Here is a 59,745-nt window from a genome sequence, read left to right on the forward strand (position 1 = left end):
CTGACTTTCTGGCAAGAAGAATTCCAGAATATATGCACCTTGTTCCTCATTCCTTGACTCTTCGATTGGTTCAGATGACTCTATTTCCATATCATCATCCAAACATAATGTGGAAAAATGCTTGGAGTGTGGACCAATGCGCTCAAACACATGAACTTCAGGACTTTCAACATCAATGATACTAGAGTCAACAAAATTTATATCCTCAAAGTCCTTGGTTGGCTCTAGTCTCACTTCTTCAACATTGACATCCTCAAATTGTAGTTGGCTAGGTTGTTTATGTTCTACTCTGACCTCCCCAATTAACACCTCAAATTCATGCTCTTCTTGGTTGATATCCTCAATATTGGCTTGTTGAGCATTAAAAGCTCCAACCACTTGACTCAATTGAGCCTCCAACTTGCGAATAGTTGCCTCTTGCCTTTCTATGTGCAATTGTTTCTCATTGTTTTGTTCCAGAAGGCACTTTAGCATATCCTTGATCTCCTTCAGGTCCGCATTCCCAGGTTCTTTATTCCTATTAACTTCACAAGAAAAGGTAGAACCATCATAGTAAGGGGTTGGGGACAAATAAGAAATATAAGCACAACCATGAAGGTGACCATTTTTACCACCACACTCATCACACACATTCCACAAATAAGATTGAGTTGGTGCACATAACTCGCTCTTAGAAACGTTTTGAAAATTTTGCCACCTGGTGGTTTCCTTTACAATATGTATGGAGATCAATAGTAGAATTATCTACACCTAAATTCCCATAATTCGAAGATGTCATGTTTCTCAAATCAGCAGTTATAAAAAAAATACCAAGAAAAAACAAAACAAAATAAAAGTTCAAACTTGAACCCTAGCAATATATACAGCTACAACTACACCGTTAGTTCCCCGGCAACGACGCCAAAATTTGATCACGCCCAACTCTAGTCCTAAAAAGGATAAGCGGTCGCTGCAAATATAATCCGGTCTAAAAGTCCGGAGTCGAATCCCACAGAGAACTAAGGTTTTGCTGTAATTGTTCAATATCGCAAAGAAGACAAGTTTGAACAATTTCTAAATTATAATATTAAGATTTTTATATCTAACTAATTAACCAACAAATAATATAAAACGGTAAAATTATCAACTAACGAGACAAAGGTTTGGAGACTAAATTAAGGAGGTCTAGAGTTATGATTTCCCCAATTGTTGATTTCATTAATTGTATGTTTCTTATAGCTTTGACTTAGTTGCCTCTATCAATCATGAACTCTCCAGCTATCATAAATCACTCTCAAGCAATTATGATAATTTACTAGACGCACTCTCTCAATCTATGCTAGCTAGATTCACATTACAGTTCACTTAGATCGCACCCGAGGTATCGTTTTCTCTAATCCAACCTCTAAACCCTCGGTTATGACTCTCGCCTATACTCCGGGAGTGATGTTGTTCAAACAACTACCTAAATATGCACTCTCTCTCAAGCAGATACATAATAAATAGGAACGGCTAATTGAGGATCCTTTCAATTAACCAAAATCAAAACGTAGTTGAACAAATAGAGATTAACAACTAACTCAAAACTATATTAATATAACAACCAATTCATCCCCAAAAGGTTCCATCAAAACCCTAGAAAACGAATTAGCTTTTCATAAAAGTATGTGAAAACACAATACTCCAATTCATAACCAACAATAAAATAGGAAGAAGAAGGGGAAAAACTCGTAGTTGAATCTTCCTCCTTGCTCCTAGCATGTTCTTGCCTCCAAGGGTGTTGTCTAACCCTAAAGTATTGTCTCTCCCTTCAAAGTGGTGTTTTAGGATGTATTTATATGACCTAGGGTTGATGAGGGGCGGAATTCTTCAATCCAACTTCGGATGGGAGAGCTGGAATCCACGTCTGCCTTCGCGTCTAGACGCGGACTTTGACGCGGATCCATCTTTTGAGATTTTTCCATTTCGCGAAGCGCTCCGTGCCTTTGCTTCGCTTCGCTCTTTTGTGCCTTAACTTTTCTCCTTTTTCGCGTTCGACTTCGTGCCACGCACGAGAATAGACGAGCTCCCACTCATTTAATTTTTTCTTTTTGTGTCGAATTGTCATCTTTTGATTATTTATCATCCAAACTCGTTCCTACACACAAGAAACACATAATGAGTATATATCACTTCGAAAATCATGTAATCTCCCGCGACACACACAAGAAATAATATGCAAATATACTCAGAAATATGCACTTTTCATCATTTATCAACTGCCAAAATGCTGTAGGAACCGAAGGCGGATATCTGGCCAGGGCCTACCTATTGTTGGGACTTCGCGAGTTGGGGAAGCTATTCGATGGAGCCAGGGATGCCGAATCTGGGGAAGGTCCTTATGGGACCAAGTAGATAGGAATTTTTTTTTGCGCTTTATAAAATGTAATAAGGCCAATGGCCATTATTGATTTTATTTCTTGCTTATTTAGTGTGGTTTTGGGATTCGTCTATTTTTTATCAATAAAATGAAGCATTTAGCATTCTAAGTTCTCCAAATCAACTTGTCGCTAGGCCTACCTCGGGCACACAGAGGTCCCCAAATTAGGGCACGATTTACATTCCTGCACTACGTGTTTAAATATTGCAATGCTTTTTATAATCCTCACTAACTTGGTTACCTTTTGTTTTATTTTTTGTTTTGTTATTCCCCTCCCCAAAAGGTTAGTTCGTGCGCTCTGGCAACATCATCCTATTCCACGAGATCCAGGGGCCCTCCACCCACTCCTCCTCTTAGTCCTGTCAAAGACAAGAACAAAGGCAAGATGGAAGATTTGAACAACGTCAGAAAGGAGAATTCAACTGAACGGGTAGAGGCTACTAATGGTCATGGTACTCAGGTTCCTAAGGAAAATATATCCCAGCTTGAACAGAAATTGCTGAAGTTCCAGGAAGAGCTCGACCAGGTTCGAAATCTGGCAAGCTTGTCATTCTCGCTCAACACCACAATAAAACCTTTCCCAACACTCAAAACCCTACACCACCTCAAAACATCCATAAGCAACAGAAGCATCCCGCTCCTCATACTATTCCACCAAAGACCCAATGCAACACCTGCCATATCTCAAACAACACCCCGTTACTTCTCCCAGAACTCCAAAACTCCACAAATGACCCCTTCCACACCCACCATAACACCCCCATCTACGTGGAGACCATGCCACTCTCCACCCAACCCATCTTAGGCACACCCGAGTCTGATGATAAAGATTTTCTCATCAGGAACCTGGCTGAAGAACTTAAGAAATTGACTAGCCGAATTCAGGGCGCTGAAGGAAACAAGGGAATTGAAGGGTTGAATTATGAAGATCTCTGCATACAGCCCGATGTCGAACTGCCCGAGGGGTACAAACCTCCGAAGTTCGAGATGTTTGACGGTACCGGTGATCCAAGGTTCCATTTGAGGACATATTGTGACAAGCTGGTTGGGGTAGGGAAAGACGAGAGAATCCGTATGAAGCTGTTCATGAGGAGCCTAAAAGGAGATGCGCTGTCTTGGTACATCAGCCAGGATCCAAAGAAATGGTCAAGCTGGGTAGGCATGGCGTCCGATTTCATGGACAGGTTCAGGTTTAACACAGAGAATGCGCCGGATGTGTTCTATATTCAGAATCTAAAGAAGAAGCCTACAGAAACATTTCACGAGTATGCTACTCGCTGGAGGTCCGAAGCTGCTAAGATCAGACCCGCCTTAGAAGAGGAACCGATGAACAAATTCTTTGTCCGGGCCCAAGACCCGCAATACTATGAACGACTAATGATGATCGAGAGCCACAAATTTTTTGACATTATCAAACTGGGTGAAAGGATTGAAGAGGGTATCAAAAGCGGTATGGTTACAAACTTCGAGGCGTTGCAAGCTACAAATAAGGCCTTGCAGTCCGGTGGTGTGTCCAAAAAGAGGGACGTAGGAGCCGTGATTGTTGCACAAAGAACCAAATCTCCTATCAAGTACCAAACCTACCCAACACCTCCACTCACATATCAGCCCACTCCGAACTACCAAGCACCCTCACCACCCGCCTATCAACCAACTCCACCTCCCATATATCAGCCTACTTCGCCCAGATATTCCCAACCCGCACATGTCTGCCAAACTTATAATGCACAACCATCCCACTATCAGTCACCTCCTGCCCGTCAGAACTTCTCTAGACCCCGGCCAAATTTCGACCGCAGGCCCCCAAACAATATGCAGCCATTGCTGAACCCATTGACCGACTGTACGAAAGACTCAAAGCCGCCGGTTATGTCACCCCCATCCCTGCTACAACCCCTGAGAACCCTTCTCAGTGGGTTAACCTAAACAAATCCTGTGCATACCACTCCGGTATGAAATGGCACACCATCGGCGAATGTCGTTCCTTGAAAGACAAGATCCAGTCTCTGATCGATAATAAGGTTATTGTGGCAAAGGAACCCATCCCAAATGTCCGCAACAACCCTCTGCCGGACCATAAGGGCGGGAGTATTCACATGATTGAAGTAGAGGATGATTGGGATCCCGAGGGATCCATCAGGTTGATCACAGAGGGCGATGATCCAAAGAAGCCAGCAGTTACTCTCAACCCCATCATAGTCCAGATCCAATCATCTGAAGTCACTGAGGTAGATGTGTCTATCCCTCTTAAGTTCGAGGCAGCATCATCAACAAAAGCACCAGCATCATTTGAAGTTGCAGTTTTGCCACCCAAAGAACATGTCCCATTCGAAGTAAAGGTGGCCGCACCAATCCCAGTGGCGATGTCCGTCATGCCATCATTCCACACAAAAGCTATACCCTGGGATTACACAGTCGAGGCTAGAAGGAAAGGCAAGGTCAGGTTCGAAGAGACTGTTGCAGCACAAGGAATGACAAGAACAGGGAGAGTCTATACCCCTGAATACCTAGCTGAGTCCAGCAAGCAGGCCCCCAACCGGCCGCCCATCATTGAGACAGGTCCGGACGACCTTTGGAGAAAAACTAACAAGCCAAAAGAGTACTCGATCATCGACCAGCTGAACAAAACACCGGCACAGATATTCATCCTCTCACTACTGCAGAATTCCAAGGCACACAAAAATGCTCTGCTGAAGGTGCTAAGTGAANTCAGAAACCCCAAAACCCGATAGCCTTTCTTCTTTATCTTCTGAAATCCTCACTAAACAAAGCAATGATGGAGAACAGAGTAAAGTTCCGCATGTAGTAGAGGTCTTAGAGGTTAGTATTGATCAGTCTACAGTTGTTCCCACTTCTTAGTTTGTGGCACCCATGTAGTCTCAAAAGAAAGAGGCTGTAGAAAACATATTGGCCATATTTGTTGATGGAATAGTGTATGGGTGATCTCTTCTATGCTTGAGTCTCCGAGGAAAGAGATACAATTGTTAGTGGAAGAAGGAGCTGTGGTGCTTTTTGAAAATTCTGCACCAGCAGAGACTACTGGGACCCCTCTTGAAGGACCTAACCCCTCTCCTGAGGAATTAGGTCAAGGATCCTTTTCCTAGGTTAGTTTCGACCCTACTCCTTCTCCACACTTTGATATTGAGCCCTTGGAAATTTTGGCTCCTGGTATGAGGTCCAGTGATAAAGAAGATCAAGATAATGTTGCTCTAGATGTGTTCATTGCCAAGAGGAGGGTAGTAACCACTCCTGAGCCTTCTCCTAAGCGACCTAGTACTAGGTTGCAAGCAAAGGAGGCTTTTGAGACAGCCCTGCAGAAGAGTAAAAGGAGTAACAAGAAGAAGAAAAAGAGGCTGAAGAAAAATGGAGAGGTTGTGTGTGACAAAAACATTCCTGTAGTGGAAGTATATGAGGAAGCAGCAGAGGAACCAAGTTCCTTGGTGAAAAGGTCTCAGAAAAAGAAGCGAGAGGAAGCTGTTGCTACGCCAAGTTCAAAATTAGTGAAAAGTGGTGGAAAGTTGAAACAAGTTGCGAGTGAACAGTCATTGTTTGATGAGGATGTGTTAGTAGAGTCAAGTGGAAAGGGAAAATCGAGTGTGAAGTCTGGAAAAAGGAAGGTGGAAACTGTGAAGGAACCTGATTCTGCAAAGAGAGTGAAGCATGAGAGTATGTCCGCTAAGGAACGACTGAGGTAACAAAAGGTTCTGTGGGGTACTTTTGACCCAGAAATATCTGAAATGGCTGGTATGAGGCAGTTAATAGACATGATCGAGTTTCAACAGTGGGGCCATCTGTTCAAGGTGGATGTGCCCAAAGTTTATGAGGATGAGGTCCAAAGCTTCTACACAGACCTCTTTCCTGTTAAAATAGATCATATCTGTGCTTTGGTCAATGGAGTTGATATTGTGTTGGATGCTGCTCTGCTTGGGGACATTCTTAAGGTCCCTGCTGATGGTATGTCTTCTGTGAAGAATGTGTGTGGGTCAAATTTCAGAAATGCTATTGTGAAGGAAGGTGCAGTCCAGCAGGGGGAACGAGTATACAAGAAAGCTCTGCTTCCTGTTTATCAATTGTTGCTTGAGTTGGTCAACAAGGTTCTTCTACCCTGTGCTAAGAGAAGGTCCATCACTTCCAAGTCTGATTTGTACTTGATGGAAGCACTAGATGGGTTCCGTGCTGTAAACTTGCCAACCATCATGATTGAACACATGCAAAAGGTGGCTACTTTCAAATATGGGAACCACGGTCTTCCTTATGGATTTCTTCTCACGCATGTTTTCAAGTTCTTTGATGTGCCTTTAGGACAGCCCAAGATAGGGACCAAGAAGCAGACCTTCTCTCAAACTACTTTGGAGGAATGCGAATATGTTGAAAAGGGTGGAGGGGTAGGCAACACTTCGACAATATCTCAGCTTATCAATGCTCAAAATATTGCTACTGAGGAGATTCGAAAGTTGAAGGCAAGGAGTGCCATACTGGAGAGTCAGCAGGCCCAAGGGGCACCAGGGTCAAATGAGGAGATTGCTCGTCTGACCAAAGAAAATGCTGATCTCCGGCAACAAGTGGAGAACCTGAAGGAGAAACTGCTCAAGGAGCAAATGTCGGTGAATGCCCGAATAGATCTCGTTCTCAACACCCTTGCTGGAGCCTCTAAGCCCTCTCCTCCTAGTGTCCCCTAGGCAAACCTTTCAGTGACCGGTTTCTGGATTATCTCTTTTTTTTTATGAGTTTGGCAGTTGTTTTTATTTTTTTTTGTGGTGTGGATGGGATGTACTTATACTGCTCCCGCTCATAACAGTCCAATTTCTGCCTTTGTTGTAGTGGCAAAGGCTTATGTTTTATAAAAACTATCCTCTTTTGTTGTTTATTGCTTATGTTTCTCTACTTCTCTTTTCTATCATGTTGTGTGCACATATGTGGCATGAGTTAGCTAGGCTACACTTCATTATGTTGATTTCTTGATTGGGTATTTTTAATGATGCCAAAAGGGGGAAGTATAATTGAAACATGGATCTGATTAAGGGGGAAGCATAAAGTCAGGGGGAACTTGTGAAGTTCTTGTTACCTCATCTGGTCTATTTTGCTCTAATACATGTGTTATCAATTTCTAAGTTAGTCATCATCAAAAAATAGGAAATTAATGGGGGTTACAGTACCTTAGCTTTATGTTTTGATGATCTAACAAACTTACTGTCAAAGAACCAGATAAGGAATCTGACACACTTGGTTCACAACTCAAATTAACGGACTTCAGCTTATGTGAGTTGCTATGACTACAGAATAGGAAAAATTGGCTATTTAAATATTAGCCCCATTTTATTTCGATTGTAGCCTAAATTGGACCCCAATTTGAATCCCAATTACCCTGGCCCAATTCCTATTAAACCCCGACCCAATTACGATTTAATCTGACCCAAACCCATCTTCATGACCCGTCCATTTACCCAATCAATCCAAGCCGTTGATCCTTCTTGATCAACGACCAGAAATCCCCCTTACCTAAATTAATCCTAAATGACCCCCTAAACCCTACCATTTCCCACCGTACGCCGCCTCTGAATTCCCCTCCTCTCTCAACTCCTCTCTACAACAACCCCAAACGCTAGCCGCCGCCACCTTAATCTACCTTAATCCATGGCTCTCCGGAATCATCTAAGACCTGTATTAGCCTCCCATGGCTTCTATGTGTTCGTTTCTATGGTCTCATGACCAGACTCTGAAGGGGTTTGGCCCAGTCCTGGCTCGGCGACCTTTCTCCGATCATCTCTGACTTTTCTCCGGCCAGCCATGGCCATTCGAGTCAGACCTTTGACTCTCCTGTATAGATCGATGGCTTTCAAGGCCTTTTTGTCACTTGGGGTTCTTCTGAAACCCTAATCTCTAAGAGTTTTTCGACTTCTTTCAGGTTCACTTTAGATCCATGCTTGCTATGAGTTTTTAAACGCCTTCTCGAGGTCTCTTTAATTTTGCTTTCACAAAAAAAAGGACTCTTCATCTTTTTCCGATTAAGGTTTTCCTTCAAGTTCTTCTTTTCAAAATCTTTTCTGAGTTTAGCATGACAAAAACCCTAATTTCTTTTAGGGTTTCTGAGACTATTTGTTAGTGTTTATTTGATTTACTTGTTTATCATCTCTAGACTCGATTGGTGTTGAAAACCCTAATTTCTTTGGGTTTATTCGAGTTTCTGAGACTATTTGCTCGATATTGTTTGATCTATTTGTTCATCATCTTTAAACTCGATCGATGTTTAAAAACCCTAATTTCTTTTGGGTCTATTCGAGTTTCTAAACTGCTTGTTCAACTTATTTGTTTATCATCTTTTAAGCTTGAATATTGTTTAAGAAAACCTATGTCTTTGAGTTGAAGCTGCTCGTTTGAATGCCTGACTTGATTTGAAGTTCCTTGTTTCAGCATCTCTTTCCCTTATATGATTCCTCTAATTCTGGGTTCTTACTATCTTTGAAACTCGACTATGTTGTGAGACCCTTTGCATGCTCCTGACACTCTATTTTTTCTTACTACTGATTCAATAAGACCTGACCTACTTGACTATCATGCTTTGGATATTTGCTATCTACTGACTTTGTACTACTATTGCATGCTGTTTCTTTTTGCCAATAGCTTAGCCTTGCATGTCTTTTGTTTGTGCATTCTATTTATATGCTGAGGTTCCTTCTTTGACTGATGCTCAATTTTGGGACTGATTTCAAAACTTCCCTTTTTATGAACTCTAATTTTACTCGCCTGTTAAAGTGATCGATCCCTTTCCTTACTTATTGCCTTGCTGAATCTTTTTCCCAAAAAAACAAGTGTATCTCTGTACTTGGACTCGATTGTGTACTTAATGTTTTACTACTTTCTTTATGGTAATATCAGTCTGCTACAAGTGATCNAGATCCAACCATCTGAAGTCACTGAGGTAGATGTGTCTATCCCTCTTGAGTTCGAGGTAGCATCATCAGCAAAAGCACTAGCACCATTTGAAGTTGCAGTTTTGCCACCCAAAGAACATGTCCCATTCGAAGCAAAGGTGGCCGCACCAATCCCAGTGGCGATGTCCGTCATGCCATCATTCCACACAAAAGCTATACCCTAGGATTGCACGGCCGAGGCTAGGAGGAAAGGCAAGGTCAGGTTCGAAGAGACTGTTGCAACACAGGGAATGACAAGAACAGGGAGAGTCTATACCCCTGAATACCTAGCTGAGTCCAGCAAGCAGGCCCCCAACTGGCCACCCATTATTGAGACAGGTCCGGACGACCTTTGGAGAAAATACAGGCCAAAGAGTACTCGGTCATCGACCAGCTGAACAAAACACCGGCACTGATATCCATCCTCTCACTACTGCAGAATTCCAAGGCACACAAAAATGCTCTGCTGAAGGTGCTAAGTGAAGCCTACGTGCCAAGCAACATCACTGGCAGGGAAATGGCTAATATGGTGGGACAGGTATTAGAGAGCCATAAAATCACCTTCTATGAGGACGAGCTGCCACCTGAAGGGCTAGGTCATAACAGAGCTCTGCATATCACCGTGCAATGCGAGGACTATTTCATCACCAGGATCCTGGTCGACGGGGGTTCCAGTCTTAACATCTGTCCTCTGGTAACACTCAAGAAGTTGGGCAAAGGGCTGCACGAGATAAAAGAGGGAGCAATCAACGTGAAAGCCTTTGATGGGTCTCAGAGGTCCACCATCGGTGAGATTAGCTTGTGTCTGCAGATGGGACCAACCTGGTTCGATGTTGATTTTCAAGTAATAGATGTGCCCGCATCCTACAACTTGCTGCTGGGGCGGCCATGGATTCACGGTGCTGGGGTAGCAGCATCAACACTGCACCAGGCGGTAAAATTCGAATGGAATCACCAGGAGGTGATCATTCACGGCGACGGTAGCAACCCCGTATACAGTCGCCAGACCATTCCAACGATCGGAGGGAGAATAAAGCTAGGTGGAGAAACCTACCACCACATTGAGCGGGTCAATGCTGTTGACAAAGACAAGTGGTGGGATAACAAGATCGAGAGTATATTGAATTGGAGTGGGTACGAGCCTAGCAAAGGACTCGGCAAAAACCTCCAAGGAATAGCTAAACCCATAACACTCAAGAAGCATGACACCACTTTCAGCTTGGGATACGAATACACTTGGGAAGAGTTCAACAACTGGTCGCCGCCATGGCGTGGTCCTTACTACCCACTGGAGCAGCCGATACCGCACTTAGAACAGACTTTCCAACAGGCTGACGTCGTCTATGGGACGGACAAAGAAGTGGCGCTCGCAGCAGTGAAAAACTTGTTTTTAGAGGACAATGATATGGATTGTTGTGTTATCCTTGAGGAGGAGTGGGAGGAAGGCCCTTCTATACAGGCTGTAAGCAGAGGAGCACGCCTCAATAACTGGACTATCAGGACAACCAGAGCCCGGCGAGCCTCGGGGTAGCAAGGCTAAAACAAGCATCATGCACTGTTTTTATTTACTAGATGATTTTTTTTTTGCATTTTTTATTCCCGCAATAAGATCTTCAATGTTCAAAGCAGTTATGAAATTTATCAAAGCATTTCGACTTTTTCTTATGAATCAACACTCATTATTATTTTTCTCTCATTACTTTACTTATACAACATTACTATTACTTATCTTGATGAACCAATGACTGTGACATGCAATGAGACAACGCAACAAACAGACATTGATTCAGAAGAATATGACATACCAGAGGAGATTGTCAAAGAAGTGGAGAACTTTGAGAACAGACCTAAGTCCAACCTGGACGAGACAGAAATTGTTAACCTGGGAGATGTAGAAAATGTCAAGGAAACACGAATCAGCGTTCACTTATCGCCATCAGAAAAGAAGGAATACACAGAATTTCTAAGGGAATATGAGGACATATTCGCATGGTCATATGACGACATGACTAGTCTGAGTACGTCTATGCTAAGGTTCTCAGGGTACTAGAATACCGACATGGTTAGCTAACATCGTGACAGTGCCAAAGAAGGAAGGGAAGGTCAGAGTCTGTGTCGAATATCGGGATCTCAATCGGGCTAGTCCGAAAGATGACTTCCCTTTGCCGAATATACATATCCTGATTGACAATTCCGCCAAACATGAGTTGCAATCATTTGTAGATTGTTTTGCTGGTTATCATCAGATCTGGATGGATCAAGAAGATATTAAGGAAAATGATAGAGAAGCATAAACAATGGCACGAGAAGTTATCATTTGCTCTATTGGGGTATCTCACCACAGTCCGCACATCAACCGGGGCAACCCCCTACATGCTGGTTTATGGTACAGAAGCCGTCATTCCCGCCGAAGTAGAAATTCCTCCCCTAAGAATCATACAGGAAGCTGAGCTCAACGACCCAGAGTGGGTGAAGAGTCGTTATGAGCAACTAGCCTTTATAGACGGAAAGAGAATGAACGCAGTTTGCCATGGTCAACTTTATCAGAACATAATGTCCAGAGCCTTCAACAAGAGAGTCAAGCAAAGACAGTTCACACCGGGACAGCTGGTGTTAAAGAAAATTTTTCCACATCAAGATGAAGCCAAGGGGAAGTTCTCTCCCAACTGGCAGGGTCCATACATGGTTCACCGAGTTCTGACAGGAGGAGCCCTCATACTTGCAGAAATGGACGGAGAAGTTTGGCCAAAGCCGATTAATTCAGATGCAGTCAAGCGCTACTATGTGTAATCTTTATGTTTTCCCTGCATGATGTAAATTGAACTACGCCTGACCTGATTCCCATTTAAGAGGGGATACGTAGGCAGCCCTATGGGTTCGGTCACAATTAAATAAAATTTTTATTTTTCCCCGAAATTGTAAACTAGGGCAGAATTTTGAGGAGGACCCTCAAAATTCCGAAGCAATTTCAGCCGAATCATCGCAAGCAACAGTCAGAAGCACCAACCCATTAAACTAGGGCAGAATTTTGAGGAGGACCCTCAAAATTCCGTAGCAAGAGAGGTTGCAATGTCCCAAACCACGTCACAGTCGTCGGTTCATCTAAAAGCCATTTTTAACTGTACACTTATGTCATATTTTACGAAATCATGCACGTTTGTTACTAAAATTGCCTTGTTTAGCGACGCTACCCCAGTGATACATATAGTATCACCAGATCGAAGCCACAGGTCAAACAGAGCCAGCAGGGATACGAACTAACCTTCCCCTTATCAAAACTCACTATTTTTCTTTGGATGCAGGCACTCGGATTGCGAAATCATCAAAACTACTATACACTCACGAGACAAACATTGTTCAGGAATACGACTCTCAAGACCGTTGCACTTACCCACAGTTGCTATCCACACACACCAACGACATTCCGTATGTCACAATGTCCGACAACAGTCACAATATCGTAATCTGCTATCAGCTAAGAAAGCTCCATTACCATTTGCCGTTTTATTTCTTGCATAAGGCTACCATTCTGCCTTCCGAGACTAAACGTTGTCTCCATCTGCATTTCTGCATTGCATAAGGCTACCATCCGAGACTAAACGATGTCTCCATCTGCATTTCTGCATTGCATAAGGCTACCATTCTGCCTTCCGAGACTAAATGTTGTCTCCATCTGCATTTCTGCATTGCATAAGGCTACCATTCTGCCTTCCGAGACTAAACGCTTCCACATTGCACGGCTGAAAGATCGCCTCATACTGCATCTGCATGGCTGAAAGATCGCCTCAAACTACATCTGCATGGCTGAAAGATCGCCACATTGCACGGATGAAAGATTGCCTCATACTGCATCTGCATGGCTGAAAGATCGCCTCATACTGCATCTGCATGGCTGAAAGATTGCCACATTGCACGGCTGAAAGATCGCCTCATACTGCATCTGCATGGCTGAAAGATCGCCGCATACTGCATCTGCATGGTTGAAGGATCGCCACATACCGCATTGCACGTCTGAAAGCTCACCACATTTGCACAGCTGAAAGATCGCCACATGCTATTGCATCCTTCATGGGCTGAAATATCGCCAACCCATCCAAAGGCGTCATCGTTCGGAGGCACCATCCTCATAGCCCGAGAACACCATGTCATGGCCTGAGGATCCCTTTCAATCTTTTGCATATCATTATTCAAAGGCATCATGGTTCGGAGGCATCATTTCCATAGCCCGAGAGCATCATTTCATAGCCTACGGATCATTTATTGCACGCTTCATGGCCCAGGACGTCATGGTCTAAGGACGTCATCCTTACCGTCCGAAGACAATATTCATGGTCCGACAGGAATTTGCATCATGTCTAAGTTTACGCACAATATATGCTTGTATTACTTATTTGTAGGTAAACCGGCAAGCAACAACTGTCCCGGCAGGAGCGCTTCCGCTCCAGTGCCGCAGCCACATCAGATCTGACTACTCCCGTAAGCCTTTCACTCACCCTGACCGAAACATTGCGTCTGTTCTTGGAAAGTACCTGTCGGCATACTCTGCCGACGGATCCCGAACTACATACGGCCTGATTCTTGTAAGACCAGAGATATATAGGCAGCTCAAAGGCCCGGGCGCGGCCTATCTTCTTCAAACCGTTTCGTTCGGTCAAAATTTGGCCATCATATCTTTACCCGACAACTCTTTCATCCTTCCCGGGTAAAGAGGGGCAGCTGTTGATACCCAATTTTTCACTATGTATATTTTTATGCAAAGTACTTTCAAAAATAGCATATGTATGCATATATAAGCATATCCAAGTGTTTCCCTATTTTTCCTTAATTTAAAAGATTTTTAAATCAATTTATTCCCCTATTTTATCCATAACAATCCCATAATTATTTCTAAAATTACTAGTTGTGATGATTTATTTATTGGATCTTTATGTTTGTGCTAAAACATAGTTAAGGGATTTTTCGCATATTTTTACAAAATTATTTAGTATTTTTAAGGCTAAAATTGTATAATTGCAATATTAGCCCCTTTTTAGATTTAACTGTGTTTTATATTCACAAAATTAGGTCTGGTATTTTTAAATAATTAATTATGTACTATAAATCATATTAGTACCATTAATTTATTTCCTGAAATTATTTTATTATTTTTTATAAATCAAATAGGAAAAATTGGCTATTTAAATGTTAGCCCCATTTTATTTCGATTGTAGCCTAAGTTGGACCCCAATTTGAATCCCAATTACCCTGGCCCAATTCCTATTAAACCCCGACCCAATTCCGATTTAATCCGACCCAAACCCATCTTCATGACCCGTCCATTCACCCAATCAATCCAAGCCGTTGATCCTTCTTGATCAACGACCAAAAATCCCCCTTACCTAAATTAATCCCAAATGACCCCCTAAACCCTACCATTTACTACCATACGCCGCCTCTGAATTCCCCACCTCTCTCAACTCCTCTCTACAACAACCCCAAACGCTAGCCGCCGCCACCTAAATCTACCCTAATCCATGGCTCTTCGGAATCATCTAAGACCTGTATCAGCCTCTCATGGCTTCTACGTGTTCGTTTCTATGGTCTCATGACCAGACTCTGAAGGGGTTTGGCCCAGTCCTTGCTCGACAACCTTTCTCCGGTCATCTCTGACTTTTCTCCGGCCAGCCATGGCCATTCGAGTCAGACCTTTGACTCTCCTGTTTAGATCGATGGCTTTCAAGGCCTTTCTCGTCACTTGGGGTTCTTTTGAAACCCTAATCTCTAAGAGTTTTTCGACTTCTTTCAGGTTCACTTTAGATCCATGCTTTCTATGAGTTTTTAAACGCCTTCTCGAGGTCTCTTTAATTTTGCTTTCAACAAAAAAGGACTCTTCATCTTTTTCCGATTAAGGTTTTCCTTCAAGTTCTTCTTTTCAAAATCTTTTCTGAGTTTAGCATGATAAAAACCCTAATTTCTTTTAGGGTTTCTGAGACTATTTGTTAGTGTTTGTTTGATTTACTTTTTTATCATCTCTAGACTCGATTGGTGTTGAAAACCCTAATTTCTTTGGGTTCATTCGAGTTTCTGAGACTATTAGCTAGATATTGTCTGATCTATTTGTTCATCATCTTTAAACTCGATCGATGTTGAAAACCCCTAATTTCTTTTGGGTCTATTCGAGTTTCTAAACTGCTTGTTCAACTTATTTGTTTATCATCTTTTAAGCTTGAATATTGTTTAAGAAAACCTATGTCTTTGAGTTGAAACTGCTCGTTTGAATGCCTGACTTGGTTTGAAGTTCCTTGTTTCAGCATCTCTTCCCTTATATGATTCCTCTGATTCTGGGTTCTTACTATCTTTGAAACTCGACTATTCTGTGAGACCCTTTGCATGCTCCTAACACTCTTTTTTTTCTTACTACTAATTCAATGAGACCTGACCTACTTGACTATCATGCTTTGGATATTTGCTATCTACTGACTTTGTACTACTGTTGCATGCTATTTCATTTTGCCAATAGCTTGGCCTCGCATGTCTTTTGTTTGTGCATTCTATTTATATGCTGAGGTTCCTTCTTTGACTGATGCTCAATTTTCGGACTGATTTCAAAACTTCCCTTTTTGTGAACTCTAATTTTACTCGCCTGTTAAAGTGATCAATCCCTTTCCTTACTTATTGCCTTGCTGAATCTTTTTCCCAAAAAACAATTGTATCTCTGTACTTGGACTCGATTGTGTACTTAATGTTTTACTACTTTCTTTTATGGTAATAATCAGTCTGCCTACAAGTTGATCTTTCTTTCCTTCTTTTGAACCTGTTAGCCCCGTTAAATAAGTAATTCCTCAATTAAAGGGGAATCACTTGGTTGATTGATTCTGATTTCTGATTACTTCCATATTTGCATTGAACTTTATTTCTCATATGTTTTCAAAACTATAAATACCCACCTCCTCTTCTTGCAAACACACAAACACAAGGCAAAAAACACTTGAGTTCAGACACACACTCCACTAAAATCTCTCTCTTTTCTCTTTTGCTACTTGTATTGCTGCCTTACCTAGCCGGCTGAAAGCCAAGGCTAGGCTGTGGGAAGCTTGCTCATTTTTCTCTGCATTTGCATCTTGACCGGTATGTTCTAACTAATTTTCAACATCAGCAACAACATGTTTCTTTACTGTTTCTTTCATCCTTGTTTATCTCCTGTTTGTATTTAACCAAGTTCCATTATTAAGCATGTTGTAGTCTGCCTTTTCTATTCTGAATTAATGCTTCTGTCAATTACTTATCATGGCTTGTGAACCCTAAGTCCCCATCCCCAACGTGTTTGGTATCTGTTGTTCGTTTGGGGCATGACAGCATTAAACATTGCTGTGCATGACCCAAACTTGATCCCCCTAGGATCATAACCTCCATGTCTCCTCTAGTTGTTGTGTGTTCTGATTGGCTTATAGGCATGCCAGCACCTTCTATTGTTGTGCATGCCCAAAGCTGACCCCTGCCTAAGTACATAGGCTCCTTGCAATGGATTTCAACCCCTCGCCCCCTTTTTATGAAGTTATTAACTCTGTGTTTTACTAATTACTGTTTCCCGATCACCCTTTACCCCTCTCCTTTATCCCCTCAGTTTTAAAACTCTATTCATGCACTTCCACTATCTTCTTAGACTTAAGTTCTGCCCCTCTTGTGTGAGCCTTGCCTTGGGACCCATGAGCTCCCTCTGAACTTGGACACATAAGGGCTGGCCCTTCCACACTACACTCATCCCTATCTGGTTCTATGAACCTGGGTGTAAGCATTGCCCGGGGTCCTTTGAGATCCTTAGGGAACTCTGACACACCCAGGTTTGATAAAGGATTTGAAACAAGTGGTATTTGAGGCGTTTTGTTCCATACCTCAGAGAGGAAGTCAGAATCAAGCTTCCTATGGTTGTACTTTCCTATCTTTACATATTTTCTTGATGTAATTCATTATTACTGGTCTGTAATAATTTGTAATAAACATTTGGGGTGGCTAGTGAAAAAGGGATAGGCAATTATGCATGCTCAAGGGTAGAAAACATGCCTATAGGATTTGTGTTCTGAATGATTCAATTCTGCATTTTAGAAAGCATGCCTATAGGACTGGTTTTAAATCCTGCGTGTTCAATTCTGCATTTAGACACCATGTCTATAGGATTCATTTTAAATTCCGCATATTCAATTTCACACCTAGATAACCTGCCTATAGGACTTTATTTTAAACTTTGCACGCTTGTTACCACTTAGATATCATGCTCTAGGATCTAAACACCTATAAGCAGGTATCATGTTCATAATGTTAAAATCAGTATAATGTATAGAAATCATGCCTATAGGAATTCCCAAGTAAAATCCTGCCTGTTTCCATTTCACGTTCGACTAGATACCATGTCTATAGGAATTAAAATCAGCAATACTAGATATCATGTCTATAGGAGTTAAAAACCAGTAATAATGGATATCAGAATCTGAAACTAGTCTAATTTAAAATCAGTCTATTCTGCACCAGTTTTTTAAGTAACTTAATCTCCCTATTTAACACGGTTTAGCAAGCATGCCTATAGGATTTCAAACCGCTCGTTTTTAAGTTTGTTACTGCTTTGCCACATTCTGAATCAGTAATAGATACCATGCTCATAAGATTCTACCCCAAACACTTAGGCAAACCTTAGGTAATAACAACAAATAAGGCTGAACCCGTTTCTGTTAATTAATAATTGCTACAACCAGCAGGCATGCCTGATTCGGACTTCTTATCTGAGTTATGTAATAAATTGGTCTGCTTCAACAACTTAAACTCCCCTTTTGCCTTAATATTTTCAGACCCTGCTTGTTGTTTGAGTCATGCTATTTGATTGCTTTGTTTGAGGAGGTATATATGAGCCTTCATTGTTTATGTGCTTCCCCTGTTATTGTGCTGTCCTATATGTTTTGTATGTCTTTAGATTTTTTCACCTTTGAAACTCCAAGTCAGCCTAATATCCCTCCCTTTTAGGAATAGTAGTCCTAAGTGCCTCCGGGACTGATAGGAATGGGGTGGGTAATAGCATGCAATAGTGGCCGAGACCAATCCGCGCTTTAGTACCTTAACAGGGTGGGAAGGGTAGATATGGATATGATGACCGGTGCGCTAATACCACGTGTAGCCCCTCTTTAGAGGAGTGATTACCGNTAATTAATAATTGCTACAACCAGCAGGCATGCCTGATTCGGACTTCTTATCTGAGTTATGTAATAAATTGGTCTGCTTCAACAACTTAAACTCCCCTTTTTCCTTAATAGTTGTGAGCATGTGATTTTTGCCCCACATGAATTACTCCTACAGAATTCCAAAGAATTAGACTTTTTTTTAATTATTTAATATTTTTGGAATTATTGTAGAATTTTTCTGATTGTTTGCATTTTTGTGTGCACGTTTAATTTTATTTAATTCATGAGAAATACAAAAACACATTTCATTTGCATTTAGGATTTAATTTTATATTTTTAGATTAATTAGTAAATTAGTTGTTTTATAAAATATAGAAAAAATCAACTAAAAAATAGTTCATTTTTGCATTTTTAACTCTTTAATTTTGAATTTTTATAGTTCTTCTTTAAATTTAGGACTTAACTAAGTATTGTAAATATTATGTTGAGTATCTAATATAATTTGGTAGGTTAATGTAGTTTTTAAGAGTTAATTTAGGTTTTTATTTTAATTTGAAAAGAAAAAGAATTTTTGAAAATTGAAAGAAAAAAAAGAAAAGGAAATAAAAGAAGGTCTGGTTTTGGGCCATTCTAGTTAAATATCACCAAGCCCAAATGAATTGTCCCCATTACCCGTTCAGGCCAGCCCAAACCATGCCCCAACCCGGTCCAACCCTTCAGTCTCCTAAACAATTCAAACGACGTAGTATAGGGCCAATACTACGCCGTTTTGAGTTTCTTTAATGATAAATCAATCTGAGCCCTTCATTCCCTTTCATCAAACGGCCAGCGAAGCCTCACCATACTCACATAAAATTGTCTGAAAAACCTTAAAACACTAACCTAGACCCGGTTCCGTCTTCTCCATCACACCCTCCTCTCACCATCGTCCGCCGCCCACCGAAAATCATCAGCAGCGGCGGGTGACCTCCAATCCACACCAGATTTACACCATAGCACCCCCTTCATCCCCTCATAACGAATCCATCACCTGTTTCCTTCGTATCATCGTGGAACTCTTCGAATCCGTAATCGAACTTTGGACCTTCAAACCCTAATCTGCCCAAACTCATACCAGGTAATCCCCAGAGTGTCCCAAAACTTATCCAAACACCTGTTTCCTGAAAACCTCAACAAGACTTCCCCAATTCCAAATCTAAGAAAATTCAAGCCCTAATCTTCTTTTTCTTCTGATTCTGCACAAGGCCAGGCTCGTTTTGAACTATAATCTACGCTGGTCGATTGCTCTTAACGAGAGCAATCAATTAGCATTGATTTTAATTCATTCCGAGGATGTCAGAGTATGACGAGTTCATCAGATTCCGGTCAAATTGTTCACTCCCATCGATATGTTTCATGTCGTCAAGATATTCCGGCATGTTTGGTATTTTTCCCCTCCCTTTTCTCACTAATTTTATACATTGTAGTATTTTTCTGCTTTCATTTGTTTAGTTTTTATTTGCTTCTTTGTTTTGACTGATTATCTTTAGTAGTCGAGTTCAATTCTGAGTTTGATTAGCTAAATTTAGTTCAGACCTAAAATCAGAAGTGTTTGAGTTGCTCTCTATTTTTGGATTTGTTCCTCTTTCTATGATTTCGTTTAATCATTTCTGAGTGTTCAAGCTTCTCATATTAACTATGGTCACCACTGACCTAGTTAAGAGGCTGGTTCACTTGGATTTTGGTTTAACTTAACCCAGGTTAATAATTGAAGGGTAAATAACAGGGGTTTTAAGGATAGTCTAGGGATTTTAGTTTAGGGAATCTTCAGGAACTGACTTAGAAAATTTCTAGGAAGGTGGGTTTGGGACTAACTTAGAAAACTGATTTTTAAACTAAGGACCAAGTAGCAAAAACGAAAATTGGAAAAGGTTTAATGGGCAAATCTGAAGTTCATTTTGTTGCCCTAAAGCTTCCCTATAAAAGGCCAATTGCTTCACTCTCAAGTCAGATTTTAGAGAATTTAGAACACTGAAACTTTAAAAACGGCTGAGTTTTCTTTCAAGTTAAAAGTACTGAAAATTGCTTGAATTTTTGCTTGGTTTTTGGGTTCTAATTCCCTTTGATAAGTCAGAATTTCTAAAGCTCAATAGAATAGTGAGTCTGGGTTCAAATGTTTGGAATTGGGTCAAGAGTTTGAGGCTGATCTGCTGATCTTGTTGCTGTCTGGTTTTTGCTGAAACCACTGTTGTTGCTTCCTCTTAGCTGAACTATTGCTGCTGTTTCTTCTTAAGCTCCAAGCTTATTTCCTTTGTTATTTTGCTGTATTCAGGTACATATTCCTGGACTCTACTGAATATGAAGTTAGACTTGAAGGATGAAATGGAAAAATGGAGTTTAAAGCATAGCATCAATTCATCTGTTTATGTTGTATTACATTGTGTTTTATTGCTTGATTCACTTTATCTTCTAGCTGATTTTTGGGTTTGATAGTTGAACTTTTATCATTGTATTTAATTTTGGGACTGTTAAAATTACTGCAGTAGAAGGTTCAGTCGAGTTACATGTGTTTTAGATCTGCTTTAGTTTTGCTGAAATTGGTGTTTGTTTTGGTATTGATTTCTGATTTGAACTTGCTAAAATGACAAGTATAGGCTGGGAATATAAAACTTTCAATTGGAGTCTATATTAGTAAGTGTTTTCTTCTATTTGAAACCATGTAGTGCTTTTGGTTAAAAGACATGAATTGTATTAGATTTTAGATAACAAGATGATTGTGAATGAGTTATTATCATATTAGGATTATATCTTCATCATAAATGTGATTTGGCACTAGAATGCACTTTGTATCTGTTTAAAGATAGTCAGTATTCGTTTTAATTTCCAGAATTTCATGAAGCAATGTAATTTGCAATCAATTATATGTGTTGAATCATGCAATTGGGCTATAGCGTTTGGCCCAGTTGCTTCAGAAAATGTCGTTCTGTTGTTTCACTTATGCTTATGGGCTTCAAGTGAGCCCAATCCCCCCCCCCCCCTTGTGCCTGGACGCATAAACGCTCAAGAGAAGGATTGGGCCTGACACTGGTCTAGTCTTTCCAGCCTACCAAGTGCTTAGCTTCAAAGTAACACTAGCCTTTTGATTAATGAGTTTTAGTTTGAACATTAGCTTTTAAAATAATAATTCTGAATTCCCTTGGCCTTTTAATTAATTAGCTCCTCTTTAAATTAGTTTGAGGTGTGCCATATTAGCCAAACATATAATTTATGGCCCTCAAAACTAAATTTAGAAACCCTTTTAATAGAATAATTCGAGGCGTGCCATGCCAAATAAAATCTCAAAACCCATGGCCCTCGATTAATTAATTTTAACTCTTTAGAAATCGAGGTGCGCCATTAGTTGAATTTTCCATGGCCCTCGCAAACTTGAAAGTGCGTAGTTGCTTTAGCCGCGCTATTTAAATTAATTTCCTAAAACTCGGATGTGCATTTCATGTGACCCAACTCCAATTCTCAACAACGTTAGATAAAATGTATCGTGGATCGCGGGTGCATTTCATGTGACGTGGTTCAAGACGTATTTTTGATAACGTTGAATCTTCCTAAATTAATTAAAAGCGGTTAATAATTTAAAACGTACCATAGGCTAAAACATGTATTAAAATCAGATAATAGGCCAAATATAATAGTTTAAGCGGCCGTGCTAGAACCACGGAACCCGGGAATGCCTAACACCTTCTCCCGGGTTAACAGAATTCCTTACTTAGAATTTCTGGTTCGCAGACTTCAAAAGGAAAGTCGAATTTTCTCGATTTGGGATTTAAAATAAATCGGTGACTTGGGACACCAATTAAAATATTCCAAGTGGCGACTCTGATTAAATAAAATAATCCCATTTCGAATAACGTCACTTAAATTGGAAAAAACTCCCTTATATACTCCCTCGGGTGGGTAAAAAGGAGGTGTGACAATATTTTCAGACCCTGCTTGTTGTTTGAGTCATGCTATTTGATTGCTTTGTTTGAGGAGGTATATATGAGCCTTCATTGTTTATGTGCTTCCCCTGTTATTGTACTGTCCTATATGTTTTGTATGTCGCTTTATATTTTTTCACCTTTGAAACTCCAAGTCAGCCTAATATCCCTCCCTTTAAGGAATAGTAGTCCTAAGTGCCTCCGGGACTGATAGGAATGGGGCGGGTAATAGCATGCAATAGTGGCCGAGACCAATCCGCGCTTTAGTATCTTAACGGAGTGGGAAGGGTAGATATGGATATGATGACCGGTGCGCTAATACCACGTGTAGACCCTCTTTTGAGGAGTGATTACCGGGTATTGCATTGATGTGATCTATATTATAAATAAACCTAGGACCCCCTTCCCCTCTCTTTCTTTGCCTTTAAAGTATTATGACTTTTCAAAAAATCAGCTTTTTAATGATTGCTCTATTTTACTTCCAAGCATTTATATATTAAAATCCCCTCTTATTTGAGCCTTATCTGCTTGCATGTTAATTGCACCAAATTCACAAAGAATTGTCTGGCCGGGAACCACACTGATGGATCTTGAGGGGTGCCTAACACCTCCCCCTTAGGATAATTTCAAGCCCTTAACCTATCTCTGGTTATCAAACAAACTCAGAAGTGAACCTTGTAGGTGTCCTAATGCACCATAAATCATTAGGTGGCGACTCTTCAAAAAATGCAAAACCCAATTCCCAAAAGGAACGAGTTGTCCCATACCCAAATGTCATAAACCCGATTCTCCCGATGCAAAGAGGGAAAAAAGGGGGCGCGACACTATGTATGGAAAATGTATTTTGATGGGGCTGTCAATATCAAAGGAGTTGGGATCGGGGAAATCCTCATCTCACCTATCACACAACATTGCCGTGCAACGGCCCGACTTCGGTTCTTCTGTACCAATAATACAGCAGAATATGAAGCTCGTATCATGGGTCTGAGAATGGCCCTCGATCTAGATGTTCATGAACTTTTGGTTATGGGAGATTCCGACTTGCTTATCCGGGAAGCCCAAGTCGAATGGGAGACTCAAGAAATCAAGCTTATTCCATACAAACAATGTGTGCAAGACCTGAGCAAAAGATTCAAATCCATCAAGTCCAGGTACATTCCCAAGTTTCACAACGAGCTAATCGACGCCTTGTATACCTTATCCTCGATGCTCCCTTATCCAGGCAACACTTATATTGATCCACTGCAAATCCAAGTTCGAAATCAACACGGTTACTGCAATACAATGAGGCAGAACCAGATGGTGAACCATAGTATCATGACATAAAACGATTCCTGAAAACAAGGGAGTACCCAGAGCATGCCAAGGGAGATCAAAAAAGAACTATAAGGCGGCTCGCTGGTGGTTTCTTCCTGAATGGAGAAATTTTGTACAAAAGGACCCCAGATTTAAACTTGTTGAGATGCATGGATTCCATAGAAGTTGAACAGATTATGAGTGAAGTGCATTCGGGGGTATGCGGACCTCACATGAATGGATACATTTTGGCAAAGAAGATTCTGCGGGCAGGGTATTATTGGCTTACTATGGAGCGAGATTGCTTCAGTTTCGTTCGCAAGTGTCACCAATGCCAAATTCATGGTGACATGATTCACTCACCTCCTTCGGAGTTGCATCCCATGTCCTCTCCTTGGCCTTTCGTTGCTTGGGGAATGGATATTATTGGGCCAATCGAGCCAAAGGCTTCAAATGGGCATAGATTCATTTTGGTTGCAATTGATTACTTCATCAAGTGGGTGGAGGCCGTCACTTTCAAAGCAGTCACCAAGAATGTGGTGGTAGACTTTGTTCATTCCAACATCATTTGTCTCTTTGGTATCCCGAAGACCATTATCACTAACAATGCTGCCAATCTAGATAGTCATTTGATGAAGGAGGTATGCGAGCAATTTAAAATTATGCATTGCCATTCTACCCCTTACTGGCCAAAAGCCAATGGAGCCGTTGAAACGGCAAACAAGAACATCAAGAAGATTCTCAGGAAAATGATTCAAGGGTCCAGGCAATGGCATGAAAAGTTGTCTTTTGCTCTTTTGGTATACCGCATGACTGCTCGCACATTTGTTGGTGCAACTCCTTATCTGCTTGTATATGGAACTGAAGTTGTAATACCAGCAAAAGTCGAAATTCCCTCTCTCTGAATCATTGCAGAATCAGAGATTGAAGACACTGAGTGGGTCAGGACCCGATTAGAATAGCTAATGTTGATTGATGAAAAACGTCTGGCAGCCGTATGTTTTGGCCAGTTATACCAGCAAAGAGTGGCCCGCGCTTACAACAAGAAAGTACGTCCATGGCACTTCGAGGTAGGCCAACTCATTCTGAAACGCATTCTTCCACACCAAGTAGAAGCTGAAGGAAAGTTCGCCCCAAACTGGCAAGGACCCTACATCATCAAGAAAGTGTTACCAAAAGGGGCCTTGCACTTGGTAGATGAAGAAGGACGGGTACCAGACATGACTATTAACGCAGATGCAGTCAAAAGATATTATGTCTGATATATACCTACTGTGAAACTTTCACGCATGATTTTCTCAGATCGAGATGACGAAGGCTATCATTGCTCGCTATTCCAAATAGGTGTCACCCTTTCGAGTCGTATTTGTCTTCTTTATTTTCCTCTTTTTGGAACCTATGTACTTGTAAAAGCAAAAAGAAAAAAAAAGGAAAAAAAAGTCAAACAATAAATCTTCTAAGTCATTGAACTACGTCCGACCTGATTCCGAAGGGATACGTAGGCAGTCTTACCCTGGTTCAGGTCCCATCAGAACAAAAATCCATATTCCTAATACTCCAAAACTGGGGCAGAAGTTTGTTTTATTTTACGGTTTTTCCTATAAAAACGGTTACAAAAGTTGTAATTTAGTCCAAGGTTCTTTTTCCCTTTTCCCTATTAGGAACTTCTGATCGATCTTTGAGAATATTTGAAGCCCCCATGCCAAGGGCATTGGGCAACCTTCCTCATGCAGTATCTTAGTCAAAAACAAAACAAAAAAAAAGAGGAAAAAAAAGAAAAAGAAAAAGAAAAAAAAAATGAGAGAGTCTTATCGGTGAAAACCCGTATGGGCATTGTAAGGCGACAGTGAGTAGAGAAATGAGAGAGATCAGTTAGCAAAAACCTGCAAAGGGCGCTACTAGCCGAATGAGGGTCTTCGGTACTCCGGCATGAGCACAACCAAGACAATATCAAGATGAACATTTGCGACGGATTTTGAGAATTAGACAACTCAGACAGATCAGGTGTCCAAAAAATGCATGTCACGATTTATTGAAGTCGGCACATACTTCCAGATAAGTCTCCCTATTCCTTTCCCTGAAAGGGACACCTTTTGTTTAAGCACAATTCTTTTTCACTTTCAAATTATTCTTCTATTTTTACCCATAATTTTTCTTTGAGTCCTTTTCTGTCTAATCTTGCATCAAAAGCGAAGTAAAGAAATGGCTGCAAAATTGGCTACAGTTTCCCCGTAATATCAAGCGCAATTTGGGGCGTATATGGAATTGACGAAGGCACGAACCCATCTGTGATCTCATTTGATAAGGCGAACAAAGTGTCCCAAAGAAACTGAAAAGGTTGCCTAAGCAAGACCTGCTTCATGATAAAAGTTGATAAGCACTACGGACACAAACTAGTACTGGGTCCAAGACAACTGAGTTTGATTTTAAAGGGAAGAATTGCCTTGCCTTAAGGACAAGGGTTAGCGGTACCATGGACATCCGAGTATGAAACATTCAGGGGCAGCGTCGGAAAACGAGGTCTCCAGAATGCAATACAGAGTATCCGAGCACCTCGGTACCATACTAATAGAATCAGTTCATCAACAGCGGAGTGGCCGTGAATTCAAACTACAATAGGGTATTAAGGCTACAAACCGACCATCACTCTAAAAACTCACAAATTTTTCTTTGTTTGAAGCAGGAACAAAGCAGTGCAGAATGGCGATTCTAAAAGGACGAATGTCACCAAACATAAGCTCCTCAAAATCTCCATTTTTCTTTATTTTCAGCATGCATCACTATTGTTCACACCTCCCATTTTCGTAGCTTAACTCAGGTAGAACCGTTTTGCCTAGGGGGATCCAGCTCATAGTTCGGGGTAGAAGTACTCTCCGCCCAGGCTGTTTTACGTAGCTTAACTCAGGTAGAACCTTTTCGCCTAGAGGGATCCAGATCATAGTTTCGGGTAGAAGTACTTTTCGCTCAGGTTGTTTACGTAGCTTAACTAACCGTTTCGCCTAGGGGGATCCAGCTCATAGTTCAGGGTAGAAGTACTCTTCGCTCAGGTTGTTTTACGTAGTTTAACTCGGGTAGAACATTTTCACCTAGAGGGATTCAGCACTTTATCAACAATACAGGGTGCTAACTCCTTATTCTATTTCCTTCCAGTAATACAGGGTACCAACCCCTGGTTACATTTCCTTTCAGTAATACAGGGTACCAACTCCTTGGTTACATTCCCTGTTAGTAATACAGGGTGCCAACCCCTGGTTACATTTCTTTCTGAGTGATACAGTGCGCCAACCCCTGGTTACATTCCTTTCTAGTAATACAGGGTACTAACCCGTGGTTACATTCCTTCCAGTAATATAGGGTACCAACCCCTGGTTACATTTATTTCCAGTAATATAGGGTACCAACCCCTGGTTACATTCCTCTCCAGTAATACGGGGTACCAACCCCTGGTTACATTTATTTCCAGTGATACAGCGCGCCAATCCCTGGTTACATTCTTTTCCAGTAATATAGGGTACCAACCCCTGGTTATATTTTTTCTCAGTAATATAGGATGACAACCCCTGGTTACACTTCTTTCGGTAATACAGGGTACCAACCCCTGGTTACACTCCTTTCGATAATACAAGGTACCGACCCCTGGTTATATTCTTCCTCAGTAATACAGGGCACCAATCTCTGGTTAGTAACCCCTAGTTACGTTCCCTTCGAGTAATATAGGGCGCCAACCCCTGGTTACATTCCCCTTTAGTAATACAGGGTACTAACCCCTAGTTACATTTCTTCCTAGCAATAAAAGGTATCAACCCCCGGTTACATCCCTTCCAGTAATACAGGGTACCAACCCCTGTTTACATTCCTTTCCAGTATTACAAGGTACCAACCCCTGGTTATATTCCCCTTCCAGTAATACAGGGTACTAATCCCTGGTTACATTCCTCTTCAGTGATACAGGGTACCAAACCCTGGTTACATTTTCTTCCTAGTAATACAGGGTACCAATCCCTAGTTATATCTCCTCCAGTAATACAGGGTACCAACCCCTGGTTACATTCTCTTTCAGTAATACAGGGTACCAACCCCTGGTTACATTCCTTTTCAGTAATACAAGGCACCAACCCTGGTTACTTTCCCTTTTAGTAATACAGGGTACCAACCCCTGGTTACATATCCTCTTGGTAACGTAGAGTACACAATCCTTCGTTACAAATTTTATCTCTTTTAGCTAGTTTATACTACTGTTTATGTTTGCCTTTCAATAAATTAGATAGTTTATAGCTTTCGCTGATAACTCACAAAATTTTCCTAGTCCAAACTGGGGAACAAAATTTTTGTTCGTTTTGTTCGTCTTTGATGGCTTTGCAGGCCCCGCCGCAGAGCACAGGTTGTGATGATCGAAGCTTGTAGTTTCAGTTATCATCAGAAGGACGATCACAAGATAGTTGGAGTTAACTTTGACAATATGTCAGCAACCCAGCTTCTCAAGATTCATCTTCTCAAATCTGATCCAGAAAGCAAGCAATCGAGATTGAGTCATAATCTTTTATTCAAAGAGAATAAAAATCCAATCTAAGGTCAACACAAGCGAGTAAGTCAAGAATCAAGATTTGACTCTAGAAGACACATAGATGGGAATTTTGTAACTCTTAGCTTGCAGGAATATGTAGTTCTCTTCTTCTTTTGATGTAAGCAGCAAGTAACAACAACAACAACAACAACAACAACAACAGTAGCAACAGTCTTAACTCCAGTGTTCGGTAGTCCCAGCTACCAAATTTTCTCAGAACTACACCGACCCGATTCCTTTATAGCCAAGGATATGTAGGCAACCTCGAAAGTAAGGTTCGGTTACCTTTTTCAAAAATGCTTTCATTAGAGTCATAGTGAGCAAAATTAGTCATGACATTCACTATCTTTGCACAAAAACTCTTCATGTTCTCCAGCAAAGAGGGGCAGCTGTAAATGGCTAATTTTTGCTCTTTCTTCTTTTTTTTCTCTTAGTATATCTTTTAGTATTTTTGGGTGTGTATTTTTATCTTTTATTTTTATTTTTTAGAATTAGTTTATTTTAAATAGTTGATAAAGGGGATATGGGATTGGTCTAGCCATTTTAAAGACAAAATCAGCCCAATTTGGACCAAAATTGGCGGCCCAGGACCCGGTCCAGGTTTGTGGTATGAGAGACGCCTCAAAACTACGTCGTTTTTTAAGTGAGGTGAGATTAAATCTCATCCGTTCATATCACTCTGATCTAAGGGTTCTAATTCACTCTCCACTCCATGTATATAAGGCCTCACGATCAGAAATTTGGCCCCCATTTTTCCCTCTTCTCTTTTCTTCTTCCTCTCTCGTCTCTCTGTCTCTCCGATGCTCCCCACGGTGGCTCTGCCGGCCGAAAATCGCCACCGCCGGTGGATTTCGTCCAAAGACCACAAAATTTACACCATTCTTCTCCCCTCACTCTCCTCTTTTTGATTCCAAACCTCAAAACTTTCAAACCCCCCTCCAAATCCATAGATCTAANCCCCCCCACTCAAATCGATAGATCTAACCTTGGATGAAACCCTAGCCGCCGTCTACCACTTCCAAACCCTACAAAAATCACACCACCGGCCTCCTCTCACTCTCCTCTTCTCCCTTCCACGCCCAAAACTTTCAAACCTCTCTTAAATCCGGCAAGTTTTGGCCAACCACCTAGATTCCACCTCACTGCCGCCGCCAAGCCTTCGTCTAGCATAAACACGACCCCTTAGTCTCTCTTTCTCTTTGACATAGTGCTGAACTCAACTTGGTTCGCCAGAGTTTGTATTTTTCGGCATTTATCGTCGAGAAAAAGAGGCGTGGAGGTCGATTCGCCATCTAGTTATGTTGTACTACTGTTTTGGAGCCCAAGCGTTTAGGTAAAATCCTAATCCCTTGTTCATCGTTTTTAGTTTCTCCTTTATTGACTGATTTTTAAATTTTTAGTTTAGTTTAAGTTTTATTTTTTCTTAATTAGTGATTAGTCGTCTTTGTTGATCTTAGAAATTCTGTTGTTGTTTATTCGTTTAGGCCATTGCTTCAATCCTTTCCCTCTTTTTATAACTTCTGTTTTTCCCCATTTGTGTTTAGGTTTAGTTTAACTTCCAGTTTTCAATTAATTGTTAATCCGTGATTGTTAGTTCGTGTTAGCTTCATTGACAATCATCGATGATTAGTCGTTATTTTATACTTTTCGAATCATGTATTAGTTAGTATGCCGTTTTAGTTTGTCGTTATGTTTTCATTTAGTAAGCAGTTATATTAATCACTTCGATGTGAATACATGTTTGTTGGCCTTAATGTTTGTCTTCGGACTTCAACTAAAATTTTGAAGTCTCCAAACTATAACTAAAATATCAAGTCCGTGAATTCTAGCTTCTTTAATTTCTGATTTTGATAGTTCTTTGGCTTGAAGTTTAGGTTTTGTTACTCAATGATTCAGTTTACTTATATTAGTATATTTGAGTTTGGCAATGATGTTTAGTCACTCTTTAGGCTTGAATCACCTATTGAATTGCGGTTTCGAGTTTGTCTTTCCTACATTGTTATATTTCAGTTTGAGTTAGTAGTTCATGTATTTAAAGATTTAGTGTTAGTCCTAATTAACTAGATTAAGTTTGAAGTAGTTATTTACTATAGGTAGTTATATGTTTGAGTCTTGTTGATTCCTACTGGTTGACTCTTAACCGATCTTGTTCGAATTACTAGTTGTTTGAACTAGAATGAATCTGGTTTCTCTTTGTGGACTAGTAAGCTTTGAATTTGGTTTGAGGGATTAAGAGGAAAGGGAAAGAAAGGGAGTACTTGAGCGTAGGGTCCGTGTTTGGTTGCTTTCACTGTTGAGGACTGTTTGAAGTGTAATACTCCAAAAATATGTCCCTAGTTGGTAAAAGAAGACTGTTTCTTACACAGATTTTTGATTTTGGACAGATTTTCTATCAAAAAAGTTATCATTTTGGACAGATTTTTGGCTAAATAAATTTGTCCCAAATTCCTTTCTCCTCCTATGTAAAGAGGATTTCTTCCCTCATCTTCTACACATCTTGGACTCTAAAAAGACACATCTTTTACACACATTGTTTAAAACATCTTTCTTACACATCTGAGAGAGTAAAATATCAGTTGAACACTCATAGTAAGCTGCAAAACCCGAGAGCTGTTTGAGTATTTTTTTTTCTTTCTGGAAAGACTTTGTGAAGATAATTAAAGTACTTGAAGCCAATCTTGTTTCTTTCTTTCTCAAGCTGCTGAATTTTTTGGTCAAGTTTCTGATTCACTTTGGTTTAAATTGCTGTTGATCCTGCTGCTGCTCTTACTATTTGTTTTGCTGAAATTCAGTCCCTCCATTGCTAATAGTTTCTTTCTGTTGATCAGGTAATTTCCTCAACTGTTGTACTACTTTTGGGTCAAGAGTGAATGTAAAGGAAGTGTTTTGAATCCCTTTAGAGTATTCTATACCTCGAAAGTATTATGTTTGTGTATAATTTGGTTCCCTTTTAAGTATCAAGCATGTACAAGAGTTAGCTAAACTTTTTTTTTTGTGTTAGTCAATGACTTGTTTAGATGACGTTCTAATTGCTGATTTTTCTGTATTACGCATTCCTTTTTACCTTCAATAGTGTAAATCTTGAATGAAGTTTATGGAAAGTCCTTTCCATATAATGCTTCTATTGTTTAGAATGATGTAGGTAGAGTTCATGTTGGTCTCCTAAGGAAAATGCTCTTAGTGACCAAATCTTGAAGCATATTAGTGTCATTTTAGTCCCATCTTTCTCTTTTCTTAGTTATGGGTTCATATAACTATTCTTAGAAGTTTTGTACAATTATAACATGAGTTGATGGCTTTCCTTGGTTACTAATGGTTTCAAACTTAGTTCGAACTGAATGTCAAATGGGTATACGGGTTTTAAAAAAAACTCAAGATGTGTTAAATAGAAATAGACTTGAGTTAAATAGAAATTGAGTTTTGTTCTCTATTTAAAGAAGATATGCAGTAGGAAATTAATTTTTTTTAATAGTTAGATTGTCAAATTTGTTTAAAAATAATTAGTAAGTGATCCAATATTGGTGTAAATTTAGGCAATTCTGCTAGGCCCATTTTATTGTGAACCAAGTCCATAAGCACATAAGGGGGCCTAGTGCTTTGAAAAGCCAATAAGCAAAAAATGACCCAAGCCTTCGAATGCCGATTCTTTTACTAACTCCAATAAAAATAAATTTTCTTAAGGGATTTTTTCATTCCGATACACTATTTAAAACTTTATTACCGTAATGTTCATGTTTAGTTAATTACCCGGCATAGACAAGTTTTGTTTACAAAATATATACAATCCACCCTTAAAAGGCTTCCAATCCATTATTTGTGCCTTCAATCAAGGGATGTAGTTACACCCATTTGCTTTTAAGGGAGATAGTCGATCTTTTGGACTGATTCTATCGCGTGTGGAGTGGATTGAGTTTTTCTATTTCTTTTTGGTTCCCTTTTACTTTTTGAATTGTTCATTGTCAATGTTTCAGATAATTCTAGTGCAAATTTAGCCGGAGGATAGCTGTTTATATTTCAACTACCTTCTCTCATTCTGTATCTGTATATGAAAATGAGTAATGCACAAACATAAGCCATAATCGGCTTTCTTCAACAGTAAACTGGATATATAAACTCACATAAAGGAATTGTTGTCAAAATAATTTATTTAAAGGGAACAAACCAATCCAGAACTAACTTGCTTAGACAAATATATTACCACCTCAAACAAAGATCAGACTTTAAAATTGAATCAATATTCCTTCCAAAGCAATAATAATACAGTAAAATAATTTTTGTTAGGTTTAAATTTATAAAATCAGTTTTATCTGTCTCTAACTCTCTATCTGTACAATTTATTCAGTTGTCAGTTTGTTAACATATTATGAATTCGTTTATATGCACACAATTTTTCATGGGAATTTTTTCATACACTATCCAGTTAAATACAACTACAATAACATATAATTTAAATACAAATTTTATTTAAAATTTATACAATATGCTTTTTGAATATTTTGTATTTGATTTATACATAGTAAAAACATATTTCATCCAAATCATATTCCCAATTGTTTGCAACAACACCCAATCCAAACAAATAATGGTTTTTGAAAATCCAAATTCAAATTCAAAGCCTGAAAGCCTTTTAATGGCTGTCAATGGTGGAATTGCTGTCTTTTTCTTTGTTTTACATTACTGAAATTAGGGATTGAGAGATAGAGAGAGACGTAGAGAGAATTCCCAATTCTTTGCAACAACGCCCAATTCAAACAAATAATGTTTTTTTGGGTGAATTCTCTGAGAAAACACCCAAATCAAATGTAGGAATATTGGCTCCTTTGCCTTTTTTAGGGCTGTTCTTTGAAGTTATTTTCTTCCTCATTGAAAATCAAGCTAAGCACATACGTTAATGGAGGTGATTTTTTGAAGAAAAGAGTAAAAATTTAGAATGCTTATGGAAGAAGAGAGGAAATAGGCGTTAATGGAGGGATTCTGAATTGTGTGAAGAGAAAATCGTGGGTGAATACAAGATACGTGGGTGAGGGGATGGGATGTGGAGAGAGAAACGTGGGGGGAGTGGAAAATACTTTAAGAGTGATTTTAGGACACTAATTATTATCATTAATTCTCTTAAAATGTACATAAATGGTAATTGGGTATGTAATATGTAATTATAGTAAAACTTGAGTAGGGAAGGTAATATAGTTTCCAATAGTGTATAGGTATGTAAAAATTCCTTTTCTTAATAGTTAAAATAATTTAATAATTTAATCACTCATAATTTTCTCATTTTTAATAATATAAAACGCTAGGCAATTAGTAGGCGCGCTTTAATTTCACGCAATCACTTGTGTAACGTGATGTTTAACATTCAATAAATTAATTCAACAATGTCATACCATATTCGTTAGTTTTTCGGTTAATTTTTAATTTAATGAACTCTTTGCTAAACTCGCGGATTCACTTGCGTAGCGCGATAGTTGACTTTTTAATAAATTTCAAAATTAATTTCTTCGAATGTAGTAATTTTCTTCAAAAGTAATGATGTACTAATAATCCTCGTCATGACTCCGGATTCGCTTGCGTAGCGCGGTTATGACAAAAATCAATAAAATTCATCTCGGTCGCACATTCGCTTGCGTGGTGCGGTTAGGACAATTTTATTCAAATCTTTCTTTAATAATTTTAATAATTAAGAGCGGATAGGTAAAACATAGAAATCCAATAAAACACAGTTTGCCCAAAATTAATTCAAGCCATTTTTAGTCAACAAAGCGACAGTGCTAGAACCACGGGACTCGGGGAATGCCTTATACCTTCTTCCCGGTCAACAGAGTTTCTTACCCGCACTTTATTTTTGCGGACCAATAAAAATAGAGTCAAATCTTCCTTTGACTAGGGATTCAAATAAAAGGTGACTTGGAACACCCAAAAAATCAATTCCAAGTGGCGACTCTGTAAATAAATAATCCCTACTCAAGATTGTCACTTTAATTGGAAAAACTCTTTAACCCATAATAATCCATAACACACATATCTTTCTTGGGTAAAAAAGGGGTTTGACAGAACTCGATTTTAACTACGAATTTTGATATCAATTGAGTCCAAATCACCTCCAATCTTTCCCAAATTTTATATATGTCATCTATATGTTTTCAATGAATTTAAACCATACCCATTGGAAAAAAAAGGTTCTTTTTTGCTTGTATTTTTGGAATTTTGTATATATTTTTTTTATATTTCATCATCTTATTTGCTATCTCATTCATGGAATTTCCTGTTTGTTTACATCTAATGTTGCTAGTGATGCTTAAAAATATGGAAGGAGATCTTTATGTGTGATTTATGGAGAGAAGGAACTTTATTTCTTTTGGTTGTTAATTTCTATATATAGTTGGCTAGTTTTGGTAAGTATATAATTAACGGCTAGTAATAGTAACTTTTTTCTGGGACATTTTTGTAAGATTCCCGAAAAAAAAAAAACTCAAAAAGGCTTCTTGTTCCTGTTCTCCCTTCTCTGGAAAAAAATGGACCCAAGTGCAACGACGTCAAGTCCCCGGCAGCCGTTCACGGCAACCGCGAAGAAGAAAAAGAAGAAAACAACAGCACAAACTCTGAGCCATGACGTCTTGTGCATCATCTTCTCCTTTCTCGACTTATTCCAGCTCATTCGCTGCTCCGCCGTTTCCACTTCTTGGTACCACCTCAAATTTCCACACCTTTGACCTACTAACAGCCAATTGAATATAATTTCTTCAGCTATGTAGCATTGCTTCAGCCAATTACTGACTGTCTTCTTTGTATTGCCCTTGCTTTGACATGTGAAGGAGAAAAGCCATAAATAAATTAAAATTAAATCAAACAGAATACTTCAAGCAACGGCATAATGATCCTAATGGCCTCCAGGATGCGTCTTTCTCTCAGAGATCATTGAGTGAACAAGCGGAGCAGCTAGCTATGGAACGACACGCATTGGCTTTACAAAGAGCTCCAGCTAGTGTTATTCAATGGAAAGGTCATTCAGTTGGGTAAGCATTACAATATCCATTATTCATGATTGTAAGTTGGAACTATGATCAAACTATTTAAATATTCCATGGATTTAGTGCTTTTTTAGGAAAACATAGTTCTCTGTCTCATACACACACTGGCACTGAGACATTACATAGAAACAAAAGAAGACACTTATTAAGTTCGAAACATAGCTTCTTAATTAAACAAAACGAAAAAGAGCTCAAAAAATATAAGCAGCTTCTGCAGCTTTACATATAGGGCTTATAATATTCCTTAACATGAAAATGTTGCATTAAAAATGTACACTTTCTAGGGTCGTTGCTTTTGTTATTGTAGTATCATCAGTTTATCATTCACATGATTCAGTATCATATGGCAGAAGCGACTTAGAATTCAATTTCTATCACTGAAAATCATTTCACACGCATTAAATCCTCTCCGTTTTGATCGAGTCCACTGTCCTGACTCCCATTGCCATATTACATTGGCCTCCTAGATATAAGCAGAATCCCCAAATGGAAGAAAAGGTCCCCTTATAGTCACCCTTATAGAGTTCTATTAATATAAGCAGTTCAACCCTCCTAGTGCGCTGGCCTCTCCTCTTCCAGTATTAATATTATATTCATATTCAAATCCCTGGATATACAAAATAAAATTAGCCCCTAATGTACAAGATAAAAGTATTGAAGGATATGGAAAGATGAGGAAAGGCTAAGAACAGTCTGTTGAGCTAGTTCTCTCTCTCTCTCTATATATCTATCTATCTATCTATCTATCTATCTATCTATCTCTATCTCTTGGGGACAAATCATTTTCTTTCACATTTCCCAGAAATACCAAATGAACTTCAATTTCCTCATGTTAACGAAGATTTTTCACTATAATAACCTGTTTCTAATTATGCATTAAGCCTACATATTGTGAAATTTGATATTTTCTCTAACTTCAATTCCTACTAGGGTTAATCAGTGCAGAATGAAGATGGGAAAAGTCCTTACCGGTGTGGGTGACAAGGTAGGGTCGCTTTTTTCTGTTAAGAATTATAGGAGTTAATAAAAATTTCATACTGGCTTCTTTCCTTTGCCTGGAAAGCACAAAGTCATACTACTACATTATCTACTAGGAAAATCATGTATGCTATCCATTTCCTCCCAGTAAGCTCTTGGAGATAGCTTGTGAACCTTGCTTAGTGATCAGAAGTTGTTGATGTGGAAGCATGGTGAAGATGTCATGCTTCTGGTTAGATTGATTGAAGTCTGGTTAGATTGATTAAAGTGCTTAATCATGGAAAGTTCTGCACTCATAGTTATTACATGAGATTTATTGTAATAATACATGTGAATCCTTATGATTTCATCGGAACTACCTCTCTTCGTTTCATCAAATCCTTAATCCTCCTCCTTTTGTGGACCTTATGCTGCACTTAGATGTCCTCCATGATTTCTCTTTTTCTTTCTAAGATACTTAAGTTTTAAAGTTGAAATTAATTTGAAATTCTAGTAAAAGAAACCTGTATCATACAAAATGCTTGTTTTATCTGCACTTGATAGATTCCCATATTGGTTATGTTTGGTTGGCAGTGTCCCGTAGCTTGTCTTTGCTCTTCTGTTGTCTATCAATCGTCGTGGAAAGAAGGCTTTACTATAAAGCCAATGTGCAATGCATAGGCTGAGCAGCCGTGGACCATGGGTGCTAGGTGGAGAGACATTATTAGGCCTAAGATGTGAAGATGATTGTTGGTTGTTGTGGAATATATTTGGATGAAGTGTAACAGTAGAACATCCCTGATCATGTTTTCTTGTTTAATTTCTCAGAAATGAGTTGGTAGTTCTCTCTCTTTAGTTGTTATCAATTGGATATTTTTGACAAGTGTCATTGTTTCTCTTAAGTACTACCAATATAATTGCTATCGTGTATCATGTTATTCATTACTTGTATATTTCTCTCAGAAAAATATGGTATTCATGACTTGTCTTTTGCCATTGGCCACACGTCTCTGCATGCCTTGTTCACATCAAAATAGGACATTGTTTTAAGTTTACATTCTACATTCCTCATAATCCAGGTCATGCGTCTCTGGTCGGCAGAAAGCTGCAAATGTTTGGATGAATATTTCCTTGTCGATAAAGCCCCTTTAGTTGATTTTGATTTTGACGAGGGCAAGGTGAGTTCAAGGTATTATACATTTTTATTGTATATTGGATGGTAAGATTAGTTATATTATAAAACTAAATTTATATATCTTAGGGGTAAGGTCTAGGGGTGTGCATTCGAATCGGTTTATCGATAAATCGAATCGATTATTTGTTATCGAAATCGAAATCGAAAAAATCGAAACCTTATTGAAACGATAACGATAAGCGTATGTTCAAATCGATAATCGATAAGTAATTATCGATAAGGGTCAAAATCGAATCGATTAAATCGAATGCACACCCCTAGACTGTAGACACTTGTGAAATGAGTAATTACCTATTTGTGTAGATTAATATAACATACAGAATGTATATATATTCCGCTACTATTTTGAAAGCGGCTATACAATATTATTTTCCCTAATCTATACCCTTTCCTTTACCCTAAGTCCCTTACCCTATTATTTCCTCTACCACATTTAAGGAATGATCATATTTAAAGATCAAGGGAATGAAGTTCAAATTAATGGAAAATAGAATTAGCCGCGATGATGTGTTTTGTTTTGTTTTGTTTTTTTTATACCGTTGGAGTGTTGGTGGCATACATTTGATCCCTTACTTTAGTTTTGTTGCATGTGCTTGTTGACACAATTTTTATATTATAAATGGTGTTCGTCTTATTTTAGCTTCTTTTTGTCCATATTAGTTAGGCACGTTTATAGCGATATACTTTTCGTGGAATCCCGCAAATTTTCTTATTGGTGTAATCGATAACCGAATTGATAAGCCCCCAAAATCGATAAATCGAAATCGAAAAAATCGAAACCTTATTGAAACGATAACGATAAGCATATGTACAAATCGATAATCGATAAGTAATTATCGATAAGGGTCAAAATCGAATCGATAAATCGAATGCACACCCCTAGTAAGGTCTGCGTACACTCTACTCTCCCCAGACCCCACTAGTGGGATTTTACTGGGTATGTTGTTGTTGTTATTTAATTTTTCGTAATTGTGCACTTCTTCACCTCAGTGAGTCGTGCGTTTCACTTCAAGCCCTATGGATCTTGTTACTTTTTATATTGTGCTTTTCGCTTTTAAACACAGTTACATAAGAGGAGAAAAAGTGCAAAGGAGTCAAGCAAGATTTCCTCACTAGACAGCAGCGTGAGATATAGTAGTAAGAAGTGCGAGTTAATCCTTTGAGGTCAATTAACACTATCACAGAATCATTTTACACTGCAATACCGAGGATGTGAGGAAATATTTTTTACAAGCTAAAATTGTGTGCATTTGTCTTGGAATCCTCCAGCATTGGTCTCAATCAAAATACTCTATGCAACCATAGGCACTGCACATTTTCATGAAGCTTTACCTTAATTGGCCCCAAAGCCATAAATTTCATAAGAAAGAGCTCATTTATTTCCTAGGAGTGATACAGGTTTGTCCTGGTTGTAGTTTCTGTTGCAAAAGACAAGGACATAAACAAGTGTACACTAGGCTCATTTCAACATTTGCTCATTTGACACCAATTGCAAGATGGAGTATATCTTTTTTGGCCTCATTAATCAAGTCTGACATAGACATTTTGTATTTGATATCGGAAATGTTTTTCTACAGGTTGTTGGTTTGGTTGGCACCCGTATATGCATCTGGAATCGGACGGAGACGAGAAATGTATTTTCCTCACGTGAGAACTTATTTACAAAGGGACTCTGTATGCGGTGTGTAACCTCTTTTGTTTTTCATCTTTCTTTCCCTTCAAAGTTCCATCAGCAATGTGGGAAGAGGCGATTCCAATGTCATTATAATGTCATTTAATGATTTACTTATATCATCATTTTGGATAAGTTAATTGACTTACAGTATTTTAAATGTTCTAGTTTGGCTAAGATTTCTATGTCGTCCACATGGAGAAGAATCAAACATTTGTTAACTGAAGAAAGCAGTTTGAAATTTTATTGGGACTTCATTTTGATGAAATGGTGCTAAAGTGAGACTCCCTCAGACCCCTTTGATATTGAGATAAAGGCTTGTGAGAGGACCAGTATGCAAGTTTAAAGTTTTGAATTGCTTGAATCTCTCTGTTTCCGCTACTGTTGTAGCTCCATGTTTGCAAATCTCTGCTGCTTATGTTGTCCTTAGCGCTAATGGAATGTTTTTCTTGTCGTTTGCTGATAGTAGTTTCATTCCTTCTTTCCAGTTATGTAGATCCGGAAGCTGTGATTGGATGCGAGGATGGAAAGGTTCGTGTATTTGACCTATACAGCAGGAAGTGTTCCCAAATAATAAAGTATGATTCTGTTTCATACCTACTTTAAATGCTTTGTGCACTATATAAAAAGGTTAAAACGATTTTCCCCTGGATCATTCATTGCCTCTCTTTGCACACGTGCACATAGACTATTCTGTTTTGGGACGCTAATCTATGTTATAATCGCTTTATAGTGAACATGAAATTTATGCTTCTGTCTGGTAATTTTATATCCCAAGGAAATCCCTTTGGCAGGATTGCCCCTCTTTTTCCGCTCTCAGAACCTATAAAATAAATAATCAGGAAGGAGAATGAGATAGGAAGCTGTCAAGCTGATGTACCTTCTCTGTAATGTGTAGTGTCTTTTATCAACAAAATCGGAATCTAGCATAAGCAATCAATTCAGCTCAAGGATCATATCAATATCAGCTAATTATAGTTAAATCAGCTTCAAGGAGCCTGGATTAAACTTCTTGTATATGGGCGCTTTTGTTTGGCCCAAATTTATGAAATTTTATTTACTTGATTAAAAAAAAGGAGTCTGGATTAAAGGAGGAGAAAGGGGGGGGGGGGGGGATGGGATGAAGAATGACAATATTTTGCAGAATGGAGGGAAGACATATTCTAACTGCAACTCCTTGTAACCTCTAAATAGACCTGCAGCACTAAGGGTATGATGCCAACAAATGGTGATTTCTTCCTCTCTCCCTAACAGAAATTCAGAATTGATGCCTTTTCTTCACCTTCCTTTAATCCGAAAATTACATTCAAGACGAATATGTAACTAGTTTAGTTCTATTTCTTGCAGGATGCATGAGGGGCCTGTTACTTGCTTAGCTTTTACTGATGACCAATTGCTTGTTAGTGGTTCCTCTCTTGGCACCCTTTCACTATCAGATCTTTCTTCTGATCAGCGAGTTGTTCTGCTTGGATCAACCTTTTCTGCAGGTTTGTGAAATATATTGTCAGATCCACAATACACTGATAACTTATAGAACGATGCCTCTACTCCCCTTGCCATTGATTTCTCTTGCCTTAATACCCATGAACGCATGCGCAGTTTGTTCTCTTTTTCAGTTTTCCTTTTTTTTTGAGATGAGTAATGTAAAAGCTTTAATTTCGAGGAGAAAATGTTAACCACCGTATTTACCAAGTATATTGCTTTATTTTTTACTTATATACAAAAATTATTCCGGTTTAGGCTTTTCAAACTGGCTTCTAATCAGCACACTTGCGAGGGCTTTCTAGTGTCAATCTTTGATTGCAAGTGAGCAAATGCTTTACACGCTTTTTACAGATTATCTTGTTCTTTCTTTTAGAATCTTGATTCTCTTTCTGATCTGAACTCTTATTTGTTTTCTTTCTCTGCTTTGTTATCTCTTGCCAACTTTATGTTCTGACTCTAGCTCAATTAGATTATGTTTGGTCTGTTTTTCGGAATATTGCTTTTCTCTTTGTAATCTGATTTCTTATTTGTTTTCTTTCTTCGTTTCTGAATCTCTACTGACAGGGATCAAGACTTTGTGTTTCAACCCTAGCTCCTATATGGTGTTTGCCGGATCAACTGCTGGAAATGTCTCTTGTTGGGACCTCAGGTTTGCTGAAATGACTAAAACTTGAATCAACATTCTTAGATGTGTTTTTTTTACGCAACCCAGCCTTTCTGATCTTGTTAGACCTCAGGTTTGCTGAAATGACTAAAACTTGAATCAACATTCTTACATGTGTTTTTTATTAAGCAACCCAGCCTTTCTGATCTTGTTCCATACTTTTTGTGGTAGAGTCAGTTTTCGATCCTTAGACAGTAGCTTCGTCAATCCTTTTATATGCTGCTGCAGTTGTTAAGGGTTAATTTGGGATGTCTCGTATTCGTAAACTTTCGAGTCTGCTTATGTTTGATGAGCATGACAAAAGTTGCTCAATCTTTTCGAATAAGTCTCCCCAGATTGCATCCTTCAGTTTCTAAATATTTACTCTAGTTTCTGTGGGATTTGAGTTGTTGTAAATGCCATTTTAGCTCCAGTACTAAATCTCTGAGCCGTGGAAGCAGCCACTGCATTAGGGTAGGCTGTCAACATAACACTCCTTGGGGTGCGGCTCTTCCCCAAACCCTGTGTAAATACGGGATGCTTTGTGCACCGGATTTCCCTTTTACAAGATTCAGAGGTTTCAAATATAGCATTGTCATGGATATTGGGGGCAATTGCTAAATAGCTAAACAAGGAAATGGAAAAAAGTAAAAAAAGTGGAGAGACTAGAATGAAAGAAAGTGAAAAAAGAAGGAAAAAATAACTTACTATTTCTCTGACTGACTGCTGTCTAAGATGGAATGGAATAAAATTACTACTGGGCATGTATAACAGTGTTATCAAAGGCGAAAAGTGCAAAAAAGCCCTAAGGTCCGTTGGAGCTTTAAGCGCAAAGAACAAATAAAGCGTGGGCTTTAATGGAAATAGGCGCAACTGGAGAAAAAGTAAAAATATGTATATGTAGTCCAAGACCAATAATTATAAGCATGAATAACAAATATATGGACAAAAAAATTTAAAAAAAAAATTACGATGAAGTGAAATATCAATTGTTCAGTTCGTCTTTTCAGGATTACACTCATTGGCAAGGAAAAGTATGCCTTAGAGCCTTGATGTGACACTAAAGAGCCCGCAAAGCGAGGCGAAGCGCTCAACATGTTTTGAGCCTCGCTTTAGGGCTAAGCGCGCTTTAACCACGCCTTTGACAACACTGATGTATAACATGCCTTTGACAACACTGATGTATAACATGTGGTTCTGAGGCCAATTTTAAATGATAATGCTCTCTTGAAAAATTATTGTTGAAAATGGAGGACCAAATTGTTGAAAGGTTCCATCAATCATAATGCATACATTTCAAAAGACAGAACTTGAGCAATCAGCATGATGAAAGATAAAGCAAATTGGCTTGGTTACCTAATGATGTAAGACCACTTGCTGAAGGATTCTTTACAAAAGAAGCCAAGGTTGCATGTTTCTTATAATTTTGTTCTGAATGCAAAAAGTAGTATGTAGGATAGGTCTAGTAGGGCCAGTAATGTTCTCTTTGAAATGAAAAATATCTTTTAGAATGGGAGGGTGCCGGGATACAGAATTGTTTCAAGGGTACTCATATGGACTCATAATTGGCTTCACCGAAAGTATAGAGAGGGAAGTCCAGTTTTGATTAGGCACTAAAGTCAAGGCTGAAGTAGAGAGAGCTTTGGACCTTCTGAAGATAACTCAAAAAATGTGAACCAAATATCAGTGTCAAAATTTGATTCAGTGGGTGGTGTAGATTCATTCTTGACTGAGATTGCAGTGATGAACCAAAACATCTTTCATTGTAAGAGATGGTTGTTTCCTAGTTGAAATTTCTTTCTTTCTTTCTTTCTTGATGCATAAACTTGAAAAGAAAAGCTTGTGAAGGGCTAATATGAGATTTCTTCTGTCTTTCTCGTCTTCAAATGTGAACGTGGACTCTTTTCATCATAGATTTAGATGATGATTGGATTTGCTTAGCAACAGCTTGCTGCTATCTGCTCTGATTCGAGAAATTTGTTTTCCTGTGTAGTTTACATGATATTTCTAGTTTTTGATAATTTCAATCCTGAAAATGCTTGATACAGGAAGACAAACAGAACTCTATGGGAAACACGAGTGTCTCCTAATGTTGTTTATTCTATGCATCACCTTAGAAACGACACTTCAACATTGGTGGTTGGTGGAATCGACGGTGTGTTAAGAATTGTCGACCAGGTAACTGGTGAAGTAATTTCGAGATGCATAATGGATGATAGAAGCACTGTGTTACATCGTTCAACAGAGAGATTTGGAACTGTCCAAATTGAGAGCAGGAAACTGAAAAGGATCTCTGAAGATGATCGAATTGATCTTATGCCAAGAGCTTCCCGGCCACAAATAACATGTTTAGCTGTTGGGATGGAGAAAGTTGTTACTACACATAATGATAAGCATATCAGAGTTTGGAAATTCAGGAAATGAAAAGGATTACGCTACCCGAGATTCCGGGTATTCGTTGTTGTTCCGTAGCACTTCTTTGTAATAGTGTTGTTTCAAGCCACTATAACATTATCCTGCTATTTTTGGTCTCTGACACCCTTTCTCTTCGTGTGCGTGCGTGCAGGCGTGCCTGTTCTTCCAGTGTAAAAGAATCACCTGATGTCTATGTTACATAGACTTTTCCTTTTACCTAGAATCGTGTATGCGTATTGTTGAATAATTTGGTAGTAAGTCACGACATTGATAGTTTTGAAATATCACTTAAATTAGACAACTTCCTTTATTTATTTATTTTGGTTTCAAATTGGTCTATTTGTTCATTTTTGTTCAGATCTTTTTTTTTATTCTTTGACTATGGAAAAGCAATCTTCACGCGATACAGTTGACATTTTTAAAAGAACAATTTTTCAACCATGTTTACTCCACAAAAAGTTACAAAACCTTTAAACTAACACCAGGTCCCAGATGTTCCTTCAACAAAAAATTAATTGATCGAATTTTGAAAAAGTGTCTAACTTAATAAAAAGGCCCGTTGGCCAAATTTCTGATGATGTGCACTGTTTACCTCGAAAATACGAGTAACAATTAAATTTGATCTATGGTTTTAAAGATACGTGATTTAGTTCAATACTAATTAATAACCAAGAAATCTGAAGTATAAATGAAAAGAATAAGTAAAATCAAACCATAATGTAGACCAATCTCGACCTCGAGCCAAAGTGACCTCGAGATGGATCAAGAACAATAAAGCAAGAAATAATAAAGCTAAAGGACAATTCTGATGAACAATGAGCGAGAAAGTAAGAGAGTATATTCTTTGCCAATGATTAGATGATGTTTACAAATGATTGGGGTCCCCTTTATATAATAGGGGAACTGTCGCACCCCCTTTTTTCTCGCGGAGTCCGGGTTTCGACATTCTTTGGTACAACTCATTTTCCTTTTGGGAATTGGGTATGGAATTTTGAAGAGTCGCCACCTAACGGATTTAAGGTGCGTTAGGGCGCCTAAAGCAAATAACTCATAAACCGGTTTGCATTACTAGAGATTGGGTAAGGGCTCGAAATAGTCTTGAGGGGAAGGTGTTAGGCACCTCTCGAGGTCCACAACGGTGGGTCCCGGCCAAACTCAAATTAGGTGAATTAGTCTTATAAGCAAACAAAACAATTTAGACAAATAGATATTACGTTTAAAATAAGGGGTAAAAGGGGTCCTAGGTTTGTTAGCCTATAGGATCACTTCTGTGCAATACATGGTAATCGTCCCCAAGTTGGGGTGCTACACATAGCATTAGCGCACAGGTCATCATGTCCTTTACTACCCGATTACCCTACCCTTAATGGTTATATGAGCGATTTCAATTAAACGTACAATATGCGTGCATTACCCGTCCCTTAATTAAGGTCCTGGAGGTGTTTAAGACTTCTAGTTAAGGTGGATCTAGACTCTCCTATAGTGTTTAAAAGGAGAAAATCTAAGCGACAAGCAAAACAAATAGGACTGTTAGATAAAAGAACAGTTAAAGGCCCACATTTACCTCCACAAATAAGCAGGCAATTGCACGTCTCAAACAACAGTATTTCAGACACTTTAAAAGTTCTATAGCAGGATATCTAGGTGAGCACAAAGCAGAACATATGCATTTTTTTTTAATTTAAAGCGAGGCAGAAGATACCTAATCAGTTTGCCTACTGATTTTAGGACTTGCTGAATCTGGGCAGTTTACGAACAGTCAAACAAAGCACAGTTTTATAATTTCAAGATTTTAGTTGTCCTACAGGCTTGCCTAGGCGTGGATCAGAGATGTCCTATAAACATGATATCTAATCGTTAATCAGAACCGCAATAAACCAGTAAACGATTTTAAGCAGGCAGTTTAGCTCATTAGGTCCTATAGGCATGCTGTCTAGGTGCTGAAGGATAATCACAAATGTTATAGAACTAATTTTATATATAAGCCTGATATCTAGGTGTTGGGACTGCTTTTATACTTATTCATGTAGGCATGATTGCTACTGAAGAAACCTGAGTTTTTATACGATTTAGCTGCAGGTATGATATCTAGGTGAGTGCAATAAAAGTCCTAGAACATGGTTTCTAATGCACATAGGAGAATTAATGAACACGATTGTTAAGGCTGAATTAGCAACAACCTAGAGACAAGATTTCTAGCACGAATTGAACATACATAAATAGAAATTTTGAGCGAATGGCATGATGAACCTATAAGCATGTTTTCTAATGCACACAACAACCTATAGGCATGATTTCTAATGCAGGTAGATAATCATAACAGTCCTAAAAGCATGATTTCTACCCGATCTCCCCACAAGATATATATAAACGTACCCCCCCCCCCCCCCATTTTACTAATATCCCCAATATCTATTTTACAAGAATGGTTATTACAGACCAAAAATGAATGAACTACAAAAATGAGACTGCTAAACTATAGGGAGCCTGGATAGGCCCAAAAGTAAACCTGGAAAACCAGGCCTTCAACCAGGTATGAACATGCCAATATTGTCATAGTGCACCCAGTGGTATCCTGGTGTGTCAAAGTTCCCAAGGGCCTTAGGTACCCCGGGCAATGTTTATACTAGAAAACTTTTAGAGAAAACAGTTTGTGAGCAAGTTTTGGAGAGCCAGCCCCAGTGTGTCAAAGTTCAGAGGAGTCTCATGGGCTCCTAGGCAATGCTCACACTGGAGGGGCAGGACACTAGATGTTCTAAGAGTAGGAATTGTAAACAGGAGATAGTTTTAAGAAAATAGTTTGGAACCTTGAGGAGGGGGTAAAATAGGAACAAACAGAGTCATTTTAAAACTTAAAATTCACACAAAAGACCCAACAATCAAACAGTAGACAAAAGCAGGATCACAATCATTTCAAGCAAAGCTTCGCATTGTATAGATTCAACTTAGTTTACTAGTTGTTACTAGGTGAGTAGATGGACAGGTATTAAACAAGGAAATGGCATGCTGGGATCAGATTACCAATCAGAAAGTCATATACAAGGGGGGAGTGGGGATTAGGAGCATGGAAATTATTAATCAGACATTTGTTAGGGGGTAAACACTTAAAATAGGACGGACAAACATGCCGGTTGAGAAACAAGTAGACATAGGTCTAATTTACATATAAGCAAACATATAGACATGCTGGAAGCAGGAAACACATAGGTCTAGTTAAAACAGAAAGTAAACATGCTGAAAGCAGGGAACACATAGGTTTAATTAAGACAGAAGTAGGCATGTTGAAAGTGGGAAGCACATAGGTCTAGTTAAAACAGACAGTAAACATGCTGAAAGCAGGGACCACATAGGTTTAATTAAATAGCAGTAAACATGCTGATTAGAAACAATAAACATAAAGCACATGGATCTAATTGGATAAAAGTAGACATGCTGATAACAGGAAACACAGATTTAATCACACAGAGGTAGAATGATAGCAAAAGTGGAGACATACCAGTTAAGAGATAGCAAGAGGAAAGTAAAGCAAACAGGAGCCAAGGGTCTAGCCTTGGCTTTCAGCCGGCTAGACACTGCAACAAACAAAGAGTAGGAAGATTGTGATAGAGGATAAGAGCAAGAACTTTGTGTATTTTTCTATGTCTGTGTGCGTGTGTGTTAAAGAGAAAGAGTGAGGTTTATATAGCATTGAGTAAAGTAAAGTAAATAAGGTAAAGTAGTTTAAAGGTTTGCAAATAAGGCAAAAAAAATAATCAGTCAATCAATTAGGCAAAAATCATGGGATTATATCCAAAAATAACTCGAAATTGAGGTCTAAATAAGGTAAGTGGTAAGTCTGATATCCAACTAGAGTCAGAACACCAAAAATCCGGCAAGTAACAGGGCAATTAGTCACAAATAAGGTAACACAAGTAAATAGAGACCAATTTAGGGGTTGCTGAGGCAGTCAACCCATAAATTAAGCTTAATAGGAACAATTGAGGCAAGTAGTACCAATTAGGAGTCCCAAAATAAGGAAAGTAGACAAAATTACAGGAAGTAATCACCTCAATAAACAAAGAAAATTTCAAACCCTAAACAGTCTAGGTAATCAATCAATTACTCAAGAATCACGGGCAAATATTGAGGCGAGTAATGAAATAATCAATCAAACTAAAAACTGGAACTCAGTCATGAAAAATCAATGGAAAAAGATAATCAAACACATAGGAATTTTAGTAAAGTTCCGCAGAAACAGACAAAGTGAAACCCTAGTTCTTAGAGAACATTAGGATCGATTAACAGCAAGGGAAACAAAAGATCTTTAAAGAAAAATCCTATAGGAACTCGAAATCTTTTCTAATCCAAAGAGATTTGAACAGTAAATAACAAGGAAGAAAAACCCTAATATAGAGGGATACTAAAATCGATTAACAATAAAGAGAACAAGAGATTTTAGACGAAAACTACTGGATAAACTCAAAATCACTCCAGATCTACAAAGATCTGAAAAGATTCATGTTGAAAAGATGAAGGTTTTGAGAAAAGGTCGGGGTAAAGGAAAAATCTAACCACAGCCACAAAACCAACGATACTCACAAACGTTGATGAAAACAAGGCGTTGTTCATAAGGAAATGAAAAGCCTAGGTCGACTTTGAGTCGAACCTCTTCGAAGCTCCCTCAGAAAACAACGAGAATCGAACAACCAGCAGAAGTAATAGGTTAGATAGGGTAGCAAAACACCAAATGACCTCATATTTGGTCAGGTATTGAAGGGGTTTGGGAGGTTTAGGGGTGACAGCACATCTAGGGTTTGGGTGGTTTCAGAGAGAATGGAGAAGAAGAGGGATTCAAGGCCGGCGGGTGTAGACAAATGACTAGGGTTAGGGGGTCGGTTGGATTAAAAATGGAAAGGGGGAATGAAGACCGTTGATCTCATAGATCAACGGCCACGATTAGAGGAGATTTGGGTCGGGTAGGATTTTAATTGGGCTAAGGTTTGGGTTAGGCTTAAGTGGGCTGGGGTTTGACTTGGAATTGGACTTGGGGAGTCCGAATTTAAACTTAATAAAGGGCTATTTGTTAAATACCTAATTAATAATTTGTAAAAATAGCTAATTAAATGATAAAAATAATTTTTATGCATGAAGGTGATTTAAAATAATTACTTAACATTTAAAAAAATATAAAAAATTATTTTTTGCATAGATAATGTAGTTATGCATATGTATGGTCTATTATTGCAAAATATGCACTTATAGTCTTAAAAAATGCAAATGTAATTATAAAAAATGCAATTAAAATATTTGAACACTCATATGAGTATAAATGATGAATTTAGATGACTAAATAATTGTAAAGTAATATGAGGGATAATTATTAAATATTATATAATTAAAAATGCAAAAATAAATTGATTTAAGGCCTTTAAAAATTATTGAAAAAAATTGTAAAAATACTTGTGCATGTTTGTAAATGCATGTACAATATTTTGAAAGTATGTATGCATGTTTAAAAATATATGAGAGAAAAATTGGATATTAACAGCTGCCCCTCTTTACCCGGGAAGGATGAAAGAGTTTTCGGATAAAGAAATGATGACCGATTTTGACCGAATGGGATGTTTTGAAATATAGAGGCCGAACCCTGGTCTTCGAGTTGCCTACATATCCCTGGTTTTACAGGAATCAGGCCATGTGTAGTTCTGGACCCACCGGTGAATGAAGCCGATGGCATTGTTATAGGAATGGTAGCCAGTTTCAGCAAAGGTTCTTTTATGAAGGGTAATGTCGGATGGAGTTATGATTATGAGTCTGGAGTGTGGCGGATGTATTATAGGGCAGATACCTGAATGATCACAGAGTAAGGTGGGTAATTGACGAGAATCGGTTATAATTGCCGGGTGTAAATGGCATGATCGGAAATCGGAGCGAAGATTGCTCCTTTTCGAAGAATGGTTACCTCATGAATTACCTGCAAACTCAAAATACGGTGCATGCAAGTATATAGAGATTATTGCGAGAATTTAAACATGATGCAAATTCCCTTTGGACCATGAAAGATTGTCTTTGGATCGTGCAGATGACGTCCTTAGACTATGATGTCCTGGGCCATGAATTATGAGATAGAAGATTCGCAAGCCATGAAATGATGTTCTTGAGCCATGACAATGGTGCCTCTGAACCATGACGCCTTTGAATAATGATGTGCAGTTTAGAGAGATCCTCAGGCTATGACATGGTGTCTTCAGGCTATGAGGATGATGCCTTCGGACTATGACGCCTTTGGAAAAATTGGCTATACGTCAGCCCATGAAATGCAGATACATGATACCAAAGGTGATAGCAAGACAAAGTTTTGTCTTGTGCAGAGTTTGGGGGCAGAGCTTAGCCCGAGGGAAGAAGATGGTGCCAAGTTTAGAATAGAGTAACATTTATGCAGGGAGGGACAACGCTTAGTCCCGTGAGAAGGCAATACTTAGCCTTATGCAAATACGGAGGCAGGGCTTAGCCTCATGCAAGACTTAAGACAGGGCTTAGTCTCCTGCAAAGAGAAGGCAGTGCTTAGCTTTATGCAAGAAGGGAGGCAGGGCTTAGCCTATGCAAGATTTGAGATAGGGCTTAGTCTCATGGAAATGGAAGGCAATGCTTAGCCTTATGCAAATATAGAGGCAGGGCTTAGCCTCATGCAAGATTTGAGACAGGGCTTAGTCTCATGCAAAGAGAAGGCAATGCTTAGCCTTATACAAGTATGGAGGCAGGGCTTAGCCTCATGCAAGATTTGAGACAAGGCTTAGTCTCATGCAAAGACAATGCGGTGCCTAGCCTTATGCAAATATGGAGGCAAGGCTTAGCCTTATGCAAATATGGAGGCAGGGCTTAGCCTCATGCAAGATTTGAGGCAGGCTTAGTTTCATGCAAATAGGGAGGCAGGGCTTAACCTCATGCAAGATTTGAGACAAGGCTTAGTCTCATGCAAGGAGAAGGCAATGCTTAGCCTTATACAAGTATGGAGGCAGGGCTTAGCCTCATGCAAGATTTGAGACAAGGCTTAGTCTCATGCAAATAAGGAGGCAGGGCTTAGCCTCATGCAAGATTTGAGACAAGGCTTAGTCTCATGCAAGGAGAAGGCAGTGCTTAGCCTTATGCAGTAAACAAGTAGATAAGAGTAGAATATGTCTTAGCTGGAGATATATTTGTGTCTGGTGGCCCGATTGATAGTGATTTTGCTGCGTGTATATTTGCGGATGCTCCTGTTATGCCCACTGTGCCTGCACCTAAAGAAAAATTGTGAGTTTTGTAAGGGGAGGTTGGTTCGTGCCTTTGTCTACAGGCTGTGATTTTCTCCGTTCTGGAGGCCCTGTTTGAGTTGCCCTGGGTAACACCTGGCTGTCACGGAAATAGAGCTTTCGAAAATACGCACTTATTGATGAAAATAGAGTTATTTTAGAAAGCATAGTGAAATATCAAGTAATTTTAGATGGACTAATGACTGTAACACATTTCAGAGACATTGCGACTTTATTGTATTAGAATTTTGAGGGTCCTCCTCAAAATTCTGCCCCAGTTTGGTAAATGATCCTTCGGCCGTTTTCCGTGTGACGAAACTTGCTNAATTATAGAAAAATTGTAAAAACACTTGTGCATGTTTATAAATGCATGTACGATATTTTGAAAGTATGTATGCATGTTTAAAAATATATGAGGGAATTATTGGGTATCAATAGCTGCCCCTCTTTACCGGGGAAGGATGAAAGAGTTTTCAGGTAAAGAAATGATGACCGATTTTGACCGAATGGGATGTTTTGAAATATAGAAGCCGAACCCTGGTCTTCGAGCTGCATACATATCCCTGGTTTTATAGGAATCAGGCCATGTGTAGTTCTGGACCCACCGGTGAATGAAGCCGATGACATTGTTATAGGAATGGTAGCCAGTTTCAGCAAAGGTTCTTTTATGAAGTGTAATGTCGGATGGAGTCATGATTATGAGTCTGGAGTGTAGCGGATGTATTATAGGGCAGATACCTGAATGGTCACAGTGTAAGGTGGGTAATTGACGGGAATCGGTTATAATGGCCAGGTGTAAATGGCATGAGCGAAAATCGGAGCGAAGATTGCTCCTGTTCAAAGAACGGTTAGCTCCTGAATTACCTGCAAACTTAAAATGCGATGCATGCGAGTATATAGAGATTATTGCGAGAATTTAAACATGATGCAAATTCCCTTTGGACCATGAAAGATGACGTCCTAAGACTATGATGTCCTGGGCCATGAATTATGAGATAGGAGATTCGTAGGCCATGAAATGATGTTCTCGGGCCATGAGAATGGTGCCTCTGAGCCATGACGCCTTTGAATAATGATGTGCAGTTTAGAGAGATCCTCAGGCCATGACATGGTGTCTTCAGGCTATGAGGATGATGCCTTCGGACTATGACGCCTTTGGACAAATTGGCTATACGTCATCCCATGAAATGCAGAGACATGATACCAAAGGTGATAACAAGACAAAGTTTAGTCTTGTGCAGAGTTTGGGGGAAGAGCTTAGCCCGAGGGAAGAAGATAGTGCCAAGTTTAGAATAGAGTAACATTTATGCAGGGAGGGACAACGCTTAGTCCCATGAGAAGGCAACTCTTAGCCTTATGCAAATACGGAGGCGGGGCTTAGCCTCATGCAAGACTTGAGATAGGGCTTAGTCTCCTGCAAAGAGAAGGCAGTGCTTAGCCTTATGCAAATTTGAAGGCAGGGCTTAGCATCATGCAAGATTTGAGAAAGGGCTTAGTCTCATGCAAAGAGAAGGCAATGCTTAGCCTTATGCAAATATGGAGGAAGGCTTTAGCCTCATGCAAGATTTGAGACAGGGCTTAGTCTCATGCAAAGAGAAGGCAATGCTTAGCCTTATGCAAGTATGGAGGCAGGGCTTAGCCTCATGCAAGATTTGAGACAAGGCTTAGTCTCATGCAAAGACAAGGCGGTGCTTACCCTTATGCAAATATGGAGGCAGGTCTTAGCCTCATGCAAGATTTAAGACAAGGCTTAGTCTCATGCAAAGAGAAGGTGGTGCTTAGCCTTATGCAAATATGGAGGCAGGGCTTAGCCTTATGCAAATATGGAGGCAGGGCTTAGCCTTATGCAAGATTTGAGACAAGGCTTAGTCTCATGCAAATAGGGAGGCAGGGCTTAGCCTCATGCAAGATTTGAGACAAGGCTTAGTCTCATGCAAGGAGAAGGCAGTGCTTAGCCTTATGCAGTAAACAAGTAGCAGATAAGAATAGAATATGTCTTAGCTAGAGATATATTTGTGTCTGGTGGCCCGATTGATAGTGATTTTGCTACGTGTATATTTGCGGATGCTTCTGTTATGCCCACTGTGCCTGCACCTAAAGAAAAATCGTGAGTTTTTTAAGGGGAGGTTGGTTCGTGCCTTTGTCTGCCGGCTTTGCTTTGCTCTATTCTGGAGGCCCTATTTGAGTTGCCCTAGGTAACACCTGGCTGTCACGGAAATAGAGTTTCTGAAAATACGCACTTATTGAGAAAAATAGAGTTATTTTAGAAAACATAGTGAAATATCAAGTAATTTTAGATGAACTAATGACTGTAACACATTTTAGAGATATTGCAGCTTTCTTGTATTAGAATTTTGAGGGTCCTCCTCAAAATTCTGCCCCAGTTTGGTAAATGATCCTTCGGTCGTTTTGCGTGCGACGAAACTTGCTGAACCCTCTCCGGAATTTTGAGAATCCTTCTCAAAATTCTGCCCTAGTTTCTTAACCAATTTCTGACTGTCTGGCATATGATGGTGTTGGCTGGACTTGTTCCGGAATTTTGAGGGTCCTCCTCAAAATTCTGCCCCAGTTTCTGGTGCTGGGGGACAATGGAGATTTTATTATGATATGACCGAACCCACAGGGCTGCCTACGTATCCCCTCTTAAACGGGAATCAGGTAAAGCGTAGTTCAATTACATCATATGAAGGAATGTAAACAATCTAAACATAGTATCTCTTGACTGCATCTGAATTGATTGATTTCGGCAAACTTCTCCGTCCATTTCTGCAAGTATGAGTGCTCCGTCCATTTGAGGTCTGTATGCTGTGGAGTTTTTGTGCTTGATTTTGAAGGTTTCACACATGGCTTTCATCAGATCACTGTTGATATTGGCGGCATTATCAGTGATAATGGATTCGGGAACCCCGAATCGGCAAATGATATAGTCCTTGACAAAATCCGCGATGACTTTTTTGGTTACAGCTTTGTAGGATGCGGCCTCTACACATTTTGTGAAATAGTCGATAGCTACCAAAATGAACCTGTGTCCGTTTGAAGCAGTGAGCTTAATCGGACAGATGACATCCATTCCCCAGGCAGCAAAATGCCAAGGTGCACTTGTTGCATTGAGCTCGTTTGGTGGTACCTTATCATGTCTGCATGTACCTGGCACTGGTGGCATTTCTATCGTACCNNTACTCAAGTAGTATATGGCTTGATCCTTTCTTCCTGTCTCGTCATGTTGTCCCAAAACACATCCGAAAGCTCCATCTAATACAGATAGATAGAGTAGCAAAGGTCTCCCAGGTTCTGGCGGGACTAGGACTGGTGGTGTGGAAGGTATTCCTTGATTTTGTCAAAAACATTCTGACAATCTTTGGTCCAACTTGTTTCAGCGTCTTTTCTCAACATTTTGAAGATGGGTTCACATATAACTGTGGACTGTGCTATGAAGCGGCTGATGTAGTTGAGGCATCCTAGGAAACTCATCACGTCCTTCTTGCTCTTTGGTGGTGGTAACTCTTGGATAGCTTTAACTTTGGATGGGTCCAACTCGATTCCTCGGCGGCTGACAATGAATCCCAGTAGCTTTCCTGCGGGAACCCCGAATGCACATTTTGCGAGGTTCAATTTTAGATTGTACCTCCTTAGCCTGTCAAAGAACTTCCTCAGGTCTGCTATGTGATATGCGGCTCTCTTGGATTTGATGATGACGTCGTTAACATACACCTCTATTTCTTTGTGTATCATATCATGGAAGATGGTTTTCCTGGCCCTCATGTAAGTAGCCCCGGCATTCTTCAGACCGAATGGCATCATCTTGTAGCAGTACACTCCCCATGGTGTAATGAAAGATGTTTTCTCTGCGTCTTCTTTGTCCATCCAGATCTGATGATAGCCCGCGAAGCAATCTACAAAGGATTGGAGTTCATGCTTGGCGCAATTGTCGATCAGGATATGTATATTTGGCAGTGGAAAATCGTCCTTGGGACTTGCTCTATTTAAATCTCGATAGTCAACACATACCATCCCATCTTTCTTCGGAACTGGTACAATGTTCGCTAGCCAGGTTGGGTACTCAACTACCCTGAGGACCTTAGCTTTGATTTGCATAGTGACTTCCTCCTTGATTTTCAGGCTCAAGTCTGGTTTGAATTTTCTGAGTTTCTGCTTCACTGGCGGACACATTGGATTGGTAGGTAACTTGTGAGCCACTATGGACGTGCTCAGACCGGTCATGTCGTCATATGACCATGCAAAGATATCCTCATATTCCTTCAGGAAATGAATGTACTCTTCGTTCTCTGGCGGTGATAAGTGAATGCTTACGCGAGTTTCCTTGACGGTTTCGGCGTCTCCCAAATTTATTGCTTCGGTTTCGTCCAGGTTGGACTTAGGTTTATTTAAGTTCTCAACCTCCCTAACAACTTCCTCAGGTATTTCATCCTCTTCTTCTGAGTCACTATCTTTATGTTGCGTTGTCTCATTACATGTCACAGTATCGGTTCATCAGGAAAAGTAATAATAACGCTGTAGAAAGAAAAATTGAAAGATAACAATGAATAATAAATAGCAATGCATTGATTAAATTTTGAAAATACCCCAAAACAAGTGTGGTTCGATGAATCAAGCAATTATTTTGAAACAAAATGCGTCTCTAAAACAAAATTACTGAAAACATCTGAAATGCCTAGCATGGCTATAGAAATAAATTAGGCTAAGTGCCAAGCTACCCAGGGACTCGGCGGGCCCAGGATGGTGTGGCGGTCCAATTCTTGAGAACAACTCCCTTCTCTACAGTCTGAATGGTGAGGCCTTCCTCCTCCTCCTCCTCCTCAACTATTGCACTGCATTGTATCATCTATTTTGACTTTTCCTTTGCTTTTAGGATCACTTGGAAGAGGAGGATGTGGGAGACCTTTAGGTATGCTGATGATGCCAGTATGTGCAAACCAACCTTAGGGGATGAGAATAATCAAAATAAAGGAAAAAGGTAAACAAGTTAGTAAGGATCCTGAAAAGCATTTGCAGTATTTAAACAGGTATTGCGGGAATATAAATTCGCGTCCTAATTTGGGGAACCTCGTTGTGCCCGAGGTAGGCTTAGCGACAAGTAGATTTGGAGAGATTTAATGCCGATAAATGCCTCATTTCATTAATGTGAAAAATAAACCGAATCTCTAATAAAACGACAATAATGATAAAGAGTTACTAATGGCATTTTCCTTATTACATTCGAATTCCAAAACGACTCTAGAAAAGCAAATAATCCTAATCTACTTGGTCCCATAGGGAGCTTCTCCAGGCTTGACCTTCTTGGCCCCATCAATTAGATTTTCCAGGTCGCGCAGAACCTAGGGACTTCGTGCCTCATTTTCTGCAAAAATAAACAAAGTTAGACCCCTTCCCCCTCTTGATTCAATTACTTACACATTAACGATTAGCATGACGGCATTTATCTCTCCAAATAATGCACATATAGTGATTGCATCCATTGGGATTATGGAAATCTCGGTGGACTTTGGACCAGGCTTTCTTAGAGGGTTATTATGTGGGCAGCATACTAACCCGGCTAGGTTTGACCATGATGCATGTACAATTAATCAGAGTAAGGTTTCTAGAGAGGTCTAGACTGGTACCCTCAAGCGGACAACTTGAGGGGAAAAGGCACGGAACCGTCGAGTGCACCGCTGATCGACTAGTTTTACTGCAAATACGCCTTTCCGAATTTAATGGGTGATATATATGAAGAGCGCAAACACTCATCAAGCGTTGCTATAGGATTGATTGCGCACTAGTGGAATATGATGTCGAGCATGATTTATGCAACAACAAATAGAACGTTGTCATGTATTTGCACGTTAAAAATGATAAATGCGGTATTTAAATAATAGAAAAACAGTTAAGAAAGAAAACAAGGAGACAAGTCAGTTTCTGTAGTAAAGGAAATTATAAATGCTAAAAAAAATGGCAATTAATTCAAATAAGGGGGAAGGGAAAGGGTGCACATATATTAACAGGATAAAGCATGTTCAAGACTAATTCACAAAAACAAGTTTGTTATGGTACGAGCCTAAGATATCCCCAGCATAGTCGCCATGTTGTCGCGCCCCTTTTTTCCTCGTGGAGTCCGGGTTTCAACATTCTTTGGGACAACTCATTTTCCTTTTGGGAATTGGGTATGGAATTTTGAAGAGTCGCCACCTAACGGATTTAAGGTGCGTTAGGGCACCTAAAGCAAATACCTCATAAACCGGTTTGCATTANAATAGGGAGTGAGTGTGACTGCAGGCCTTAAAGTCATCCGCTTCCCCGAATCGAGCCCCGATTGATCCCTCAGGATCCCATTCTTCGTCCGTCTCTATCACATGTACTCCATAACCTCTATGATTTGGAAGAAGATGTTGCGGACGTTGGGTGCAACTTCCTTTGCTTGTATGACCTTGTTATCAATCAATGTCTGGATCTTATCTTTTCAATGTCCGACACTCATCAATGGTGTGCCCCTTCATACCGGAATTATATGCACAGGGTTTTATTTGGGTTGACCCATTGAGATGAATTCTTCATTGCCACAGCAAGAATAGGGGTGATATAACTAGCAGCCTTCAATCTTTCGTACAGCTGGTCGATGGGTTCAGCAATGGCGGTATATTGTCTGGGTGGTTTGCGATCAAAGTTAGGTCGGGGTTTCTGGTAATTTAGACGAGTTGGAGGTGAATGATAGTAGGCTGGCTGGGTGTTATAAGTATGGTAGGCGGTGGTGGGCTGGGAATATCTGGGAGGTGAGGGTTAGTACGTAGGTGGAGGTATTTGATATGTGAGTGGAGATTTGGGCCCTGGGCTACCATTACTACGCCTACTTCTTTCTTCTTTGATTTGCCCCCTGATTGTAATGATTTGTTCGTGGCCTGTAGTGCCTCAAAATTTGTCACCATCCCGCTTTTGATACCCTCTTCAATCCTTTCTCCGAGTTTGATAATGTCGGAGAACTTGTGATTCTCAATGACCATTAGCCTTTCATAATACTGTGGGTCCTGTGCCCTGACAAAGAACTTGTTCATCTGTTCCTCGTCTAATGCTGATCTGACCTTGGTTGCTTCTGACCTCCACCGAGTAGCATACTCGCGGAAAGTCTCAGTTGGCTTCTTCTTTAAGTTCTGGATATAGAAGACATCCGGTGCATTTTCTGTATTAAACCTGAATCGGTCCATAAAATCTGATGCCATGCTCACCCAATTGGCCCACTTCTTAGGGTTCTAGCTGATGTACCAGGATAGGGCATCCCCGATAAGGCTTCTCATGAAGAGCTTCATTCGGATCCTTTCATCTTTTTCGACCCCCACGAGCTTGTCACAATAAGTTCTCAAATGAACCTTCACCTGTTCCATCAAATATTTCGAACTTGGGAGGTTTGTAACCCTCCGGCAGTTCCACATCTGGTTTTATGCATAAATCCTCGTAGTTCAGACCTTCTATCCCTTTACTTCCTTCAACACCCTGAACTCGGCTTGTCAGTTTCTTGAGCTCCTCGGCCATGTTCTTGATAAGCAGGTCCTTCTTAGCGGATTCTGGTGTAGTGGAGTGAGGTATGGTTTCCACGTATATGGGGTTGTTTTGGTGAGCGCCAGAGATTTGGGTGTAGTGGTGATCATTGGTGGAGTTTTGAGGATTGGGAACAGGGTGAGGTGTGTTCTGAGGGGTGTGATAGGTAGTGGTTTGCGGGTACTGGATTGGTTGATGGTGGTGTTGTAGAGGAGTTTATCGGTAAAGGATTAGGGTTTTGAGGTGGAGCTGCATATGGATGGGGTGGGCGGATTATGTGGTCGTTGGTTTGGCGTAGTTTGAGGAGGTGCTAGGTTTTGAGCATTTTGCTGGTTAACGTCTGGGATGTTTAGAGTGAGAGAGAGGTTTGCTAGGTTGCGGACCTGCTCAAGTTCTCCATGTAACTCCAGTATTTTCTGCTCTAATCGCAGAACCAACTCATTCTGGGCCGGAGTGCTTCGACCGTCTGAAGTTTCGATGTTCTCGGCGTTTTCCTTTCGAATGCCGCTCAAGTCATCCATTTTAGCTTTCCCCATGCTTTTCGTATTACTTGAAGGAGGAGGGCCTCTAGATCTTGTGGTGGTATGCTGATGATGCCAGTATGTGCGAACCAAACTTAGGGGATGGGAATAATAATAAATAAAGAAAAACAAATGGTAAATAAGTTAGTAGGGATTCTAAAAAATGTGTGCAGTATTTAAACACATATTGCAGGAATGTAAATTCGTGTCCTAATTTGGGAGTCTCCTTGTGCCCGAGGTAGGCCTAGCGACAAATAGATTTGGAGAATTTCAGTACCAATAATTGCCTCATTTCATTAGTGTAGAAATAGACGAACCCAAAATGACACTAAATAAAATAAGTCACTAATGGCATTTGGACTTATTACATTTTGAAAAAAAAACAAATAAACCTAATCTACTTGGTCCCAGAAGGACCTTCTCCAGGCTGGATGCTCTTGTCGATCAGATTCCCCAGTTCGCGCAGGTTCAGCAGTAAGAATGCCCTTGCCAGATGTCCTCCTTCGCTTCCTTCAGTATTCTGGAAATCGAAAGATCCTCTCACCAATCTAGCAATAATGGTGGTATGTTACGGACCGTGCCGAACCTGGGGACTTCGTGCCTCATTTTCTGCAAAACAAATATGGTTAGGCCCTTTCCCCCTTCGGATCTGACTATTTATACAACAAAGATTAGCATATTGGCACTTATTTCTCCAAAATAAATGCACACAGTCGTGGTTGCGTCCGTTGGGATTATGGAAAACCCGATGTACTTTTGGACAAGGCTT

The 59,745-nt window shown here is 39.6% G+C and overlaps 1 protein-coding gene across 2 annotated transcripts; it reads left to right on the forward strand.

Moving 5' to 3' along the window:
* The first annotated feature begins 34,708 nt into the window (after positions 1-34,708).
* LOC109240422 (F-box/WD-40 repeat-containing protein At3g52030) lies at positions 34,709-43,976 on the forward strand. Of its 2 annotated transcripts, XM_019407067.1 has the most exons (9): positions 34,710-34,947; positions 35,078-35,278; positions 36,224-36,278; positions 37,330-37,428; positions 39,023-39,126; positions 39,606-39,695; positions 40,465-40,604; positions 41,167-41,251; positions 43,294-43,976. In XM_019407067.1, the coding sequence occupies exons 1-9, from the start codon at positions 34,778-34,780 to the stop codon at positions 43,667-43,669; spliced, it is 1,320 nt and encodes a 439-aa protein (XP_019262612.1). In that variant the 5' UTR covers positions 34,710-34,777; the 3' UTR covers positions 43,670-43,976. The 2 variants fall into 2 exon arrangements, with proteins under 2 accessions (XP_019262613.1, XP_019262612.1); XM_019407068.1 differs by lacking the exon at positions 37,330-37,428 and having other exon boundaries at positions 34,709-34,947.
* Positions 43,977-59,745: the final 15,769 nt, after the last annotated feature.

This window comes from Nicotiana attenuata, unplaced genomic scaffold (genome assembly GCF_001879085.1).
Source record: "Nicotiana attenuata strain UT unplaced genomic scaffold, NIATTr2, whole genome shotgun sequence".
Taxonomy (NCBI): domain Eukaryota; kingdom Viridiplantae; phylum Streptophyta; class Magnoliopsida; order Solanales; family Solanaceae; genus Nicotiana; species Nicotiana attenuata.

Excerpts from the sequence above, each read along its gene's own strand:
- LOC109240422 (XM_019407067.1), top strand. The coding sequence starts at position 34,778 with ATGGACCCAAGTGCAACGACGTCAAGTCCCCGGCAGCCGTTCACGGCA. Across the intron at positions 39,127-39,605 it reads ACAAAGGGACTCTGTATGCG|TTATGTAGATCCGGAAGCTG; the intron begins GTGTGTAACCTC and ends CCTTCTTTCCAG. Across the intron at positions 39,696-40,464 it reads AAGTGTTCCCAAATAATAAA|GATGCATGAGGGGCCTGTTA; the intron begins GTATGATTCTGT and ends TATTTCTTGCAG.